This window comes from Gymnoscopelus braueri (genome assembly GCF_963280865.1).
Source record: "Gymnoscopelus braueri genome assembly, chromosome: 23".
NCBI lineage: Eukaryota > Metazoa > Chordata > Actinopteri > Myctophiformes > Myctophidae > Gymnoscopelus > Gymnoscopelus braueri.
In genome coordinates this window covers 13134306-13206394 of record NC_137625.1, presented here as the reverse complement: position 1 = coordinate 13206394, position 72089 = coordinate 13134306, and the positions used below count along the sequence as shown (strand labels likewise).

Sequence of the window (72089 nt, the reverse complement as noted above, 5' to 3'; positions counted from 1 at the left end):
AACAAAATCTCACTTAAACCTATTTCGAAAATAGACAATCTACAAGCTCACAACAGGCCCACATCACGACACGTTGTGAGCTTGTAGATTGAATATTTTCACTATTTTTGAAATGGGGTTTAAGTGATTAATTCATAATGTATTTTTTGTAAGTTTGGGTCTTAGAGAGAACTAAAAATGTCTCTTATGGGTGTCGAGCTGAACCCCTGCGTTAAATCATCTCAGCTCCATTACTGTAAGACTTTACCCTTTCTCAAATATCAGTACATTTCTGTAGGATTTTCTGACAGTAAGGTTTCCTCCTTGCCTCAGCGTGGCTCACTTGCTGTCTGTCAATGTTGTGTCTGCAGGGTGTTTACATAACATGCTGGAGTTACTGAACATTTGTATTTGTTCTTTTAAGAACGTGTTTGCTGTGGAGTCCCCACCCTGTGTGTGACAGGAAGAACATTTCTGAAGTGAACAGTGACACCTGGAACAGACCTGTATAATCAGCTGAGGCTCGTAGCCAATCACCAAACCCCAACACACCACAACTCATCCAAGCAGCCTATTACAGGTTGTTACATCTTTTACCGTGCCTCACTTCAGATGAAACGGCTGAACTGACATAGGCCTACCTGGGATTCAGCTACAACCTGACATGAGTACAGGAATACTTTCACGGTCATCAACATGTCTGTACACTGTCCATATTTTCTTCATTATAATGTAAAAACATATTAAAATGTGTTTGAATAACTTTGGTTACTCGTAAAGTAACTTGCTCATTAATATATGTTCAGGAGATTTGTAGTATTGCACATGGTGCCTGTACACAATTGCATCAGGTGAAGAAGACAGTTAGAAGAAATGATTGCTGCCTCAATTCTGTGAAAATAGCCAAATGTGCTTTCAATAAAAAGCACATTTATAAAATAATTTAAATGAACAGTGTAGGAAAAGAGCAAAAACAGAAGGCATGTCATCTGTTCAGAATTCAAAGTGTCCACTAATGACAATAACAACTAATAACGGTCAACAATCATAATTCAGGAAACCATCCATCCACAGCCTGGGTCCTCCTCCATATCTTTTTTTGTCTCAAGTTTCCTTGTTCCAGTGTTTCATTGGCATTTTATCCTCGACGTTTCCGTGAGAAGCATTTAACATGTTATTATTTCGTCAATCAAATCAAGTGTAGCTTGTAGTGTGTGTCTTTTTTCCATTGTTACATGTGCATGCCTTGGACTTTCTCATCAACAGCACAATACCTGATCACCTTAATGGAATCCACAACTAGCTACTGTACCTTGCCAAACCAAACCAAACCAATGGTTTAGCTGGTAGAACTTGATTTGATCTCCTTCTGTCCTCAAGTAACACTGTCCTTTGAAAAGCCAGCAATCTCTATAATAGCCATATGATGTATAATACGCTAAGTGGCCCTTTTGCGATGGAAGCACTGTCTAATCTGATTAAACTCAAAAAATAAATTGGGTGGTTAAGTGGCTCAGTTAGTTAATGCAGACATACTATTGTTTTAAAATGTGCAGCACATTGGAATAGACCCTATGACACATTTGGAATCCATTAGTATACATTTAGGGCTAGGCCAATGTGTTTTTGGTAAAAATATATTATTTTCCATGTCCGTGGCAAAAATGAAATATTAATGAAAATGTCTATCACGAGCTGCCATGGTGATGACCCCTGCTGTAAATACAAAACAAAGCATTTATGTGGGATACAGGATAGGTGGGCACTAGGGACATCTGGGCACCATATTTTTGGGAATACTGGGCACTAAGAATAGTGGGCACTTACTGGTGGAAAAGAGTGGGAAGTAGGGAAATCTGGGCACCAGGAAGACTGGACACCGGGATAACTGGGTACTAGGAAGACTGGTTACCAGGAAGACTGATAAACAATTACTTCGAATAGATATAAAATTAGTGCAATATCACTTTTTTACCGATTATCCACTTGATTTGGGTGGCCAGTTGAAACACTTTTAATTGTTTTGTTTATCAGTTCAATTCTTTACTGCGCTTTGGCATTTTGACCAAAGGTGACTGGGCTTTTGGTATCGAGGCCCCTAGACTCTGGAATGACCTGTCAGAGGACCTCAAGCTAACTAGCCCGCTACCTAGTTTTAAATCTATTTTAAAACCCTATCTAAAACAAGGCCCTTTATCCCTTTAAAACGGCAAGCAACTGCTTAAAATTCAACCTATTTATGTTCATTTTATGTTGTTGTTTCACTGCTCTGTTATCTGATCTAACTCATTGTTTTTTTTTTGAATTACTGATTAATTGTTGGTTCTTCATTGTGTAACGTTGTTGAGAAATGTGCTATAGTTTATCAATTAAAATAGATTAAAAAAATCTAGATTAAACAGAACTTCATCACAGTCTAGCTTGGAAACTTTCATGTCTTTTGCACATGTGAATGTGAACTGCATGACAGTGAAAGAGAAGAGAGGGAGAAAGACCTGACTGTAGGCTACACACCATCACCCTGTGTTAATTTGGAAATGGACTGCATTTCATTCGGAACTCCATTAATACCGGCTTGGATTATTTATTTTAATTTTCAGTCAAACATATTTAGTCTGTGGTGTGGTGTCATGTGGTCACACAGACATCTTGATAACTGACAGTCTGATAGAAATAGACAAAACAGTGGAAATGCTGTCTTTATGCAGGCCTTGTGAGCTTGTAGATTTTTGTGAGCTTGTAGATTTGCTATTTTCTAATTTTATGGAGTGGATTTCCCAAGCAGTAGCCATTATGTAGGGTGAACAATAGACCAAGGCAAGCAATTGCAAATGAGCCACCATCATTTAATGATGATAATATGCTCATTCACACTTCACAGGTGATATAGCAATTCAATGCCAGGTAATAGGTGATCATTAGCAGGTAGGTTTGATCGCAGCATTTGTATATGCAAATACATACAACCACTGAAACATTGTCTTTACATACAAGAGCATCTAGCATCATAAGTATTCAATCGCACAGGCAGTGCACCACTGCACCTAGTGCCCACTCTTCCTAGTGCCCAGTCTTCCGGGTGCCCACATTTCCCTAGTGCCCACTCTTCCGGGTGCCCGCATTTCCATAGTGCCCACTCTTCCTAGTGCCCAGTTTTCCCGGTGTCCAGTCTTCCGGGTGCCAAGATTTCCCTAGTGCCAACTCTCCTCCACCCCTCAGTGCCCAATCTTCCAGGTGACCACATTTCCCTAGTCCCCAGCCTTCCTGGTGCCCAGATTTCCCTATAGTGCCCACTCTTCTCCACCCCTAAGTGCCCACTCTTCCAGGTGCCCACATGTCTCTAGTGCCTACTCGTCCAAGGTGCACAGTTTTCTCTACTGCCCAGAATGTTTTGGTGGCCACCTATCCTGTAACCTTTATGGATGGTAGATGTTGTAGATTATACTTCCAATGTTTATGTGAGTGGTCTCAAATTGTGACCATTTCAATCTGTACTAATTTGAGTGTACAACATGAGATGAACAAAGATGTACAAAGAAATAATGTATGAGCCGTTATTGAGTGGGTTGGGGTTGAGAAAAGTATTCAGTCATATAGAAAATTAAGAATAGGGTTAGCCCTGGTCAATATTCCAATATGATAGTGATATGAGATATTTCTGGGATTTGGGATATTGTGATATGTGTTGTCTTTCTGATTTTAAATCGCATATGACCTATTATATATACAAAAGGTTACAATATCAATAGAGGTACATTATTTGGTAAAGAAATATTGTAACATTTGTCCATATTCTCCATCCCTGTAAGAATATAATATTTAGAATACATAAATTGCATGCATGTCAAAAGATGAGTCTGCGCTCTACAGCACTGTGTACACTTCCTTTTTTTATTTTTGTAAACAGTAAACGGTGGAGTGCTCAAAAAAAGAGCTCATTGTATTTGGGATTTTGTGAAAAAGACTTACAGTACATCAAGACAATGACATTAGAAAAACAACAAAACTACAGTGCCAAGTTGGTTTGAAAATTCACAGAACAGCAATCAATTTCTCCCTTTCCCCTCCCAGACAATAAAAACTACATCACCTGAACCTTATTCCTCTTCCTGCCTATTTATATATATAAAAAAGGTACTCAAAACAACACACAATAATGTTACTTTTTTGCACATCCCTAACAAATTCGAGTTGGAAATGGGAACTTTGCAGCATTCATCATTGTCCGTGTTAGGAAACAGGTTGTGACATTACATTCATTCACGACTGATGTCATGTTACTTTTTCTTCTGCATTGACTCTAGTGCTTTCTGCATAGAGGTCATCTTCTTTTCAATGCTGTCCACCTTGCCCACTTTGCTTTCCAAGCCAGCCACCATACTTCTGAATTTTTCAAGCTCTTGTGATGTGTGTTGAGACTCGCTCCCTGCCTTTGTCTCCAGTTTCTCCACCTGGCCGCCCAGGGAGTCTCGTAGACTAGCCTGGGTGTCGCCCAGAGCGGCCATGTTGGACTGCAACTCTTCTAAGCTGGTCCTCAGTGCTTCTAGCTGCTGCTGCAAGCCAGTCCTGGCTTTCACTTCAGCTTCGTCCTGGGAGGCCAGTGTGCTTTCATGGGAGTCATGCTTGGCAAGCAGTGACTCTATTTTGGAGGTAAGTTCTGACACTGACGCTGCCAGTGAATCTCCGATGTCCTCCGATGTCTTGATTCTGACCTCTAGGTCGTCTGACCTTTTCTGTGCCTGTCCTGCTGCTGCACCTAGTTCCTTCTCCACGTTACGAATGGCCTCAGTGGCCTGTTCAACCCCACCTTCCAGTGTCAGGGCTTTGTCTTGTATAACCTGCACACTAGCCTCCGCCACGGCCACAGACTCCCTCAGGCTCCCCGATGTTTCTTGCACCAGTGACCTAACTGCTTCTACTTCCTGGGACAGAGAGGCCACTTCCTGATTGCGGGTCTGGAGCTCGGCTCTCACCGAACCGATCTGCTCCCTGAGCGAATCGGCCTCAGCCTTGGCGGCCTGCTCGTTTGTGCTGAGCTCAGCCACGGTGTTAACGATGGCAACGAGCTCCTGTTTGAGTTCCGCAGGGTCTTCCAGCGAACCCAAACGAGCCTTGAGGTCAGCCAGCTGCCCCTGCGCCTCACCCTGCGCCTCTGTGAACTCCTTGACGCTGGCCGCGATGGAGCCACTCAGCTCTGCCAAGCGCTCCTCTACCGTCTTCTCCAACGAGCCAAAGTCCCTCTCTCGTGCTTCCTTCACCTCACTGATGCTCTCAGAAAGATCTCTGAGCAGGTCGTTCTGGAGCTTGCGGAGGGCTTCCTCCACCCTCCGGTTCTCTGCCTCGCCCTTCTTCGTCCGAGTGACGGCTGCCTCCAGCTCCACCCGTGTGACACTCAGCACTGACTCCACCCCATCCACAACGCTTCTCAGAGACTCCACCTGTAAACAATGACACATACGTGCATATATTAGTGGTTTTCTACATTTTAGTGCCCAAGGCACACCAATGGACAAATAAAAATCTCACGGCACGCCTGTATTCATAGCAGAAATAGCAGATCTACAAGCTCAAAACGCATCGTGGCACAATGCGTTGTGGGCTTGTAGATCTTCTATTTTCAAATTTTGGGGGGAAAATACATTTAAAATCGTTGCCTATCACAGCGTGCCCAAAATAGGACAGGACACTGATATTTACTGACAGTAAATACATAAGAAATAACCTTTTGTATTGTTGAATACAAAAAGGAATAATGTGTGGTTTTCAAACAATCCAAAGGCACATCTGGGCTTGTTTCACGGCACAGTGGGCACACCATTTGAGAACCACTGGACTAGACTGGTTCTTTTTCAAGGCTTCACTCACTGTAGCATACAGGGGCTTTGTTCATTGAAATCAGCCTGTATAATAAACAATTATGTGTCCAGTAGCTAGCATTTACACCAGGAGAAAGGAGAGGTGAGAAGGATTAAATGAATGTGATAGCAAGGTTTTTCAGGCAAAGCAATTTACATGGTTGTTTAAATTGTAATACATCTTCCACTAGGATACATGAATTATGAATACATTCACAATATTAACTTACATTAGAAAATAATAAGTGTTACGACTGAAAAAACTATTCTAATGAGGGTTTTAGAAAATGAAAGATGTAAAGCAAACGTAAAGAAATGTTGAAGACACTGTGCAGTGAATAAAGTCATTACATAACCAGTGCTACCGTGGTAACTTGAGGCTTGGAGGGACAACATTTTGCATCTAGTTTAAACTGGTTTGGAACTTCATGGTTTGCATGCAGTCTGAAGAGAAATGTCAAAAATATTCATGAGGCACCACGAATAAACGTCTAAATGAATTAATTAATCAGTAAAAGACTCAAGATGCAAAACAAAGATTAAGAACAGATCATTTAACAAGTTGGCCCAATAGCTTTATATAAGGATAAGTAAGCTAATAGAAGGCAATCTCAACAAATTGTTTATAAAGCCTAAGCTATCACAGAAGGCAGTCAGCCTTTTATGTGAGATATGGTTTTTATCAGTCATTTACAAATTACCAGTCACATTATGTTCGTCTATATAGGCCTAATTATACTGTCTGGCATTTCTTATAGTGTAGCCTATAATTGCAGGCCTGTATATTTCCTTTAGTTTAGATTTAGAATGATGTTTGTTCGTTTATGAAAAATGTAAAGACAAAGCGTCTGGGGTGGGCTTCACTTGAAGTAGGACAAAAGAAGTAGCCTACTACTAAATCATCTTAAGAGACTGAATTTCAAAACAAAGGCTCCCATTATTTCATTGAATTCTACCTTAAATTGGCTCAAAAATACGATGTTCCTGCATTTAAACTTTTGCAAATGTACTTTTGTTGTGCACTGCCACCTCAGCTTTTCAGTGGGATGGGGTGAGGGGGGCGGGGTAGGTAGCTTTTAGTTTGCCATTTCCTCTTTACACACGACAGCCTGTGATTGCCAGTGTAAACCCATTACCCATCCTTATCTCCCTTGCCCCAGCTCTGCAATCAGTAACGGCGTGCCTGATCTCGCTTGACCTGCCATTATAGTTGAATTAGCTAGCTTTGATTTCTTGATTCGGTAACCGGAAAGCTCGCCCCAATTTTCCCCAGCGGTCGCCCCCAGCGGTTCTTGTATTCTTGTATTTGTTTTAATAAGTTGAGGGTTAGGCATAGTTTTACTGAGGTTAACTTTAGGAATAAGGTTAGGTTTAGGCATTGTTTACTGAGGTTACGTTTCGGAAATACCACCAGGCAGTTCCGAGGACGCCGGGATTTGCCCCCGGGGCGACTGTGTTTAGGGGCGAGCGTTTTTGGTATTCCTTGATTCACAACCAAACCAACCAACCTACCTGTTGAAGAACGCTCTCCGTTTTACGCGTCAGCTCTGCGTGTTCCCGTGCGCTCTCCTGGCTCCTGGCGGTGATCTGATGCACTTCTTCGAGCACTTGCTGGAGATAAATAGCTGCGATGCCCGCGGCGGTTATCAAAGCAATATAACACACGATCGCCAAAAGCTTGATGCAGCTTGAAGAGGACGACCCTGATGAGCCCCCCTGCGGCGCACTACTAGCGCCGACTCCGCTAACCCCGTTGCTGCTGCTTGTTTTGGGGGCTTTCTTTGGCACATCTTCTTGATGGTGGGCCGCCGTTGCAGCAGCGCTCTTGTCGGTGTTGGAGCTGTGCTTTCTGTTCTTCGCCGTCATGTTGCTGTTGTGTTGTTGCTCGGACCTGGATCCTTCTTTGGTGTGACAGTGGACAATAGTTGGACGTAGTTAAAGATCTAGCAGAGCACACATTCAGCGTATCAGTGAGCGCGTCGTGTCTTTCCCGAGGCGCTTTTCAGAGTTGAGGTATGCGGAGGGAGGGGGCGTCTCTGCTTCTAGGACTAGAAGTTCTCCTATAGCTGGGTGATGGGGGTGTAACTATGTGTAGGTATAAGTTATGGTGACTTCATGTTCGATACTCAGTGGTGGAAAAAGTACTCAATTGCTTTACTTGAGTAAAAGTACCAATACTGCAATGTTGAAGTACTCCGTTACAAGTAAAAGTCCGGAATTCAAAATTTACTTGAGTAAAAGTGCAAAAGTATTGGCATCAAAATGTACTTAAAGTACCAAAAGTAAAAGTACTAAAATATTTGAAAATAGCCGATCTACAAGCTCACAACGCGTCGCATCGCGACGCGTTGTGAGCTTGTAGATCTGCTATTTTTTTTTATATCTAGCCTAGATATAAAATAAGGCTAAAGTGGTTAATGTATGTTTTATAATATAAAAATGTATATCTGAAAAGTAACTAGTAGCTAAAGTTTTCAAATAATTGTAGTGGAGTAAAAGTACAATATTTGCCTCTAAGATGTAGTGGAGTAGAAGTAAAAGTATTGGAAATTGGAAATACTCAAGTAAAGTACAAATACCTCAAAATTGTACTTAAGTAAATGTACTTAGTTACTTTCCACCACTGCTCATTACTTTGCAATGGAACCATTCATTCAGTGTGTCGCCCTGGCTACAATGCAGTGGTGTAAAATAACTAAGCACATGATGTACTCAAGTACTGTGCTTGAGTACAATTCGGAAGTTTTCTTTATTGATAATCAGCCAGCTGTTATTATTTAACCTAAAAACACACATTACTGGCTGCTATAGGAGCATTGTCAATGTCATCACGTCCTAATAAAAAGTCCACACGACACAAGTTCTAATAATAGGCTGTATTGAACAATGGCAAAACAGAGAATACGGTTGGAAAATGATGCTTGCACATAATTATGTAATGTAAGGGCTTGCAATGTATACAAGTACATTTGAGCAGTGGTGTAAAGTAAGTACATTTACTCAAGTACTACTGTACTTAAGTACAATTTTGAGGTATTTTTTTTTACTTCACTGGAGTATTTCCATTTTTTTGGTACTTTTACTAGGGCCTATTATAAATATTATACTTTAACTCCACTACAATTATTTGAAAACATAGAGTTACTTTGATTATTATTACAAAACACACATTAACCACTTCAGCCTTATACATTTGAATTTTATACATTTGAAAACTTGTGAAACGGGACATTCTGCGTAATGAGTATACTTTCTACTTTTGGTACTTTAAGTACATTTTGAATTCCGGACATTTACTTGTAACAGAGTATTTCTACATTGCAGTATCACTACTTAAGTAAAACATTGAGGACTTTTTCCACCACTGCATTTTGAGTAAACGAGGGGGGAGGGACTGTGTTTTCCTCTCTATTCTCTGCTCCTCCCTTCATACGTGGCAGCAGTGCTGGTCCATGGCACCATGATGTCAATGAATAGAACTAAAAGTCCTGCCCTTTAGGCTTACATTTCTTCTCTATCTCTCAGTGGTGTAAAGGAACTAAGCACATTTACTATTTTACTTAAGTACTGTATTTAAGTACTAGTTTGAGGCACTTTTACTTTACTGGAGTATTTCCATTTTTTTGTATTTTAACTTTTACTCCACTACATCTCAGAGTTAAATATTGTAGTTTTACTCCACTACAATTATTAGAAAACTCAAGTTACTTTGTAGATTTGGATTATTATTACATTAATGACTTCAGCCATATTTAAAGTTTGGCTACTTGAAAATAGCCGATCTACAAGACCACAATAGATCTGCTATATTCAAAAGATTTGTATACATTTCAAACCTGTGAAATAGGACATTGTGCATAATGACTAGGCCTACTCTTACTTTTTGGTATATTTTGATACCAATACTTTTGTACTTTAGTTTTATTCAAGTACATTTTTAATTCCGGACTTTTACTTAACTGCTCTCTCTTATAGTTTGTCCCTTCATGCCGTTTCATTATTCATTTTATTTATGTAGGCTACTCTTTCTTTATCGCGTTGTTGATGTTTCTTTTCTTTTTTTAAACTTTTGTGGTGTTCAAAGCACTTCATCTTTTTTCTAAAAGTACTACTAGCCTATAAAAGTGTATTATTATGACTACTATTACACAATCCCAAGAAAACTATGAAAATACTGATTAAGAAAAAGTCAAAAATCCAGTGAGAGTATAACAAACAAGTATAAAATATAGGACAAGAAATAATAAACAATATTTTTTAACAGGCTACATTAGATGTACACAAATAAAATATAAAACAAACAAAAAACTATTACACAGACACACAAAATAGACTTACATTCTACAATATTACAATACATTGAGCATTAAGTTGGCTATGATAGCAAAATACAGAAGTTCCAGTTTAACCAGTTGGATAAGAGATAATTAAGGTTAAGTGTTTTAACTCTACTGTTTTAAGCAGTGGTTGAAAAAGTATTCACATTTTTAGCGGTGCCAGCCGCTCTACATTTGACCGTGTCTGTGTGTCCGTCCGTCCGTATGTTTGCGGACGGCAAAGATGCAACACATGCGGCACTTCAAGAAATGCACACAAACACACACATATACACACACACACAAGCCAGCACTGCACACGTGCGCGCACAGAACATGCGGTCCTGTGAGGCGCACCGTTGCAACACATGCGCCACTTAAAGACATGCACACACACAAGCCAGCACTGCACACATGCAAGCCAGGACTGTACACGTGCACACGCATACACACACGCACACACACACACACACACACACACACACACACACACACACACACACACACACACACACACACACACACACACACACACACACACACACACACACACACACACACACACGTAAAATGCAGACCTGCGAGGCGCACCGTTGCAACACATGCGCCACTTAAAGACATGTACACACACAAGCCAGCACTGCACACGTGCAAGCCAGGACTGCACACGTGCGCACACATACACACACACACACACACACATACACGTAAAATGCAGACCTGCGAGGCGCACCGTTGCAACACATACGCCACTTAAAGACACACACACAATCAAGCCAGCACTGCACACGTGCAAGCCAGGACTGCACACGTGCGTGTGCGCGCGCACACACACACACACACACACACACACACACACACACACACACACACACACACACACACACACACACACACACACAAGCGTAACATGCGGACCTGCGAGGCGCACCGCAGCTCCGATCCGCACCAAAATTGCCAGGGGTCTGCCATCACAATAGTCACACCAGGGACCACGTGTGGCACCCAGGGGGGCCGCCAGCACTGCACACGTGCACACGCACAAACACACACACCAATTAAATAACCTCATCAAAGGCACCGCTTCCTTCACACAGGGTGGGATTTTTTATTTAAGTAAGCATAAGCAATACTGCAATGTCGAAATTTTACTTGAGTAAAAGACAAGTCCAAAAGTATTGGTGTAGTGCAAGTTCAGACGTGTGCTCAAATACTGAAGGTCCAAAACGTCCGTGGAATTCATAAACAAAAGTTGTATTCTCTGTAGCTTAGTAGTTGTCAGTCACTTAGCATACAATAAATAAACACATAAATAGATAAACAGTCAAACGCACACAGACCACCTCCTGCTCTCATGAAACACAGTCAAAAGAAGTTTGCCTCCTGCCACTGGCAACACACTGCGCCTGATTAGGGACAGGGTTAAATACCCTCTAACCCTGGCAACCTTGGCCTTGACCGAGCCCTGCAGTGATGTCATCAAATAAGAAACAACATCATAAACTAGACGCGTCGCAATTCAGGGCAATTGCAGAGTGTGGTTGCACCGACGCTAGTCGCGGGTCGCTGCCGCCGGGACTCGAGGAATACGCTGGGAGGAATACCGTCGGAGGCTGTGCCAATTACGTTGTCACGTAACTCCTGAGATCACTTGCGTTTCATTTTGAGAGGATTGATCCCCCCAAAATAAGGTTTTTGCATCAAACGGTTACATTTTGAGCATTTGTGGCGCCCCCTATGGATCAAAGTGGAAATTATTTTGGGGATTTGTTGAGTAAACCACACTTGACATGTGATTCAAATTTGGGATTGACTGGACGTTTCGTTCGTGATTTGTGGCCTTTTTTGTAAAACGGGCCCCTTCCGCTAACTTTGGAAGCCATTTACGGACGAACAGTATGGACTATCAAAATTCTGTTTCGGTCCAGATTATCGCATGGGTCCAGAGATCATGTGTACCGATTTTTGTGAAATTTGGACAAAATATATGGGAGGAGGAGCTAAAAGTGTGTTTTGAAGAAAATTCTAAATGGCGGAAAATCTATCCTGACGCAAATGGGCGTGGCCTATATGGGGAGTTGCGTCTTGACCCAAGGAATCTAGGGAAAAGGATTTTTTGATTTTACGACCTACGGTTCAAGAGTTATAGGCCAAAACGTAAATGGGGCTGTTATAGCGCCACCATGTGGCCGATTAGTGTAATTATTTTTTTAATAATTTCGGACTAAATTATAAACCTCCCCTCCAAATCTGGTAACTCTAGCTCTTATGGTTTCTGAGGAAAAAAAACTTGAATTTGAGTTTTTTCACTTTTCCATTAAAGTGGATGGGGAAATTTAATGCACTAATAAATCAATATCAATAAAACTATGCAACCAATCTCTTAGCAAAATACAAGCACACGATTCCCGGTGAAGCCGGTCATTTTGACATATGGCACTAAATTGGGAAAAATAAACTGTGGGAGGAGATGCGGGACAAAGTATTGTTTATCTAGAAAGATTAATAAAGTTCATCAAGTACTATAGTCTGGTTGCCCTGTTAGGGCAACCACACTAATAATAAAGTGCGAGGATTACTATAGTCTGGTTGCCCTGTTAGGGCAACCACACTAATTATATATGATGTTGTTTCTTATTTGATGACGTCACTGCAGGGCTCGAATATATATATGTCTCCTATGGAGTGGGCAGTTCAAAGGTTACTGTGGAAGCATCATGGCAGCTGTGAGGCATTCCTCAGTGGTGCTGGAGACTGTGATGAAAATAGTAGTCCAGTTCTGTCCGTTTGAGTCTAATGTCGCATCCACAAGGGAGTTCCTGGTGATGGTGGGCTCAGAGAGGGCAAGGTCCACCAACATCAACTGTGAGGTGACCACCCTGGTGAAACACAACAAGTCAGAGCCGCTAGTAGACATCACATAGGCCTACTAACTACGTGGACGGAGAGAGACTGCTGATGAAGGGCGGGAAGCTGACCTAGTATATACTAGCAACTAAAGTTTAAAATCATTGTAGTGGAGTAAAAGTACAATATTTGTCTCTGAGATGTAATGGAGTAAAAGTATAGAAAATTGGAAATACTCCAGTAAAGTAAAAGTACCTCATAATTGTGCTTAAGTAGCCTACAGTACAGGGTTTTCTCCACCTCCATGGTTTTGAGGTTTGGTTTAGGCATAGCGAGGTTAGGGTTTGGATTAAGGTTGGAGAGAGTTAGGCATAGTGTTTGTGAGGTTAGGGTTAGTTAGGGTGGTTAAGGTTAAGTTTAGGCATAGCTTTTGTGAGGTTAAAAGGTTAATGTTTAGGTTTATAACCACCCCACTTGGGCGAAACACCAAAGAAAGAGGGAGTCCCCAATGAATACACGTTTCTATGCTCGATTTGGCCACTAGATGTCACTAAAGGACAGTTCATGAGGAGGACCGATCAGGGACACAGAATCATGCACACTACACAGAGAGAGTGAGTCCATGCAATTCCATTTTAGTAGTCGGACTCTGATTGGGATGGTTATCTTTTCCTTGAGGATACTAGTAGAGATAGAGAATAATCATGAACGCTTCAGTGACGAAAGATATATATATATATATATATATATATATATATATATATATATATATATATATATATATATATATATATATATATATATATATATATATATATATTACTTCTATGAGGAAACCAGCTGCTCAGTCATTTTCCATTGAGGCTGATGATAAGCTCTCTGGGTGAAATGACTTGTCATTGTAAGCACCGCCCATCAAGACGCTGCAATCCCATGGTCCGGAGGGACAGTCACGCCGTTCCTGGTTGTCTAGCAACCTGTATAATATGTGTGTACTGTGTGTGTGTATATATATATATATATATATTATATATATATATTATAAATGTATGTATTCTTCAATACAACATATTCTTAAATTCATACGAATTCAACCCTAATAGATTAATGTCAGTGTCTAGGAAAGATCAGATGTATTATTAATTACTATCTAAAGTCATTAATAAAGAAGAAGGACATGATACTATTCTATTTAAATTACAACTGTGAAGATTACATTTGGTCAACCCAAGTTTGGTGGTCAAAATCAACTAGCATAGCTTGTTGTTTCCATTTACTGCTCGGTGTGCTCAGATCCGGTTTAGAGCCCGCCTACTGCATCCGGTAAATTGCAAGACAACACATGAACACAAACCGATTCCGTATCCGCTCTAACAAACTAGCTGTGTCACCACCATGGCAACCAATTAACCAATCAGGCAGCACCGACCGTCCAGCATTGCCATATTTTGTGAGAGAAATAAGCAACCAGGTCTAGGAAAACAAGCCCAAAAGAAGCAACTTAGGCCACATGAGCACTTTAAACCTATATGCCCCGGCTTTTTGAAAATAACAGATCTACAAGCTCACAACGCGTCGCACCGTGACACGTTGTGAGCTTGTAGATCTGCTATTTTCAAAAAAACGTGCAATAAAATGTGGAATATTTTGATTTGCTATTTTCCAAAAACTCTTGCAATAAAATGTGGAATATTTGGATTTTCAAAATATTTGAGAACCACTGGTTTAAATAACAAGTAAAACATTTGGAACCAACTTAACAAGCCTAAAATAAGCAATTTTTACAAGCAATTTTACAGAAAAAGAAGCCCAAAGTCGCTTGTAATAAGCCGACATGGCAACATTGCCCTCCGGGCTATGGGGCGGTCGTGTTCTCCAGGTGGCGGTGCTGTGTTGTTGTTGCTACTTGCTGCGTCGTCAGAGTCGAGTCAGTGTGAAGGTGGATGTCGTCGTGATGCTGGCCTCCTCAGTGCTTCATGTCTGTCTGGGGCTAGCCTAGCAGCTCAGCTGTGTGCTAGCCTTGAAACCATCACCCTCCCGGAAGCCTGGAAGGAATGACATTATTCTCTTTTATACTCTCTGTCTTTTCCAAAGAGGGGAAGGAGGGAAGGAGCCATTCAACCACCCGTAACACCATTCAGAATGACGAGCGTCTGGCTCAGCAGCAGGGAGTTGAACTGAGTCAACCTCCTCCAGCTAGCAAAGCAGGCTAGTTGTTGTTTTTAGCTAGCCAGCCGGGTACTGGCTCGGATCAGCTCTATTGGAGCCGGATCAGCTCTATTGGTACCGGTACCAGCTCTATTGGATCCACCATCAGCTCCATTGGATCCACCATCAGCTCTATCGGATCCACTAGCTCTATTGGATCAGCTCTATTGGATCCACCATGGCTGGACTGATCAAGAAACAGATCCTGAAGCATCTCTCCAGGTCTGTTCTGTGAAGACAGATGGGTTTAACTTAACATACCTATCGTTTATTATCGCCCTTTAAATCGAATTTATATCCAGTGGTGTAAAGTAACAAGTACATTTACTTAAGTACTATTATACAATACAATTTTGAGGTATTTCTTCACTTTACTGGAGTATTCAGTGCTTTTACTTCTACTCCACTACATCTCACTGGCTACTCCACTATAATTATTTGAAAACTTTAGTTACTTTTTAGATTATGATTATTATTATTACAAGGGCCATTTGAAAATAGCAGATCTACAAGCTCGCAATAGAGCTTTTAGATCTGCTATTTTCAAAAGATTTTGATAAATGTTTCACATTTGAAAACTTGGAATGGGACATTTTGCATAATGAGTGCTTTCTACTTTTTGTACTTTAAGTACATTTTGATACCAATGCTTTTAGACTTTTACTCAAGTGTATATATATGTTAGATTACTAAACGACAGGCACATAGTGTTAGCTTACTTAAGACTTTACAAATGATACCGTGACCGTCCAAATATAGAAACATCATCTGTGTTTTCATTTAGTTTACTACTCACAGGGGCTTCTGGAAGCAGCAAACGGGTTGAACAAGACTAGTGTTTGAATAAGAATGATTTTAAAACAACAATCTCAGTGCTTCTCACTTTGCAAAACCTGCTTCATCATTCTAAATATAACTTACAGTAAATTTGCTGAATGCAACATCTATGGTGGTGGTGTTGTCTGCTTCATTTTCGCCAGATGCTCATTAAGACTAGTGCACACAGGACTTCCAACACACAACCCCCAAAGCACCTGCCTCTGCCTCCTACATGTGGGTACCTGTCTAGCGTCTACCACCTCTGACAAGTGTAATAGATGACCAGAATTGCATTCTATGTCAACCTCACACCTTGATTTATAGATATGTGCTTAGTACTTGTATTTCTGGTGTTATGGACAGCGTACCACTCTGCCCACTTTACATGCATTATTCATTCAGTCTCCCCAGGGACTTTGAACGGAATACTTAATATTTCCAGAGCTTGGAACAGTAACGTTTCCCCTCTTCAGACATAATAACGCTGCTCATTTAGAACTGATGGCGTTTAGTCCTTCCTTGGACAGTTTGTTCAGACATGAGAGGATTTTGAAATGACACATGATGATAGCGGTGCCGCTACAATGTCTAACCTTTGAAACGTCTCATTGCTGGCAGCACTACAAAGGAACACCTCATATTATATTACATCTCACAGGTGCAGTGAGCGGGTGGAAAGTTCATCCGTATAGGCAGATAAACGGGGTGGTGCCTTTCCGAAAAGGAAAGTGCACAACTGATCCTGTGGAAAGGGTTTCTTAGAGGTCCTTTGTGAAAAGATGCCCCTTGGCCTGCTATGAATAGTGATTCATTTGCAGCACAACGGCAACGTTTAAGACCGCTTTGTCCTTCATGCTGCGAGACACAGCCAAGTTTTGCACTGCCATAGACACACAGCCTATACGTGTCATGTCCTTCATTGTCCTACAACACAGGCTTGTTTGTGTGTGTGTGTGTGTGTGCATATTTATGTGAGTAGGCAGTGCACAAGCGAGCGTCTCCTCTGCACGTGAGTATGCATGCCGTCAGCACCAGTAGTGTCAACAGTAGCAGGAAATTGTCCAATGGTAGTGGTGATGTCATCTGTCCCATAGCCATGTCAAGTGATATGGTCTGCACTCTGCGGTCAATCTGATTGGTCCAGCATCCACCGAGGAGGCGGACCCATGCCGTCTGTTCAAGCGTAGTGATGATGTCATGGTAACATCAGTGCTGATGTCAGCATGTCAAAGCGCCATCAGAGAATGTGCTCCTTTTGACTAGGATTTGTCATTGCATTCATTTCAAATGAGATGCTCTGTTCTGTTGGCTGATGCTTTCACAGCAAAGACATCTGCAGCAGCCATATTATGGTATGCTGTCCAATGCTAGCTATAGGTCACTGAAACAAACAGTCTGGTGTGCTTACACAACCGCAGGCCGTGTTGTGTGTTTCAACAGAGCTCAGCTCTGAGAGCTCTGTACGTGAGCTGTTGGCACAACTTGGCAGAGGACAAGGAAGAGTCTGGGGCATGCTGAATAGAGGCAGCGTGACACAACGCTTTTGACTTTTACAGTTCATTGACTCAGCAGTCTGCAATGACTCGGTTGCCCCTTTGCAATGGAGCTGAAAGTATTTAGAGAGCCTTTTTTTGTCAGCGTTGTTTCAGGAGGAGGATGCAACCTATGTCAGTATGAATAACTGATTATTTTCATATAGACATCTGGGTTTGTTTACTGTTTACCTTTACTGGGCATGTGTCAATGAAGTATTTGACAGTGGAATGGACTCGGGTAGCCCCATGGGTGAGTTGATAATGAGGTGTGTGTTTCTCCTTGTTACCAGCAGGCTCGAATATCGACTGGACCCTGGCCCATGGCCAGCCAGATCAGGGTCCTGTTACACACACACACACACACACACACACACACACACACACACACACACACACACACACACACACACACACACACACACACACACACACACACACACACACACACACACACACACAGACGTCATGGTACATAGAAAAGTTACCCCATGGTTTTTCCATACTCTTGCGGACAGTACATTTTTTTTAATTGAGCGCATTTCAACAAGGCAATTGAAAGTTATTTACATAAAACATTAATTATTGAGACAATAGGATACAGAGCAAAATAAACACTTTATAAAAGGATCTTTGAATACAATTAAAAAATGTGTACCTACAGTATCTCCCTAAATGAGTGAAATGGGTGTTTCAGATATGTAGCGTAAAAATATTACCCTGAAAGGGTAATAGGTGTTTACCCTGAAAGGAAACACCTATCACCTTTATAAACAGGAAGTACAAGAAATGACTGGCATGATTCACTGCGATGTAGCACAAGATCAGGACATTATTTTTTGCCCTAAACCATTCACTGCTTTATAAACCAACAACACTAGTTTGTTGAAATCAATTCTTTGACAGACAGGGAGCCTGTGTAAAGATCTATGAACTAGGGTCATATGATCCACTTTCTTGGTATTAGTACGTTTTTGCTGTTAGAATGACCTGATCAGCAACCCAGCCACTTCCATCCACATTAATTTACGATTTAGGAGATAAGAGCAGATGTTCTTATCCAGAGTGACTTACAAAGTACAACTTAAGAGTAAATAGCATGAACACTAGTCTAGACTACAAACAATAGGGTAAATGTTCAGTTGTAAGTAGAGTGCAAAGAAAACAATTAAGTGCTACAAAGTAACTAGGATACCAGGACACATCAAACCGTGCATCTGTCTAAACAGCATGTTATCTAAATAACATTCTTTGCATTTGTGTACAAGCAATATATGTGAACATGTAACTAACTAACATAAAACACACACACACACACACACACACACACACACACACACACACACACACACACACACACACACACACACACACACACACACACACACACACACACACAGAGTAGATGGCTCTAAATGCTAATTAACCAACTGGATAGTTTCTCAACCCACCAATCTGCAGTCTTCCCAACAAGCTGTTGCAAGTGATGGATAACTGGCTCTGACTTGAACTTTGAAAATGCCCCCCACCCTCCCAACTCTGTAATGACTAGATTAGAGTAAGTGTGAATGACTGCTCGCCGAATTGGAATCTGATGTCACAAGACCCACACGGCACAGGAGTCCAGTGGATTTATAGCCATGTTGGCAGCCTGACATCTCGAGGGTGCAGGGCAGGCTGCAGTGCAGTGTGCGGTGCTTGATAAAACGTGTTGAGCCAAGCGGTTGATGGGAAAACGTACCGAGTGACCGGACCCCTTCCATATGAAAGATTATCACCATCTTCTCGTGCTACAGGAATGAGCTCAAGGCTTGGGAGCGATTAAGCCGACTACATCCCTGGTGGTATGCAACGACTGCTGAGGGGGGTTAAGCCAGGACACTATTGACAAGGTGACATGATCGGCGCTACCATAGGCGTGGCCTAGTTCACATCTTTCTTCCTTATCCCACTAACTAATAAAGTTTGGCTTAGTTGTTTAATCCTACCTTTGTTATTGGCGATGTCAGCAATTCATGTACAATAGATAAGAGGAATCACTTTATCGTGAATAATTAACAAGATGCACACATACACACAGTCCTCTACACCAGTGGTTCTCAACCTGGGGGTCGCGGGGTCGCCAAATAATTTGGGGGGGGTCGCCAGAGTTTTTGGTGAATGTGAATTTTTTTTTTTTTTAAGTTTATATATATATTTCTTTTGTAACAAAATATTTTTTTATGTTGTTATTAATTCATGTTTTATCAGTTAATTTACTAAATTCAAGATAAAAATATTTAATTATTAACATTAGGAACCCTAACCCTAATAATTATCAAATAACCTATCATAATTAAATAACCTAACCCTAACCCTAAAACCGAAGGTCGCAGGAAATAATATCATTATTTTGGGGGTCGCGGCCTGAAAAGGTTGAGAACCCCTGCTCTACACCTATGCCTTACATCAGAGGAGACGTCACTTTGACTGGCTGCCTGTGCGTGTATGATGAATGCAATAACCTGCATCTTTTGTGTACTGTAGGTGTTAGGGATGGCCAAATGGAGACATTTTATTAACCGATTACCGTTGGGCCTTAACGATTAATTAATCGATAACCGTTAAGAAAAAATTTTTGTAAAAAAAAAATATATATATATATATATATATATATATATTATTTTTTTAATGGCCAAAATAATTTTTTTTTCAAAGTTTGTTTTGTGTCTCCAGCAGAGTTTCTAGTGTCTCTATCTCTCTCTGGAAGAGGTTGCACATGAACTCTGCAGCCGCACTGAGGCGCTCCAACACAAACAATACCAATACAAAGACGAGGAAGAAGAAGAATAAAGTGGAAGATTTTTTTTTTTTTTTACGATTAATTTTAATCGTTAGTATTAATCGGTTTAACGGTTATCGGTTGGCCATCCCTAGTAGGTGTGTGTGTGTAGTAGTTGTTGAAGTCGAGCATTGCTATGGATGATGAAATTTAATTTTAGCGTCCGGGTGGTGCAGGGGTAAAGTTCTTGCCCACCTCCATAGATACAGGGGTTTGAATCCTCTATGGTGCCTCCGGTTTGGCCTGGCATTTCAACAAATAAAAACAAGTCGCTGGCACCATCACGTGTATCAGAGGAGACGTGGTCTACTCCGTCCCCCAGACCAACAAGTAGCGGTGGCAGTGACAGGGACACATGGGAAAAGGGAATTAGCATAATGACTAAACATGGAGAAAAATGTAGGCAAGAAAAAGTTACTAATATGATTTAAAGGGCTGACACATTATTTTCCAAGGATGCTTCGATTGAGGTTTTGTTCAGCTGATATCGATCACATTTCTTTGATATTTATGGTGAGTGGTCACATTTTATATCAGGGACGCATCACACTTGACTTGACCTAATGTAAATTAAGTTCCTGTGTGTGATGTAGGCCTACTAATTCACAGCCGGTTACAGATGTGCAGTCTGGGTTCCAACCATCCATCCATCACAGTCTGGTTGGAGGATCGCCACTGAGCTCTGACCAAACGCAAGCAGGGTCCCAACTAATTATCCGGTACGCTGTGAGGGTCATCATGGTTTGTCACATCCCATCCATTTCACACATGCAGCATCATGTACGGGCCAAGAAGCTAAGACCTCTCCTGACCTGGCCACAACCTTTCCAGTGGGTCCAAAAAGGTCTAGTATGTCCACACAGACCTCCACCTGTCCTGACTCCTGAACAGCTTCTTCTGACTTCTGGTGGCTCAGTGTGGTTAGAATTCTTGTCACTTCTCACACAGCAAGACGGCCATGGCTTAAAATCCAACTGGGGGTTTCTGTGTGGAGTTTGCATGTTGACCCTGTGTTCACATGGGTTTCCTCTCACATCAACAGACATGCATGCCATAACATACTCCTGTCATTGCCCTTAAGCAAGGCACTTTCCTTCGAGCTGAAGCTGTGTTTGGTGAGCAGGCATATTATGGAGAACGGAGATGCCAAGGAAGGTGGCAAACTAATATCTCTGTCCTTGTTACTCCTGCTGCATGGCTCTGCGAGTGGATAAGAGGGTGGACATTATAGAGCTTTTTTTTATAACAACTTGTATGTGATATTAAGTTAGTTATTATGGCCTAAATATTGATTTAGGAAAAAAACCAATCAGTGATCTTCCCTTGATATACGTTTCTATCACCATATCAGAACAAGCCTACCACCAGGCACCTCAACTAAGCAATACTTTTGACTCGCCCCAGTACACCATTATGCACTGGGAAGCTTTAATGTAATGATGTGTAGAAATAGATGGTATTGTGTTGTTTTGTCCAGTCTGAGCTTCAGCACACTGCATTTGAAGCACCTGCAGGGTGAGTCACTGACATCATTTTTATGTTCCCTTTTAGTTGTTGTTGGGGTATTTGTCAAGTACATTTGCACGAATCCGTCCTCTGCGTTAAGTGTCTCGCTCACTGACACTTGGGCACTAAGCCTGAAGCAGCCAGAGTTCGAACCGGGGTTCTTCCGATTCCCAGATGGCTTCTTTACCCCATGGCCGTCTCCAAAATGTTGCACGTCGTTGCTGTCGGGCAGAAACCTCTTATCTCCATATTTAAACTTTTAGCGTCAGACAAAAGTAGCTAAAGTTGCAGATCCACAAGCTCAAAACGCGGCGCAAAGCGACACATTACGAGCTTGTAGATCCGCTACTTTTGCTATTTCTGCATTTGAATCCTGAAAAGTAACGGTTTTGGACAGTTTTCCACCCCGACAGCGACTAAATGGTGCATTCTAGGGCTGCACGATTCTTGCTCAAATGTGAATCACGATTTTCCTCCATAAGAATTGCGATCACGATTCTCACACGATTCTCACACAATTCTCTTGTAAATATAAAAATAGTAAGCAAAAAAATAAATAAAAATTATTTATTAATTTATTATTTTTTTTAATTGAAAAAAAAAAAGTCATAATCTAAAATCGAGATCGCATAGGTGTCTGAATCGAGATCACGATCTTTTTTCGATTAATCGTGCAGCACTAGTGCATTCTCTGCTTCTCTTAGTCAGCTTGGATTCAGAGAAGGTCATAATCCCTCAGATATTCCAGCGTAGCTAGCTACCACATTGTGGCTTTGTTCAGACTGCAGGCAAATATGATTTGTTACTCAAATATGACTTTCCACACCCACAGACTCCACACACACTGTTTACTTGCAAGAGATCTGATTGGCTTGACGTCGACCTATCTGCATTGGTTGCTGTGGTAACGACTTGGGCACGAGTAATGCTATAACCTATACTGGTGTTGCTCACTGAAAATAGACAACGCGTTGAATCTTATAGATTGGATATTTGCTGTGTTTGAGTTTCCAGACCGAGACGCATCTTTAGAAATCAGATTTGAATCACATTTCAAACTACCTAGGAATGTGGTTCATATCTGATTAGCAAAAAACGTATTTGAATATTGACTTTTAGACTTGATAAAGACAATCTGATTACAATCTGGTCTGGCCAAAGTTCTTTATACCCTGAAGAAAGCCATGGAGCCGCTACGCGTGGGTTATCCCAGTCACAGTTTTTAACCAAATTCACTCACCAGAAGAGTGCCTTGTTTTTTTTCCTTTGTTGCACGTTTTGAGTCCCCAACCAAAGAGCACTTTTGTTTAACTTTTTTGAACTTCCAAGCTCTCCAGACCCTTTCTTTTTTTCTGGCCAAAATTCTGATCGGGCCTGCCAGATATGTGAGATGTGATGTATTCTGTAGACATACGGTACGCTATTTAATTTGCGTTTGGTGTCCTTGCTCCAGTGGGCATCCAGCCTCCAGACAATGTGGCGGGGCTGTCGGCAATGAGAAATACAATGAAGGGCTGAACTCGTGACAGAAGATTAACTCTGATAATTCAATTCTATTAAATCGACTAAATTAGATTTCTTCTTCATAATCTCGGCTGAAGATGAAGTAGCGAGCAGATCCGACTCTGTTTCAAAGCGTAGTCAATTGACTGTTTATCCCACACTGAACCAAACAGTCTATTGAAATGTTTTTGTCCATTTTAGCTGTCCTAGCTTGCTGCTGAAAGTGGATATTTGCTTTGTCTTTCTAATGGGGTCGAGTGCATCGGTTGTCCATTTAGGAATAATAGATCTACTTCCCTTTATGGAAAACGTTTGTCAAACTGCGTTTCTGTAGTGGCACCATGGTTCTCTCTAGTGCACGGACCACTAATGGTCCATTGCATAATTACAGATGGTCCTTGGGAAAACAAGAGAACATTGTAAGGAAACATTTGAACTATTAGGTGTACTAGTGTGGAGAACAAAAAGCTTGAAACCGTTAAGGGCTTCATATACTTTGTTGTGCCCAAAATAGCAGATCTACAACCACACGACCTGTAGTGAGCTTGTAGATCTGCTATTTTCAGTGTGCAACGTTGGCGCGTAACTAAGTATAAATCTGGCTTCAATATCATTAGTGATAAATGTTAATGTAAAAAAGTTTGAGAAGTAGAATCCCCAGAAGCAAAGATTTGAGTTTAAAATGTTCGCTTTAAAAAAAAAGTATATAGATTCAAGATTTGCACGAACTTTAATGTTTTTATTATTTTTTATGTAGATCTACAAGCTCGTAGCGCGGCACAGAGACGACCTTGTATGATCTGCTATTTTTCAATAGCCAAAGTATAAAATAATGGTTTAAGTGGTTACACAGATGCTATCCCGGTTTTAATGTGTTAAAAGCGAGTTTTCATTGTGATTAATAGGGACAGTTTGTTGGTTCCATTGATCCAAGCCGGAACACAATCGATAGATTCATCATTTAAAATAAACGTGCTCTGAAAATGCACATGGCCCACCCACCTGACCACTTAAAGGGGTCAGGTGGGTGGGCCTGGGTGGGACACTTTCGAGACACTTTTCAAGTGGGCCCTGATCCAAAAAAAGGTTGGGAACCACTGCTCTAGTTCAGGGGTCTTCAACGTTTCTCAGCCCAAGGACCCCCTATAGCCGAAAGAGTGATGAAACAGTGACACCCCCCCCCCCTCCACTACATACTGTATAAAATTGTATTTTCATAGATTTCATAAACCAACACCAAACCTCTTAAAATAGCATATCTACAAGCTCGCAGCCCGAGGCGTGTGAGCTTGTAGATCTGCTATTTTTGCCTTAAGTTCTCTTCAGAATAGGGATGCTAGGGTTCAAGTGGTTAATGTGAAGAAAAAAAAGAAATCCAATTACACAAATATTTGGCGACCCTCCCTGTAGTAACTCTTGAGGACCCCCTCCTGCTCTAGTCTTTATGCGGTGGTGCTGCTTGCTCCAACGAGCAGCGAATAGAGTAAAGAATGTAACAAGTCCCCAAAGAATGTCCACAAAACTCTTCCTACCCATCTCTCTCTCTGCGAGACCGTGGTTAATTTTCTCTATAATCTCCCACCCCCCTCTCTCCTTCTCTCTCCGTCCTCCCTCTCTCCAGTGCTTCTCCCTTCATCTCTCAGCTTTTGGTGTGGGATGTGATGGATTACCTGAGTCTGCAGGACAGATAGACAGACTAGAGTTCTCAAATTCTGCCCGAACTCGACCCAACGTTTTCGGGCCGGGCCGGGCTTAAAATGTCTGCTAATTAGTTGGGCTGGGCCGAGCCTCGGGTTCCATGAAAAAAATCGGGGTTTCCATCGGGTTTTCGGGTCTAACATTATGGTAATGGTTCGGTTAGGGCCCAGTTAGTGCTGGGTCTTAATTGTCAGGCCCGTTGAGAACTCTTAAGGCAGACTACATACTACATACCTCTCACCAGCCTGGTGGTGACGACTCCTAATCTCTTTCTGGAGACTGGAACTGTGGGCCACCACTGATGCTGGGAGTTTAACATGAAAGGGAGAAATGCCTGTGTGTGTGCTCACATTCCTGTAGGCCACGTCATTTTTAACTCAATGATCAACAGAATATTAAGTATTCTTCCAGGTAGAATGAGAGGGAGAGAGACTAGCAGGTTGATATTTGATCAGCGGTTACAATGAATATTTAACTGGTACCAGGGCTGTACAGGCATTGTCCATGATGACTGAACTGAGAACGTGTGTGTGTGCTTGTGTTACTCCCATCGTCCCATGCCTGCACAGTGCACACACTTGTGCGTGTGTGTGTGTGTGTGTGTAACTTTCTGTGGCTCCTGTCTTTTCACTCTGTGTGAAGTTGTTGCACCTGTGCTGTTGAAATGCTTCACGCCACTGAATAATTTACGCAGCGAGAGAAAGAGAGACGTCAGGATGGAGAACCGATCGTCTCGCTACCGGCACACAGTGACGGCGTTGAGTGGAAAAGAACAGGAAGTGACCATGATCCTATGATGATAAACCTGCGTTACAGCTAGATTCTTTCTGAGGTTCTCCGTGATGAAGCACCTTTTAGGTTGAGTGTGCAGAAGGTGCACAGACATTTTGTACCTTTTCGAGGGTGAGAGAGTCGCTCTCTGCAAATGGAGGTGTAGGTTATGAGCTTTGGTCTGGAAAAGGTGTCTGAACTCCCACAAGCCACGGTCCATCCATCCTGTTTGGAACCAGACACATGACACAGTGTGTGACAGAAAGCCTAACGCAAAGCATTGTGCTTGTAGGTCTGCTATTTTTGAATATTCCTGAAAATGTCATGCCTAAAATAGGGACGCCAGGTTGAAAGAGGTTAAGAGTGTAGTGTGTGTGATATAACTAGCCTAGAGACCAATGTTGCCATTACAAGAAAGTGATTCGGTGCAGTGAGCAGGACATCCTTAGGACACACACACACACACACACACACACACACACACACACACACACACACACACACACTGCCTACCTGACTCCAAACAGCAGAATGCCACCAGCAGTGAGTGTCTTTGTCAGCTCATAGTGACCTTTACCAAACACAATGTTAAAGGTCAGACAGGGACATTAACCCCGGTATAGATTGACCCTAATGTGTCGTGTGCGTCATTCTATTCTATTCTATTCAGTTACTATGTGCGTTCTGTTTCAGAACAGCAAGCAGGAATAGAAGTGGACATGACATTTTTAAGCACATTCAGTCTGGTATCCCTATTTTGGGCATGTCATTCATTGGTGACAATTTGGTGTAATTTAGGACAATTAAAAAGAATTTAGGTTCTGGCGTAGCTGCATTGGGAACTCCTTATTTGGTTATGGCTGAGTCATAGTGACATGAGCACGACGACCACAAGTTTCCTAGGGGCGTTGTGGGCATCACTTCCTGTCGATTTGATACCTTATACCTGATCAAATCAACAGGAAGTGATGCCCACAACGCCCTAGGAAACTTGCGGATAGGATAGTGAAAATAGCTGCTCTACAAGCTTACAACGCATCATCATTTTTGCTGTCCATCAAATAGGATACATAGTGGTTAAAAGAAAGCTATGCTGTTTGCCATTTTATTATTTTATCATCTATGCAATTTACATTGAAATACAAATTATTAAATCATTTCAATTATATTTTTCACTTTCTTTTAATATTCTATAACCATATCATATAACCTCCATCTTTCCACATCACATGTCCTGCGTTGAGTAGCTCTGGACAGCTAGAGAATGTAAAATCGATACTTGGCTATTTGTTTTGGACTGGCCGCTGTAAATGTATAGTTCAGTGAACCTTCTGCTAACTATTAACATAAAAAAAAGAGGATTAGGTTTGGGCGGTAATACCGCAGTATAACGTTTTTCGTACAATTAAACTTTTCCCAAAAGTTATCGAGATATGTAAGATATTACTGTGTGATTAAAAAAAAAACAAGAAAAAAAAAAACATTGCAGTGGGATGGAGGGAGCTGCAATGCAGATGTCACAGGCCGGATATCTCCCACTGACAGAAACTCAGCTGTTTACACTCTATTAATTCCATGTGTCTGGAGTCTTAATTCCTTTCACAAAGTGTGGTCTGGCAGGGGGCCCCCAGGGGTCCTTGAGGGGGTTCCAGGGGGTCCCCAGCAACATGAGAACCAGGTTTATTTAACTTTGATTTCACGCACTAGAAGTTGTAGAGAGAATGTATAAGAATGATTATTCAGATTATGGGTTTCATTATCTCCACCATAATCTAACAACAAAAATAGTCTCTTATGGGAGTCCCTGACACAACCTTTTCAAATGGGGTCCATGGCTTGAATCCATTTAAATTTGGGTTTCCTTGGGCTATAGCACTAAATCACTGAACAATACGTTATCAAATAAGTACACAGGTCCTGGTTCACTTGATTTCTCGTTGATACATGCACGCACATACGCACACAAACACACACTTAAGAGTATGCCTTTAATCAAAACATGTGCTACTTGTGAGGACCCGGGGTCAAAAATGACCCCTGTCTTGTGTCTGTCCTCTCTCCGCCCTTGGTTTCCTCCTGTCTCTCTCTATACCGACCGACCTATCTGAATTAAAGCATAAAAATGACAAGTTGGGCTTGTACCTTATCTCTTAAGGCAGTGTGACACTTGAGTGCAATTTGTCCTTGGTGTGTACAACCTCACACACAAACGTATGCACACATATGCACACTTTGTCCAGGATGACTCAGAGACCGTAATTATGCTCAGTTGTACCATATAATCTTTATCTTCAGATGGAGGCCTGAGGCCTCTAACTTTACCTCTTCTCTTGACTTTCAGTCGTTCTATAGAAGCTTTAAAACTGACAACAATAACAACAGTATGTCTGTAGGACTTTCTCCCCAAATGGGAATAATGGCTTAAACCACACTTTAACCATGGTGTCCCTATTTCGGGCATGTCTTTATAGGCGAAAATCCTTGGCTGTTTTGGGTTAGGGTTAAAAATTGTGAGAAATTGTAAGAACGGCATTCATAAAATCACCCTCCTGAAATGTTGATGTCCTCACACAAGTATAGTAATAAGAATTTTGTGTGTGTGTCTTGTAGGTTTGCTAAGAACCTGTCTCCAGATAAGATCAACCTGAGCACTCTGAAGGGAGAGGGTCAGCTGACCAACCTGGAGCTGGACGAGGAGGTTCTGCAGAGTCTGCTGGACCTACCCACCTGGCTGGCTATCAACAGTGTCTGCTGCAACAAGGCTGCCATCAGGGTAACGCACACAAGCACATAGCACACGCACACACACACACACACACACACACACACACACACACACACACACACACACACACACACGCCCTCTGCTGGAGATGCCGGGTGCCCTCGTGGCTGGTCATCAGTGCGTTGTGACACACCCTGGAAACAGTGAACCGTAGACCTTATATTTTCCTCCATGTTGGTACCGTTGCCCCGGACGACGGCGGTTCGCGGCCCTCTCTCCTCCACCTCATCACTTTTCTCTTTTCCTCCGTGTCACCGTGTTGGTTCTTTTCCGCCGAATTAATCTGTTCATATTCTGTGTCCGTTCATAAAAAGAATTGCACTTATTTTTTATCACCGTCGTTTGACAAGTCTGTGGCAGAGTGAGAGACTTGTTTGTGTGCGTGTGTTTGTTTATTGTCAATGTGCCAATTGATCTTTGCGCTGTTGAGTTATAGTGTCTCGCTGTAACTTATCTTTATTGCTGTGTCACGATGTGTAAAACCGCTTTGGTGCAGTGCAGTGGCTGTAATAACCAAGTCATTTAGCTGTGTGTGTATGTGTGTGTGTGTTTGTGTGTGCGTCAGACTTGTGAAGAGTGTAGCAGTGTGACGAGGGCTGTTGTCGAAGTCAATCCTGTTAGTGGCTGTGTGACCCTGCCGAAGGCCACAGGCCCAAACGCGCCGTCTAACAATAAATTCGTTCTACATACTAAAAATGTTGCTGGAGTTTTGACCTCTTTAGACTTTGTTTCCCTTCTCCGTGCACTGATGGAAGTAGGTGACGTTGTGCCAAAACCCCTGCTCTGCTTCTGGAGCAGTGACAGTTGATAAGACAATTGACCACAGACCCCCATTTGAAAAGGTTTTGTGCCAGGGACCCCCACCACAAGAGACTATTTGTCAGTATTTGTTTGAATTTAGCTGATGTACAAGCTCACAATGCCTCGCATCACGATGTGTTGTGAGCTTGTAGATTAGCTATTTTCGAATAAGGCTAAAGTGTTTAAATTCTTCCACATCTTGCTGGAGACCCCCTGGACCCCCTCTCACCCAAGGACCCCTGGGGGTCCCCACTTTGAGAACCACTGTTCTAGAGGTTTTTTTTGGTGAGTTTCTATTACTTTAAAAACAGCCTTCGTCCTCTTGGCAGACAATTGGTGGTATTTATTTTTGTCAGTCATTGTGTGTTTTTAATTCAATTAACCTCTACAAATCCCCGCCTACGTTTCTGCTCTTGAGTGAAATTTATGGCGTTTTGGAGAAACGAGGCCCTGCAAGTGAAAGGCGTACCGAATTAACATAAGTCCTTAATCTCCTTTTTGGGAGTAAATGCTATTTAATTTGGCAAAGGCCTGAGTCAGAGGCAGCTTGTGTTGGATTAATGGCGTGTGTGAGTGCGGTTTTCTTTTCAGATGCCAGTTACACTGCCATTGATTCCTGTTCCACGTCACTCCCTGAGTCACCTTCATCTTTTAACTTGATTTAAGTCCCTCCGAGTGCAAATGCAGCAGTGTAGGAACGAATGATTATTTGCATAATCAATGAATATTTTGATTTCTTTTCCCGGTTGTTCAGTTGATCTGTGATTAATTTCGGGTAAAATAAGGTAGTAAAGTACAACATTGTAAATCATTATCTTTAAGTTATCTGACCCCAAACAGGCATCTCATGTTTACCCAACAGTCATAACTTTTCCTTTTTATAATATTGAACAAAGGCAAACGCATTCCAATTTTTCTGTTTAGTTGTATATAGCACATATAGACATTTTGACACCATGATACATCACAAAACGGATTATTTGATTACCAAAATTGTATTTGGTTAATTGTCTGTTTAACAATTATTCAGTTGATGGATTCACTCCTTAATTGCATTCAGTTGTATTTTGGGAATTTCATCAACAGACATTCAATTTACCTGTTTCCTTCCTGTTTTCGGAAGACGAAAATATCTCAAATGTCAAATTTATGCTCCGTTGCTCGATGGCATCATGCACCAAAAATAGCAGACCTACAAAGGTGTCACAAGGCGTCGCATCTCTGACTTGTTGTGAGCTTGTAGATTTGCTATTTTCAGCGCGTGACACCGTTGTGTGACAAAGTATGAATGGGGCTGCAGTGAAACTGGAAGCGTTGTAGATGTACTATTTTCATAATGTTTGCCTCTTTCTCATATTATTTGACAATTTGGCCAATGTTTGACCATGTTTTATAGTATAGTTTGTTGATTACTTTTGATGCCGTAATGGTCTTTTTTCTTTTCTTTTCTTTTTTTTTAAGGTATTAACACATCCACTGCCAAGGGCTAATCTCATAATGTACTCACCAGTGCCAAGGTGTTTTTGTTGTTTTTTTGTTTTTTTCATGTCGCCATAGATCTTGTTAAAATCCTTAAGATTGAGCGCTACACAGTCTGTTTACATCCGCGAGATCTCCCTGTATCTCCCAGTGAAAACCACGTGTCAAACGGGGCATCCATGTTTGAGTTAGAGCGGATTACGTTAAACAGTGAAATGCGAGGAGAAAAAACTACAGGAAGAGAATTGAGTTTCAGTTTCGTCTGTAGAATGGGAGCGGGCGTGATCGTGAAAACCGGATCCCAAATAATTCTATTTCCTGTCATCAAACCGGAAACGGAAGTGGATCAAAAAAATTCCGAAAGTGCACCCGGACCGCGCATGCGCGAAAAGACCGCAGCCCGTAGGGCTACGGTCTCGGCGCTTAACAGTTGGATTTAACGGCCCGTAGGACTACGGTCTTGGCAGTTAATGTGTTAAAAAGGTCTTAAAATTCCTTAAATGTCACTTCACTGTCACAGGTTGAGAACCACTACTCTAGAGACTCATTATCCTTCCTTGTTTGTGTTGACAGATACCATGGACGAAGCTCAAGACACACCCCATCACTTTGGTAAGTCTCAACACGCGCTCACGCAAGACCAGTGTTCATTTATTTCTCTGGATGTTTGTTGTCATTAACAGCTTTGATTGTTGAAATAATAATAATTCACTCAAAGTAAATATGTCAAAAGTACATGTATAAAACAAACTACAGAGATGCATGCAAGTAAAAAAAAAACTATTAGGAGATGCATACAGACAAGGAACAGAAAATGCCCAGTTTGACAGTTTTACAACCCAGCTTTTACAAACAGAACAAATACAGTTAACATTAGAAACTGACAATGGATCTATTGCAACTGGACAGACCGAATGAGCTGCGTACACTCCTACGTTATAACTTACTCAATACTCATCATAATCTGTCGCGCGGTGAAGGACTCTTTTAAATCACAGGGTAAAAAACAGGAATCCAGCAAATCAGTTGTAATAGTTGTTGTCGTCGTAGAGCTGGCGGTGGGCTCGGAGCATCACGTACACGTACACGTACACGTACACGTACACGTACACGTACACGTACACGCACACGCTGTCACCAGCCTCCAGCTGCACCACGGCCGTGTTTGTCAGGGAACGTTGCGCCTGAGACGTGGCTTCCATCTTCTTCATCTCAAGGCCGCCAGCTCGCTGATTAGAGCACAGGTGTCTGGTTGGCAGACGGCTAAACTGGTCCCAGTCCCTAGGTAGGTGTTATTATTCCCAGTGCATAGGCTACTGGAGAAGAACAGCAGAAGCACAAAGACGTGTTCCATCTTGCCACCCATCTCGGTGAAGAGCTCTCTCTGTCCCGCTGCTATTTATACGATCCAGCACCTATTGTTATCTACAGTAGGGTAACCAGCCGTCCCGGTTTGGCCGGGTTTGACGAGAACAGGTTGACACACAGGTTCTTTTCATGAATTATTGATGATGTCGGAACACAAAATGTAAGCATAATACAATAGCAATGTATCATACAGATACAGAACATAGACAATAGTACTCGTGTCGATGGTTATTCCATTTGCCTGAGGGAGGGTTACCTGAAACAATTTGAGACTGATAAAACACCATACGAGCTATCACACTTTCAGCAATGGTGAGGCTATTGAAGTATTGTGTGTTGCTTTGTGCAAAGGGCAGGGGACAGGTAAGATGACACAGCTATTTATCATATTGAAAAGATTACTGCTGAGCTGAAAGTAGTAATGACCAGAGATGTAGTGGTGATTATTTTAACTCGGGGAACGCTATTTTAATGATACGTGCGCACAGACACGTTCAGTCCATCATTATGAAATATTCCATTTTAGTTTGATGTTTGATTAATTTTGGTTAGATTAACGTGTGCATAAGTTGTTTAGTTTTAATCTTTGTAACTTTTTCAAGGAATGCCTTGGTTTATAGAAGCTAAGTAAGAAAGGTAGGATTATAGAAAGCATGTCAACAGATGTGATGGTGGAAAAACAAAAACGAAGGTGGATTTATTTGCAATTCTAGTCTTAGTTAGTTTTGCATTGTTCATTTGCGTCTGTGTGTCAGCGTGATGCTGATTATGGCTTCTGAAACGCGTTTGATCTTTCAAAAACTATTCTGAAACTCGGGGAACACAGTCTCGCGGGCATGCACGTGCACGCCGGTGCATGTGCGGGCGCTTGCTCATGCTCAAAAGACTGCCGGAATGGCAGTCTTTTGAAACAGTGGGTGTTGAAGGAAAGGTCACGGTGAGTCACGGTGAGTGTTCGTCAATGGTCATTGGTCATTCACTTCCACGCCCAGATTCTTCATGCCAGTCTCGAGGATTGCACCTTTTCGGTGCTCATCTAACCTTTAGGCCACTGCTGTCCCCATTCGTTAAAGATGCACATGATATCAATGTTCTTCAAACTACAGATATCAAAGCTGGCTTCTTGGAACCGACAGTCAAAGAACAATAACCCTATAGAAGCAATAGATTGTTGCTGGTCTCATGTGTCTCTCTCTCTCTGTCGCTCAATCTCTGGCCATCAGACTTTGGATAAAGTGGTGATGGACATGAGTACCTGTGATGAGCCCCGCCCACCCAACGGCCCGTCTCCCATAGCAACAGCCTCAGGACAAAGGTGAGCAAAGTCAATGTTATGCTTCTGCACGCATAATGCAATGCCCCTAACCACATGAATCCTAGCGTCCCTATTCTGGGCATGTCATAATTGGCCAGCATTTGGCAAAAATAGGAGTAGCAATATCTACAAGTGGTGTGTTGTGAACAGATGGGCTATCTCCGGTGAAGACATTTGGTGTCGATTGAAAAAAGGAGTGGGCCAAGGATCGACCCCTGTCTATGAAGTAGATAGGATTTAAGTGGTTAACATGTGTACAAAACATACACAAAAAAGTATATTCTAAATCTAAATCAATACAATTCCTTACGAGAGGTATAATCGTGATACTCAACTATGCATATATCGCCACAGTGTTGACCACCCTGGGCTGTTTACTTTCAGCTTGGTTTGAGACCTCGCAGTATGCTGCGATTTCCTCAACCAAAACGCTGAACACATAATCTCATATATTCATTTATTTTCTGGGACAGAACTTTTCCTGCATTGTTTAGAAATGACAGTAGAGAGACAATAGACTTGAGGGTGGAGGCTGGAAGGACACGCAGCGTGAGTCTCAAGCCAGAATCGAACTTGGGCTGTCTCATATACATATCATGATTTCATATTCCAGTTCTATTTGTACAGTGGCATACCCTGAGTTGTTGTTCAAACACCGATTATCATTGTATGTCACAGAACTGAAACTTCTGTTCCTACCCATGTCTCTCTCACCCTCTCTTCCTCCTCCTCTCTCTCCGCCCCTCTATCTCTCCGTCTCTATCCCTCTTTGCCCCCCCCCCCGCGCAGTGAGTACGGCTTTGCTGAGAAGGTAGTGGAGGGCATATCTCTGTCCATCAACTCCATAGTGATCCGGATCAGTGCCAAGGCTTTCAACGCGTCCTTCGAGCTCTCCCAGCTGCAGGTGTACAGCGTCAACACCAGCTGGAGCATCAGCGACCTGCGTTTCACGCGCATCCAAGACCCCCAGAGAGGAGAGGTACACACCGCCACCTCACGCTAACCCCCCTTCCCAGGCCTTCTCTCATCCACACAGCATTTCCTTGTATCACCTCTTAACACCCTTTCAACCTGGCGTCCCTATTTTGGGCATGTCATTATAGGCGATACATGGTCATATTGATATTAATGGCTATATATATCATATATAGCTTGTATTGGCTTTACCTTGTATTGGCTTTATTGGCTATTTTCACTGTTAGTCATACAAGAAACTACAGTATATAGGGCTTAAAGGGTCTACACCATGAATTAAAATAATAATAATAATATTTAATATATATATATTATATGTCCCTCAAACGTTTTTCAAAAGGTTTGAGCCTAAATCAAGCCTCAGATATACTCATTCCAACTAACTTCTCTCTGGCTTATAAAGCACTTTCACCTGCAATACCACATTGTCCTGTTTGGCACAGGGCGCTATTGAGCCAGTTTGTATGCATGTAATCTCCTGGTTCTGTGTGGAAAAAGTAAAAAAATAAAATAAGAAAAAATTGAACTGAAAAACGGGAGGAATTGTTCCCTGACGTGACGTCACGTCAGGGACCAAATCAGTTTGGCCTGTTTTGAGACCAATTTACAGAAAACCCCAGATTTGCTGTGAAAGCCTGAGTGTTCAAACTGGGGTATTTTTTAGGATGGAAGAGAGGTAGGGGAGACCAAAAACACACAAAAAAGAAGGAAAAGTAAGAATTCATGGTGTAGTCCCTTTAAGTGGTTAAGATGCTTGTTATACGACGCAGCTAGATGTTGGCTACTTGTTCAAATGTGCTATGATTGTTATTTGGAAAGACATACACTGTTTGCTTGTCCATGAATGCTAAGAATGTTATTTATATACAGCATGTTTAGACGGATGCTAAGTTGGATGTTTACCGGGCATCCTGGTTACTTTGAACTGAAGCATTAAATTGTTGTGCGTCTATATTTATCTGAACGTTTACCCTGTTGTTTGTTGACTAGGGTTCATGTCATTTACTGTGATCTTGCACCTTGCAAGTCACTCTGGATAAGAGCGTCTGATAAATGCCTACATTGTAAATTGGTTGGTTTTGTGGAGCGGTCAATCGAAATGTCAAGAGGAAGCGCAAATATGATACTCAATGAGTTGTACAGGTTTGGGCTGTGGATTCATTGAACCATGATGACCCTCTGTGCACCTGTGTGCTTCAGATGCTGACCTTCAAGGAGATCAGCTGGCAGATGATCCGCATCGAGGCCGACGCCATCCAGAGTGCCGAGCATGAGATGCTGAGCGCACCCATCCGCCTTATAACCAACCAGTCCAAGATCAGAGTTACTCTCAAAAGACGGGTTGGTACACACACAGCACGCACGCACGCACAAACAAACACATACATTTGTATTACTACACTTGTGAAGACATCATTTTAGGACAGTGATCTTATTCATGACATTTTAAGGTTAACAACACCGTGCCGTGCTGCAGCGTGTTGTGAGCTTGTACATCGGCTATTTTCGGTACACAATACCGGCACGCGTTTAAGTATGAATCAGGCAAAAACATCAACACCAACCCCCTAAAACTTAACCTTAAATTAACCCTGACACCTATCTGAATCTTTTCCTAATTGTAAGCCGATCTCTAGAAATCCTTTTCAACCATAAAACAACCATTTCTCTTGTGAGAATCAGGAAGATTGTCCTCCTTTCAAATTCTACTATACTTGTGGGGACATTTGGTGTGTGGTCAACCAGAGATGACTACACATCTGTTTAGAATGGAGTCTCATCTTCATAAAAGGCTCTTGTGTTAAACTAATTAGACTCACTGCGCCTCAGACTGTTGCAGTGCAGCTGAATCATGCTTTTATCATTGGCTGGCACACGTTTGCACTACTATTACTTCCGAGGACTTTCCAAATAGTAGGAAAGCAATTTTATAAACGCCATTTTTACCGTATTTTTTTTTGCATTTTTAACCCTATCCCTAAAGCCTAACTTATATTTAGTTGTACACTGAAAATAGCCGATCTACAAGCTCAGAACGTGACGTGCTGCGACACGCACGCACAGGCTGCGCAATCCAGGTTAAAACGATCCTTTTATGCGTTTGTATCGCCACTAGAACAGGAGTGTGATGGGAGGTGACATTTGATATTTTAGTTCCAGTGTGGGAGTCTTTCACACAGCCTGAGGCAACACACTTCCCCTCATAATGCTTCCATTCAGCAGAGAGGAAGCCAGACACGCTGACAGTTGTAATGCATACACACACAGCCCGTGGTGGAAGAAGTACTCAAGTTTGTACTTCAGTAAAAGTAGCAATACAATGTAGAAATGCTCTGTTACAAGTTCAAGTCCTGTATTTCAAATTTTACAAAACTATTGGCATCCCATTTTATGTTTTTTTTCTCCACAATTTCTCAAAATGTGAGCTTGTAGATTGGCTATTTTTTAACAGACTAATTGGTTAATGTATGTTTTGTAATAATCCAAAATCTATATTTGTAACTAAAGTTTTCACATAATTGTAGTGGAGTGAAAAGTACAATATTTGCCTCTGAGAAATGTACATACTCAAGTAAAATAAAAGTACCTCAAACTCTTACTTAAGAACAGTACTTGAGTAAATACTTTCCACCACTGTGCACACACTGCTCAGTGTTGGCCTGTGGATGTTCTTTTAGAAAAGTTTCAACGCTTCCTGTATAGTCACGCTGTGTACGGTAGATCTATTTATACCTGACCACCACCACGTGGACGCTTAGTTAATACACTGTAAAACCCTCGGCGTTAATTCAACTCTGAAGAGTGCGCAGATAGAACCACGGACCAAAGATCCTTTTACTGTGCATGTGTGCCATGCAACAGCTTGCAGGGCAGCTTCAACAAGCAAGCTGCCCTGCTGGTTCAACAAGCAAGGACGCTTTACTCACACACATGCACGTACACACACATGCCCACACACACACACACACACACACACACACACACACACACACATGGCCATCCTGAGATGAATACACACTACACATCTGTTTAAAATCGAGTCTCATCTTCATAAAAGGCCACAAAGGGCTCTTATGTTAAAATAATTAGGCTCATTGTGCCTCCAACTCATTGTGTTGTAGCACAGCTGAATCAGGCGTTTATCATTGGCTGGCTGCACAACTGAACCAAAAACTGAAGTATTGCCGATAATGTCCCATATCACTAAACCATGACATGTACGGAAAGCTTGGTTGGTTAGTATTATCTCGTAGGTAGCCGTCCAAACAAGTTTAGCATAACATTAGTTAACGATAGCCAGTCAGGAACGTACTATAAGCATTGTGTTCATACAAGTCCTGGAACATTCTAGAATGGCCGTCACAGTCTCCTGACTTGAACTCCATAGAATATCTCTGGTGGGATTTGAAGAAGGCGGTTGCAAAACGCAAACCCAAGAATACTAATGAACTGGAGGCCATTGCACATAAGGAATGGTTCATTGCACATGAGGAATGGTTATAACCGCAAAAGGGTGGTCTACGAAGTACTAAAGATGCTTGTCATGAAGGGTTTGGATAATTTTGAGACTGTAGTAGTCATAGTAGTGGCATTTTGTGTTGAATTTGGAGAAACAACTTGTAATATTAGTTGTGTTGAGCTGTTACAATTGTTCTTGTTTGATTTGTTAATTACAACTGACTATTGGTGAATTTTGCCAATAAACCTAATTTGCAGTTGAATAATGAATAAACTGTATGTGATACGGTTATGTTTCAGATGAAAGACTGTAATGTGGTGGCCTCCAAGCTCATTCTGATCCTGGACGACCTGCTGTGGGTGCTGACGGACTCTCAGCTCAAAGCCATGGTCCAGTACGCCAAGTCCCTAAGTGAGGCCATGGAGAAGTCCACCCAGCAGAGGAAGAGCCAGGCCACAGATGACCAGGTACGCGCACCGGGGGGGTGCTCGCACACGGCGTCAATGCACGCACTCGGTCGCACACCGATTCCAGGCTGTCTTCCATAAGACTGATGCATTGTAAGCTCGGTGGCGGGATTCGTTGTAAGCTCGTAGATCTGCTTTTTGTCGGTGCGTGGCAAAGGCACGAAACTACGTCTGAATGAAGCAATGAAGTTAGTTGTAAAACTCTATATTAATGCTTTGGAGATATGTAGAGCTCAACAAACTACCGGGAATTTCACGGGTAAGCTTCAAAAAGACATTAACCGAACGAAAAAAACTGATTTTGGGAGGAGTGGGACTTAAATAAATGTTTAAATGGCTGTCTCATGGATCCTAAATTCTGATTCAGATCAAAGATTTGCAAACGTTAGCGATTCTTTTTACTGACACTGAATGAAGCATTGTGAACAGAGATGGAACAGTGGTTTTACCACCTGGATCTCCACTCGTGTTCATCACCCCTTGACGTGCTTTGGTAAATTTGTCACAGAGGTTTTGCCATTTCTTGTGACAGGCTGTGTTTATGGTCCCTCTCAGCGGGTTTATAGCAATGTTTATACCTCATAACCTCAGCCAACCTCTCTTCAAAACAATCCATTGTTCACTGCTGGCGGAATCAAGCCTTGGCCAGAATGCGGAAACGAAGCAAAATAAATCATACCCACCTTGAACTTCTGACCGATCACACGTGATGTTCGGCTACCGGAGGTGTAGGGCTAATTAAATTTTGGAGGTGCAAGAACTGCCGAACAGAATATCAGCAAGGCGCTCCTAAAGTTCTTGTCTTGTTCGCTGTCTGATGCATCATGCAAACACAGACGGAACACACGCGTCCCAATACGCTACTAAGAGAGATAAACTTGTTGTTGTTTTATTAAACATAACTACACATGCCACTGACAAAACTGCTCACAGGCTACTGCGTCCTGACCTACATTCCTTTACCATTACAGAGACACATAAGCATAAGCAGCATGCCATAGCATGGAGTAGGCTAGAGAATCAATTTACCTGATCCAGCAGTAATAACATAAATACTGGCATTAATGTGGATGAAGAACGCGTTGAAGCATATTATGCCATAAAGAATAAAGCCAAGATACTTGATCAAGTGTGTTGCAGAGGTCAAAATGCCTCTAAAAGAATGACCCTCTTGTAAGAAACCATCTATCCTGTTATACTAAATGTCTCCTGTCCTCGTTGTTATACTCTCTTGACCTCTTTGAACCTGGTGTCCCAGGCAATGAGAGATTTGAGGTCTGTTTGACGAAGACAAATTGAGCTATCTTGACGGCAGCTTTCACTTGAGAATCAACAGTATTTCTGACCACCAAAGAGCCGGCAATGCCGATCAACGGACCTCCCTATTTTGGTCATGTCATTACAAACGAAACATTTCACACATTTTGAGAAATAGCAAAAAATTGCCAATCCACAAGATCTCAATGCATCGCAGATGTGACAGGTTGTGAGCTCGCAGATCTGATATGTTCGTGTGATTGCGTCCGATGAAATATAATGGTAGTTTAGTGGTTAACCTTTCACAAATATCTCATTCATTTCACTCTCTCCCTTCCTCTCTGTCCCTCTCTGTCTCTCTCTCTTGCTCTGTCTGTCCTAAATCCACTGTGTGTGTGTGTGTGTGTGTGTGTGTGTGTGTGTGTGAAAGAGAGAGAGAGAGAGAGTGCCAAGTCTGAGTCACATTTTGTTCTTGTCTGACTCTATGTCTCTTTCTATGTCATTTCCGTCTGCTCCGTCTGTTTATCTGATCTATCTGTCTGTCTCTCTCTCTCTCTCTCTGTCTGTTTGCATGTGTCCTGTCTGTAGCTCTTAAACCCACAGGTAACACATGAGTGTTTTTGTAAGCTCTCATACAGCCTCAAATCCCTGTTGGGCATCATTTGTTCTCAGCTAGTTGTGGAACGCCATCTGCTGGAGGGATTGTTCATAGTTCATTTACACTTCTTACCTTCAACTGAGACAGAGCATGCAATATGTGTGTGTGTGTGTGTGTAGCCAATTTACAAGCTCACAACGCATCACAAGCTTGTAGATTGGATATTTTCACAAATCGTCTGAACTTTTTTGAAAATGTGCGCCTACAAACCACATGCAGAAAATAGGGATGCCAGATTGAAAGTTGTTCAAATTCTGCTTATATCATTAACCCATTGATACCTGGAACGCATCTGTGTCACTTTTAGATTTCTTTAGGCTATTCAAAAATAGCAGATATACAAGCTCATAGCGCGGCACCGAGTGCCGCGCTACGAGCTTGTAGATCTGCTATTTTTGAAAAATCGAGGAAAAAAAATGTGGGTTTTTCTTTTAAAAAATTGTTAGGATTTAGAAGACATTTCTAGAATCTTCTCAGGTCTTAATGGGTTAATAGTGGAATCTACAATATACAGTGACTTTCTCAGCCTAATGTGCATGTGGTGTGTGTGTGTGTGTGTGTGTCTGTCTGTGCGTTCCTCAGGAACCGTCCCCTGCCCCGTCGGCCCAGCAGGTGCGCACCCAGCAGGCGGCCGCGGCCGACCCGAACGCCAACATGGCCAAGCTGTTCAGCGCCTACGACGTGTGTGAGACTTCCCACCACCTGCAGATCACTCACCTCGACCTGCACATCTGTGACGACACCCACGCCAAGGACAAAGGTACGCGCTGGGAACCTCATAACCTTAACCCATTAAGACCTGAGGCGATTCTTTAAAAAAAATCTAAATCCTAACAGTTTTTTGAAAACAATATAAAAAATATTTTTTCACGATTTTTCAAAAATAGCAGATCTACAAGCTCGTAGCGCGGCACTCGGTGCCGCGCTATGAGCTTGTAGATCTGCTATTTTTGAATAGCCTAAGAAATCTAAAGTGACACAGATGCGTTCCAGGTCTTAATGGGTTTGCCAGCACAACTCACATACTTGTTGTCATCTATTGATCCGTTGATGGCAGTATACATCGTTGCTGTCGGGCCGAAACCTCTTATCTCCATATTCTAACTTTTTGTGTTCTTTCGTAAATGAACGCCCTACTTGATCGTACTAAATAGCGTCACACAAAAGCATAAAAAGTTGCAGATCTACAAGCTCTTTCGAGCTTGCTATTTTTTTATTTTGAATCCTGAAAAGTAAGTTTTGGACATATGAGGTTTCTACCTGACGGAGACGATATCTACTGCATGTATGTTATCTGAAAAGACATCTTGAAATTGTTTACCCAACATAATTCATAATTTTATAATATGGAAGAAAGACAAGTTACAAATAACACGCATTAGAAATGTTTACATGATACTGTACCCCACACACACACACACACACACACACACACACACACACACACAGCCACACACACGCAGTGTGTGGTAAATGTTGTGTTTGGGTGTATGTTTTAATGGAGGAAGATTCACTGGAGATTGAGATTCACAGGCATAAATATGGACATGACATGACAGAATTCAAACCAGCAACCCCTCCCAATAACACACTGGCAGAATGACAAGAGTGACAAAGCTGTTTTACTTTGATCCTTGTGACAGATATTGTGTGACTCACTCCCTTGCGCGCGCACACACACGCACTCACACACGTACGGTGTGGTCACCTTTTGAAATCGCTCTGTATTGATCTATATTCTTTGTTCTGTAAAACACTTCAATACGAAAGAAGCCAGACTTCACTCTCTCTCTCTCTCTCTCTCTCTGTCTCTCTCTCTGTCTGTCCTCTGTATAGTGGTCAATAAGAGGATAACGGGTGGAGCCATGCAGCTGTCATTCAGTGTGATCACTCTGGACTACTACCCCTTCCACAGAGCAGGTAGGACATTCCGACGTTCTGTACCACAAACACACAGACGAAGGCTCGGATAGCAGAAACGTCTGGAGAAATAAAAGAAGAGAGAACTTGACCTCGTCATTCTTTTATTTTTTTTGTTCAAGGTTTTTTTATTTTATATTTTCACATACAGGTCTATAATAATGAGCATACAAAAAACAGTGAATGTATGTTACCCCTCCCACCCCCCCAAAGTTCCCGCTCCGAAAGAGCCACAACCCTGGTTTCTCCTTGTACCATTAAAACAAAGGACAATAGACCGCCGAAGTCTGACGTCATTTACACATCCTTTGTTTGTCTACCTGGTTTGCAGTTTTCCACCCCCGTTCTGAATCCCATAGACGTATTGAATATCGCGTCAAATAAGAACTGTGTTCCAAAAATAAACACATGACCCCGGCGGGTTGACTCTTATGGATATGAAGCATCAACTGACGGTGAGAAAACGCTAATGTTACTTCCGCCGAATTAGTTAAATTTTCGCCAGAAACAGACTTTATCAAATATAAGTGACTGACTATCATAAACGATACAGAACCTCCTCCCTGACAATAACGCCGACACGCGGTGTTTATTTTTGGACCACAATTCTTATATGAGACGATTCTAAGATGACCCAATGTTATTCTCCATAGAGAAATTACTTCCGCAAACCTGGGGATGAACGAGTGACGTCAGGACTTCGGTGCTCTATACAGAAAAATAAGACACAATTGCAATGAAAAATGAAAACAAGTCAAAAAATAAATAAAATAAAAATAAAGTATACACAGTAGAATATATATATTATTAAAGAAAGATTTTAAATGAAGTAAAAAATGTATATATATATATATACACAAAAAATATAATACAAAAACAAATTCAGTGGGGTCAATTTATGGGTCATTAATGTCAGCAGCTTTCAGTCTCTATATATGTTAAAAAAGGTTGCCAGATGGTGTAAAATTTCAGAGCACACCCCCTTGTGGAGTAGCGAATATTCTCCAAAGTCAAATGATGCATAACATCATTAACCCATGATTTGAAAGTTGGTGGGAGTTTTTCTTTCCATTTAAGCAGTATCAGACGCCTAGCCAAAAGGGATGCAAAGGCTATCATATTTCTTTCTTGGTGACTAAGTTGTACATCATCTCTTTCTTGTGGAACAACTCCAAACACTGCAATAGAAGCAGAAGGTTCTATGGGCACTTCTAACACTTCTGAGAAGGTTTTAAATATTAATTGCCAGAATGTGAATAACTTTGGACAAAACCAGAATGCATGTGCAAGGGTGGCTTGATCATGTCTGCAACGATCACATATTGGATCCATGTCAGGCACAAATTTAGCTAGTTTTACTTTGGACCAGTGGAGGCGATGCAGAACCTTAAACTGGATGATAGTATGTCTTAAACAAATTGAAGAGGAGTGTATTCTATCCAAGGCCTCCCTCCAAACATCATTAGAGATCTGTGTCCCCAAGTCTCCCTCCCATTGATTTTTTAATAAGGTTAGTGGTTCCAAATTAAATGACTTTAATAAAGAGTAAACTGACCCAATCACCCCTTTGGAACACGGGTCAAGTTTTAAAATAGAGTCTAAAAGGGAATCTGGTGGTTGTGATGGGAAATTTGGAAAAGATGACGTTACAAAATTACGAAGCTGCAGAAATCTAAAAAAGTTGACCTCGTCATTCTGAGTGTGTTCGCGCCTGTCATTGTTTGTTGTGTTTTATGAGGACAACGAAACCAGAACGCGGTGGTAACAAAAACAAATTGTGTACCACGCGACGCTTTGTGAGCTTGTAGGTCGGATATTCTCTTCCATTATCAGCGTGCGACGAAAGCATGAATTAGGCTTAATCCTGAAAAATCCCTCACTCACTGTCTTTGTCCCCTCGCCCCCCTCTCTAATCCCCCCCCCCCCCCCACCTCGCCCAGGTGACAGCTGTCTTCATTGGATGCATTACAGTGAAGCCACTAAGTCCAGGGAGACCTGGGCCCGCAGCCTGCTGGATGAGTTCAAGTCCAGCGTGGACATGCTGAAGACGGCTCTCAGAGACAAGCAGGACAGCCCCACCGCGCAGAGCAGCTCCCCACAACATGGTACCAGCACATGCACACACACACACACACACACACACACACACACACACACACACACACACACACACACACACACACACACACACACACACACACACACACACACACACCCACACACCCACCCACACACACCGTTAGGTGTAATCGATACTCATCTTGTTTTGCATTGACTTACTTAATTTTTTATCAGGGTGTCAGCAGGTCCTTAAAATGTCTTTAAAAAATCGATATGTAATTTGGAGTAGCCAATGATCCCCCCCCCCCAATTTAGTCGTTATGGCAATTGATCCAACATTTCTATCCAACTGGCTCACCTGCCAGTGAGGTGCCCCCGCCGGGAGGATGTAGCTCCTCCGTCCTACTCCTCCCGTTCAACACCCCCTGCTGACAGGCACCGTCCCAGCCCTGTAGGAGTCGCTAACAAAACATAGAACCCTCCTTGCCCGGATTCCGTCCCTCGAACACGGCCAATTGCGTTCCTGTAAGACGCTCGGTCAAGCCGGATGCAGTGGTGGATTCAAACCCCTAGATATCCGCGATGGTGGATAGGTACTTTACCACTGTGCCACCGGACCTCCCCTAAAATAAGTTGTGGTCTTACATTTCCTAGTAGGTGGCATTTACAATTACTTAAAAAGCCTTAACTTCCTGATGTCTGCAGGCACCCTGTTTAATGCACCGTGCCTTTCTAGCTCTCTCTCACACGCACACACACACGCACACACACACACACACACACACACACACACACACACACACACACACACACACACACACACACACACACACACACACACACACACACACACACACACACACACACACACACACACACACACACACACACACACACACAGCACACAGCACTTACCAGGTCCCCTGTGGGTTTTTTGTGTCTCCCAGCGTCCCTTAAGGACGATGCGTACGCAGAAGGAGTAGGTCTTAGGGAGGCCGAGTGGATGGCGCCTCCGGCCCAGTGCTGCTGGTGTCTAGAACCAGGTACCACATGGTGTGTGTGGTGCGCACGTCGCGGTGCGGTGAGGCACAGAGGAAAACCCTCCGTCGTTAATTCAACTCTGAGAGTGTAGAAGTGGACCTGTAAACCCAATGGTTCTCAAACATTTTAAAATCAAGGACCCCCAAATGGATATGGACCCCCCATTTGAAAAGATTTTGTGCCAGGGACCCCCATAACAGATGATTCGTCTGCATCTTTTCAAAAATAGCAGATCTACAAGCTCACAACGCGTCGCATTGTGACGTGCTGGGAGCTGGTGCTGTAGATCGGCTATTTTCAAATAGCCCAAATTGTTTTTTGCAGCGGAGCCCCTGGAATCCCTCATAGGACCCCCGGGGGTTCTTGAACCGCACTTTCTTAACCAGTGCTGTAAACAATAACACCACCATCATTTCTAACCATTGCCCTGGGAAACCACATGATCTATGAGAGAAACTAGTTAGTCTACATTGCCAGCTATATTTTTTTTATATTTCTACTTAAATTTGTGGTATAAACAGCAGAGAGGATGTTTGAAAGGTCTTTACACATCTCTTAGCTACAATAAACAGTTGAAAGTGACAATAAAAGTCAATTTTTACACCCTCAGAGTTCAACTTGACACTCAGGGTTTTTGCAGTGTGCAGTGCACACCTTTGGCGAGGCACGGTGGGCTCTCATTGGACAGTTGAACTTGTCACTCTTGTTTCTCTGTCTCTTTGGTCCCACCACTTTCCACCTGGTCTGATTCTTCCCTTTCTCTCCTTTCTCCTCTTTGTCTTCATGTTACTGTCCCCTTATCTTCATATCTCCATATATCTCTATCTGTATGTCTGTCTGTCTGTCTGCCTCTGTCACTATCTGCATGTCTGTGTCTGTCCCTCTGTCCCTCTATCTCTCTATTTGTATGTCATTGTCTCTCTCTGTTTCTCTGTCTCGGTGTGTGTGTGTGTGTGTGTGTGTGTGTGTGTGTGTGTCTCTCTCTCTGTCGCTCTGTGTCTGTCTGTCTGTCTATCTGCCTGTCTGTCTGTCTCTCTGTTCAGGTAAGATCAGCACCAGTTCCACTTCAGCCTTCAGTCCCCCTCAGAGCCCCAAGACTCAGCTCATGTCCAGTTCTGTGGTCCTGAGGATAGCCGACTTCAGCATCTATCAGGTCTTTGTGCGCACACACACACATACATACATACATACACACACGCACACGCGCACGCACGCACACACAAGCACAAGGAGAGACTCTTCATTGTGTGCTTGTGCGTTCATTTCTTAGGTGTCCACAGCAGACCAGCGTCGCTCCAGTCCGAAGGCCATGATCTCGTGCAATAAGAAGTCTCTTTACCTTCCTCCAGAGATGCCCGCCATCCATGTCGAGTTCACAGAGTACTACTTCCCAGATGGAAAAGACTTCCCCAGTAAGACATCCCAGTAAACAAACTGACACAGTCCCCTGTAAGACCAGTAACTGACACTGACACAGTCTGTGTTCTTCCACTATAAGTGGTTGTACCAACTTGAGTGGGCTCAGCTTAAATATTTCATGTGAAATGAATTCTTCAGCTCTATCATTATTTGATAGAGCTGAAGCAAGCAAAACCACATATATTTTTCTTTGAGAAATGATTTAGAGCCCTTCTACAGTGTACAGGATGTCTTCTATTTAAAATGCATTATGTACAGAATGTGCTTTCTTTGTGCAGGCTGCTTGCCACAATAATGGACACTTTTAAAGAAAGTGATTTTAAGGGCTTTTGCATTTTAATCCTGCATCTGTCTGTGATATATTATTTTGTGCCATATTCTCTCCTGAGGTCTGCACCGTCGGCTCTGCACTTCCCCCTACGACAAATCCTGTTGCACCGGCTATTTTCTGCGAATGTTCCGCCCCCGGAATAGGGATTCTAGGGTTCAAGTGGTTAATGGTTACATTGCCTTGATTTCGATGTTGCGTCTACATGGCCTGCATTCCGTCCCCTACTCGTCACATTATCGATGCCGTGGGATTTTTACATGATATTATATTAGACTACTGCGCACGTCTAAACATGGCACTAGAGCACTTACTCTGTGTCAGAAAGGGACACCCGGGACACTTGACCAAGTACGGCGGGTTCATTTACGGCCAGGCCCTGTGTCGCGTGTCCTCCCTCCTCTCTTCCCTCAGCGTCCTACCTCTCTAGACTAATGGTTCTAAAAAATAATTCATATCCAAGACCCATACATTTATTTATATTTGGCCGTGGACCCCCATTTGAAAATCATTTGTGCCAGGGACCCCCAGAAGAGTAAATTCAAACGTATAATTGGATAATGTGGTTAAAATTATTGTGATACAATTTAAAGGAGGAGTTCACCCAAAAAAATGACTTATTTTCTATCAATTGCACACCCCATGAAGCCTTGAATCCATGGATTTATTTTGGTTTTTGTGGCATTCCGAAGCCAATAATTTGATTCCCGTCTCCTACCGGCTAATGTATCCGGTAGGAGACACAAAGTAGATTGTTTGTGTCTCCTACCGGATACACACCCGGTCATCAAATTATTGGCTTAGGAATGCCACAAAAACCAAAATAAATCCATGAATTCAAGGCTTCATGGGGTGTGCAATTGATAGAAAATAAGTCATTTTTTGGGTGAACTCCTCCTTTTACTACTTTAGCTGGGGACCCCCTGGAACCCCCCCCCCCCAAGGACCCCACTTTGAGAACCAATGCTCTAGACTGTCCTAACTAAATAAACCACTACCTAACCGCCCCAAAATCCTAATGTGTCCGTTCCCCTCATGTATGCTTGATCTGATCCGTTTGGTTGTGTCCTCCTCGCTGCAGTCCCGTGTCCCAACCTGTACGTTCAGCTGAACGCCTTGCAGCTGGTGTTGGACCCGCGCAGCCTGGTGTGGCTCAACCTGTTTGCTCTGGACCTGCGGCAGAGCCTGGAGCAGTTCATGGCGCTGTACAAACTGGACGACTCCCAGAAAATCGACGAGCACGTCGACATCAAGGTCGACGGCCTCATGCTCAAGGTATGTAAACGCACGCACGTTAAAGGTATCATGACATTCATTTTCACTTTTTTTATTTTCAATGTTTTATTTGGGGTTTTATGACCTCAATTACACCCAAAAAAACTGAACTTAAAACATTCAGTGGATTTTCTGTGGTCTGGGGTTTTCTGAATAATTAGGCTGAAAAGTAATCTGAGCTTGGCCCTTCGACAGTGAGGTCACTGTCGAATAATCCCGCCCACTCTCCTCCTCGCCCCTCCCCTCCCCTATCCTTTCCTTTGGGGGGGGCGGAGCAGAGGCGATGATTGACAGGCAAAATCCCTCACCAGCGACACCCGCAGGCAAAGATTTATTTTTTCATTGCAGTTGAAAAGGCTTTAGAAATGTGAGAGAAAAACACCTGCCATTGATCACTGGAATGGAATTTTCACTTAAAACTTTTTGTACACTTTTGAAGGACCAGGACAAAGACTTTGAATGTGGTGTAAAAGCGAATGTCATTAAACCTTTAAAATATCACTTGAGTGTTAATTTAACTCAGACAGTGAACAAATGGAACCAAACGGTTACGGGTCCATTTGGTTCCTTTTGTACGCTCTCTGAGGTACAAATGGGTCATTGAACACTGAGGATTTTACTGCGTAGGCAGACACACTTTTAAAACATTACACACATACCGCACACTAGAACATGCTTGTACTACTACTTTCCCTGCCCTACGGGTACACACGTGCGCATACATGCATGTTGCAGTAATGAATCCACGTGTTCCTCAGTGACACGTTAGTTCCATATGAAGATATTTTTGTTATGGTATCCAATATCCATAGCAATAGTAGGTTGCTTTGAACACAGATGTACAGTAGGGCTCTTGTGACCCATCTCTACTGTATACATTTATACAGTATCTATGGTTATAGCATATTTAAAGGCGATGTTGAGAAGATTTATGTAGTAAGATTTCCACTGTAAGCTGACAGCGACCATTATCCATTGCTTCCGTTTTTAGTTGGGGAAGGTTTTTCCTTAACAGACGCTTGGAGGAAGCCAACATGTCACAATGGCATGATTCAGAGAAATTTTTTGATTGATTGAATATTTTATTAGGCAAAAAATTTTAAAACAGCACAGTTACATTTAAAATACTTTGTCTAACAGGTCCGTTCATAAAAGTCCTTGCGGACTTGTTTCCAATGAGGGCCTTGGTATTTAATTCATAGGCACCACAGTTCAAATATCATTACAAAATAAACAGCCAAAAACAATATATAACACTATGTACAACAAAAAATATAAAAAAGAGGGGAAAAAAATATGTACAAGAACAGGGGGGGGGGGGTCTGCTGTCTAACGGGAAAATGGTACTACCTCCACCTTTGGCCTCCTGAAATAAGTACATAGAGGCGTTATGATTTGGAGTGTAGTGCGACATCTAGTGGCTGAATGTTATACAGAGACTTATGCGTCAACACAGGACTAACTCAGTGGTGTAAAGTAACTAAGTACATGTACTCAAGTACTGTACTTAAGTACAATTTTGAGGTACTTTTACTTTACTGGAGTATTTCCAATCTTCAGTACTTTTACTTCTACTCCACTACATCTTAGAGGCAAATATTGTACTTTTACTCCACTACAATTATTTGAAAACTTTAGTTACTAGTTACTTTGTAGATATAAATTATTACATTATAAAACATACATTAACCACTTTAGCCCTATTTTATACCTAGGCTATTTGAAAATAGCCGATCTACAAGCTCACAACGCGTCGCATCGCGACGCGTTGTGAGCTTGTAGATCTGCTATTTTCAAACATTTAGTACTTTTACTTTTGGTACTTTAAGTACATTTTGATACCAATACTTTTGTACTTTTACTCTAGTCAATTTTGAATTCCGGACTTTTACTTGTAACCGAGTACTTCTACATTGCAGTATTGATACTTTTACTTAAGTAAAACATTCGAGTACTTTTTCCACCACTGGACTAACTACTTCCTCTCTTTTCTTCTCTTTTTTTTTGCCTCCTTTGCCTTCACTTCCCTCCTCCTCCTTACCTCTCGGCGTCCCACCGGCAGCTGGTGGTCCCCACCGAGAAGGACCCCGCCTACCCGGCCGACCTGCCCCGCTCCATCTCCGTGCAGACGTCCGAGATGGTGGCCACCAACACGCGCCACGCCGCCAACTGCACGCGCTCCAACCTGGAGGCGCTGCTGCAGGCCTTCCACGACGAGCCCTTGTTCTCCACCTCCTTCTCCTCCTCCTCTCCCTCCTCCTCCTCCTCCGCCTCCTCCTCTCCGTCCTCGCCCCCCGCCTTCCCCCTCCTGCACCCGGTCTTCCAGCGCCACGCCCACGAGCAAGACACGCTGCTCCACGACATCTACCGGGGCCTGGTGGCGCCCAGCATGGGCTCCGACTCCCTCAAGTCGCCCGCCGACACGGACCTGTGGGCGACGCACTTCGCCCAGTTCTGGGTGGACTACGAGGGCTCGCGGGGGGGCCGCGGGCGGCCCAAGCCCTTCGTGGACTCCTTCCCCCTCGCCGTGTGGGCGTGTCAGCCGGCCAGACACGCCCGGCACCGCGAGAGGCTGAGGAGCGGCGTCGTGCGGGGGGCGGCGTCCCTCTCCGAGGGCATGTCCCGGAGCGCCTCCGTGGAAACGGCGGGGCGGCTGCAGAGGAAGCGGCGTCTGAAGGAGTACTACGCCACCGACTCCACGGCGCCCCCGCCGCCCAGCAACGGGCTCCACAAGCCTCTCTCGTTGGACAACCTGTCTTCCTCGTCTTCGTCGCTGTCTTCGTGTAAAGACCCGGACTTTCACGCGTTGGTTCACATCCAGAAACACTTGAGTGCTCAGGTAAGAGCAGTGGTGGAAAAAGTACTCAAATTCTTTACTTAAGTAAAAGTACCAATACTGCAATAAAAAAATACTCTGTTAATAGCAGATCTACAAGCTCACAACGCGTCGCATCGTGACGCGTTGTGAGCTTGTAGATCGGCTATATAAGTAAAAGTCCAGAATAAAAAATTTACTTGAGTAAAAGTACAAAAGTATTTGCATCAAAATGTACTTAAAGTACCAAAAGTAAAAGTACTAAATATTTGAAAATAGCAGATCTACAAGCCCACAACGCGTCGCATCGCGACGCGTTGTGGGCTTGTAGATCGGCTATTTTCAAATAGCCTATGCATAAAATAGGGCTAAAGTGGTTAATGTATGTTTTATAATATCATAGTTTATATCTGAAAAGTAACTAGTAACTAAAGTTTTCAAGTAAATGTAGTGGAGTAAAAGTACAATATTTGCCTCCGAGATGTAGTGGAGTAGAAGTAAAAGTATTGGAAATACTCAAGTAAGGTACAAATACCTCAAAATTGTACTTAAGTACAGTACTTAAGTAAATGTACTTAATTACTTTCCACCACTGGGTAAGAGCACTTATCAGTACTTCCTGTCTCTTCACAGATGTTGATCGGTTCATACTTCTTTACAGCATCAGCTGGTGAAAGTGTGTGTGTGTGTGTGTCACAGGTTCCCATGGTTCCCATGCTAACACATTATTAGCTTTTACACACACTTTGTTACTCAATCCTGCATTGCCACATCATATCAGGGCTGCAAATAGCAATTATTTTAACCTTTGTTAACCCATTAAGACCTGGAACTGTGTCATTTTTAGATTTGAGCTAAAAAAAAAGCATTATTTTACACTTTGGGCTATTCAAAAATAGCAGATATACAAGCTCATAGCGCGGCACCGAGTGCCGCGCTACGAGCTTGTAGATCTGCTATTTTTGAAAAATCGTGAAAATGGGTGCAAATCTTTGAATATATATATTTTTAAAGTGAACATTTGTCAACTCAAATCTTTGCTTCTGGGGGGGTCCCTGGAACAAAATATTTTGATGGGGGTCCGCGGCCAAATACATATAATCTTGGGGGTGCTTGACATGAAAAAGATTGAGCACCCACTGATATAGAAACATACGATTTTCAGAAAACTGTTGAGATTTAGGAGACATGTAGAATCGGCTTCAGGTCTCAATGGGTTAATCCCGTGGAAGAAATTTGGAAGCACAAAATTGTACAGTACAAAACGATGGGTTGCTCGGGTGGCGCAGGGGGTAAAGTACCTGCTCACCACCACTAGGGTCTAGGGGTTTGAATCAGCCGCGGTGCATCTTGTTTGGACGAGCATCTATACGAACACAATTGGCCGTATTCGGGGGAGCGAAGCCGAGCAGGGAGGGTGGTGCTAGTGACTCCTAGGCTAGGGGGTGAAGCCTGTCAGCGGGGGGGGGGGTGTTGAACGGGAGGAGTAGGATGGAGAGGAGCTACATCCTCCCGGTGGGTCCTCCTCACTGGCAGGTGAGCCAGTGAGGATACAACAGCATTTACAACACAGCAATGTGTGGGGAGGATTTAATTGGCATAATGTCTTAAATATGGGGAAAAAGTTGTAAAAAATGATTGGCTACTCTAAATAAAATTATAAAATACATTTTTAAAAGTGCAAAATGTATTAATGACTTAATATTTTTACCCAGCAGTCAAAAACTAAACTGATATGATATGATATGAAAGAATGACAAATATTTCTTTTTTTGTGTGAAGTTGTAAATAGTTGACACGATGCATCACCAAACCTATTATTCCATTAGCAAAATTAACCCATTAATACCTGGAACGCATCTGTGTCACTTTTAGATTTCTTTAGGCTATTCAAAAATAGCAGATATACAAGCTCATAGCGCGGCACCGAGTGCCGCGCTACGAGCTTGTAGATCTGCTATTTTTGAAAAATCGTGATTTTTTTTTTTTTTTTTTAATTTTCCGAAAAACTGTTAGGATTTAGAAAATGTTTAGAAGCGGCCTCAGGTCTTAATGGGTTAAATGTCATTGCTTTTCTGTATGTTCTCTAATTATTGGAGTTATTGGACTAATGTTCTCACCTGGTGTGTGTGTGTGTGTGTGTGTGTGTGTGTGCGTGCGCGCGCGCAGGTGAGCCACAGGCAGTACGTGTTCCTGATGCGGCTGCAGCGCAGCATCAAAGCCCTGCAGCAGACGTTGCAGCAGGACCTGGAGGAGATGGGCTCCAAGCGGGAGGCTTGCAAGGACCCTTCCTCCCCGCATTCCGGCGACCCCCCCTTCGAGCCCTTCGGCGTGTGCCTGGGCCTCCTGCTGAAGAGCGCCGAGGTGTCCCTGCTCCTCAAGCCCACGCCCGAGCCCTCCGAGGGCCCCCCCGGCTCGCCGCTGGGCTCCGAGCTTTCCCCGTCGGAGAGCCGAGGGACCCTGGAGGCGGGGAGCGACCCCCCCGCGGGGGAGAGGGCGAGCGAGGGGAGCGGGAGCAGCGGCGGGGAAGGGGGAGCGGCGGCGTGCACCGTGGACCAGTTGTTATGCGGGGCGGGGTCCGCCGAGGGAGGGGGAGGAGTCACGCAGCAGCAGCAGCATGGCCCCGCCCCTCTCGTCCCCACCCGCCCGGACGCGAACAGGAAAGCCTCGCTGGAGGAGAGGACTTTGGCCGGGAGTGGCGGGAGGTCTGGGAGCGGTGAGGACGGGGGGGGGGAGGCGTCCGTGGATGGAGGCGGGGGGGGACTGGACTCCAAAACCCTGACGCTGGACCCCCTCTCGGACCCGCTCTCCTCCAAAGACTGGAGCGACAAGGACAAGTCCGCGGGAGCCAAGATGTCTCAGTCCGCTTCCAGGTATTCATGTTCTCCACCTCATTATAGTCAACACCTGATTAATAATTAATTAATGCTTAATTGCACACGAGCGCTCACTGAAAATAGCTGCTCTACAAGCAGTGGTGGAAAAAGTACTCAAATTCTTTACTTAAGTAAAAGTACCAATACTGCAATATAAAAATACTCTGTTACAAGTAAAAGTCCAGAATTAAAAATGTACTTGAGTAAAAGTACAAAAGTATTGGCATCAAAATGTACTTAAAGTACCAAAAGTAAAAGTACTAAAATGTTTGAAAATAGCAGATCTACAAGCTCACAACGCGTCGCGAAGCGACGCGTTGTGAGCTTGTAGATCGGCTATTTTCAAATAGCCTATGTATAAAACAGGGCTAAAGTGGTTAATGTATGTTTCATAATATCATAATTTATATCTGAAAAGTAACTAGTAACTAATGTTCTCAAATAATTGTAGTGGAGTTCAAGTACAATATTTGCCTCTGAGATGTAGTGGAGTAGAAGTAAAAGTATTGGAAATTGGAAATACTCAAGTACAGTACTTAAGTAAATGTACTTAGTTACTTTCCACCACTGCTTAATTGCACACGAGTGCTCACTGAAAATAGCTGCTCTACAAGCTTGTAGATCGTCTATTTTTGATGTGTGACACAAGAAAGTATTAATCAGGCTTAACTTTCTATTTTTTCTAACTGGGTTGGGCATCCTTTTTGGGCAAGCATTCACTTAGTTGTTTTCCAAGGCTGATTTAGCATGATGCTATCATATATTATTAGTGTGAAACCATTCATTGCTCATACATCTTTATTATGGGGTGGAAATTAGAATAATACCAGCTAGCCCTCTGTGTCCTCCGCCTGGCTTTAGCTCGGTACTCGCTCACATAGTGTTTTCATCTAGAATTGTGAGATATTGTTCCTATGGATGTCTATAGTAAAAATGGGGTGGTAAACTGATAATTCTGCTCTGAAACGGCTGTTTAAATCAGTTTTTTACAGCCTGTGCACATTCCCGATCTATTGCCACGTTATACCCACCCAGGATATAAAACTTAAGGATCATAGATTTAACAGCTTCATAGTCTGAATGCTGTAAGCATATCTATTTATTTAACCAGATTATAAGATGATATACCATCTTACTTACAAGATTATATACCATCTTACTCATCACAGATAGAGTGTGGTTTAAGGGGTAATTCAGACTTCTCTTCACAGCATTCTAAAGCTTAATTTATGCTCCATCGCATGGCACGTCTACAAGCCCACATGCGACACGTTGTGAGCTTGTAGATCGGCTATTTTCGTGGCTGTACGACAAAGGGCTTGACATGGTTTCGTCTCCGCTCGAGTCTTTGGTTCTGAACTATGCTTAAAAGGAACACAAGTGCTGTATGTTGGACACACCAGTGAGGGGTGCTGTTGAGTGAGAAGTGTTTTCCATCTCTGACTTTGTTTCCAAGCATGGAAAACCTTGCAGCCGTGCACTCCATGAGATGCTGCTTACAGAAGCATGTTAAAGGTGCAGTAAGTGATATATATATATATATATATATATATATATATATATATATATATATATATATATATATATATATATATATATGTATGCTCGGGTGGCGCATTGGTGAAGTACCTGCCCACCACTGCTGAGGCTGGGGGTTAGAATCTGCGTGGTGCATCCGGCTTTGACGAGCGTCTATACGAATACAATAGAGTAGTAGTAGTCCTGACGTCACTCATTCATCCCCAGGTTCGTAAAGTAATTTCTCTATGGAGAATAACATTGGGTCATCATAGAATCGTCTCATATAAGAATTGTGTTCCAAAAATAAACAAACTGTCTCTGCGATATTGTCAGGGAGGAGGTTCTGTATCGTTTATGATAGTCAGTCACTTATATTTGATACAGTCTGTTTCTGGCGAAAATTTAACTAATTCGGCGGAAGTAACATTATCGTTTTCTCACCGTCAGTTGATGCTTCATATCCATAAGAGTAAAACCGCCGGGGTCATTTGTTTATTTTTGGAACACAGTTCTTATTTGACGCGATATTAAACACGTCTATGGGGATTCAGAATGGGGGTGGAAAACCGCGAACCAGGTAGACAAACCTAGGATGTGTAAATTACGTCAGACTTCGGTCTTCCGTGTTCGGGGGAGGGAAGCCGGGCGGGGAGGGCTGCACATACTCCTATGGGCTGGGTGTTGGGTGGGAGGAGTAGGACAAAGGCACACAAATGTGTGTGGGGTGGAATTAACCGGCATAACGACTAAATTGCGGCGAAAAAGGGGTAAAAAGCTAAGAAAAGAAAAATACAGGATAAACAAGTGAAATTAGAAGTGATGAAGTAAAAGACATGAAGACAACATGTTAACTGGAACACGGTACAATCAAAGCTGATAATGGGTTCTTTCTCCTCATTGGATGAAATTGGTGTAACACCTGAAATTCGTTTTCCTCTTTATTAAAGAGCTGGAGAGATGGAGGGAAACCTGTTACTGAACAACCATTCTATAGAAATGATTAGAATCCGAATATAGATGTTTTAACGTTTTAACCGTTCTGTTTTAACAAAACAATATCACTTGCACTACCTTTAAGACAACTCTTCATCTCTACGCTGTCATTTTCAGCTATATCCCTTCATCATTGTGGTGGTGATGAAGAAGCCAAAAACGTCATCGAATAACAGAGGAAGAATTGTTTCATTAGTTTTTTTATTGAACAGCTTTCAACCTGGCGTCCCTCATTATAGGTGGAAATCTTCCGAAATGTTCAAAAGATTAAAAAAAAAAGCAGTTAAAAAATAGCAGATCTACAAGCTAACAATGCGTCACAATGCGATGTGACACGTGAGCTTTTGATCTGCTGTTTTCACTACATGTCGTACGACGAGGTATATACTGTAGGGCTTAAGTGGTTAACTCTGACTTGCCATCTCATTGTGTGTGTGTGTGTGTGTGTGTATTATTATACTTGGTGTGAGGGCTGCGATGTGAGCTAGCAGATCTTTTGCTTGCTCTTGAGCTGTGCTTTGACCGATGCAAGGTGTGTGTTTCCCCTCTACCAAGGAAAGGAAGTTTGTCTGTGGTATCTGCTCTTCTGAGCTCTTCAAACACCAACAGATCCACCTCCCTTTATTCTTTGTCCAACATGTAAGACACATGCTGCGCTCTGTGGGTATTACTGTAGCTGTACCTCTGTGTGCGTGTTTGTGTGTATACAGCGTGTGTATAGAGTTATTATAGTTCATAAATATTCATTAGTTCAAGTTTTTTTTAGTTACTTTTTAATTGGCGTTTTAGTTATTTTTACGAGTGCAAAACTGGTTGCAGTTTTAGGAATGTAATTCTGAATTGAATCTTAGTTTTAGTTTTTCATGTATTATGAGGACATCCTTGATTTATATAGTAAGCTGAAAAAGGATGGTGGGAAAAACTAAAACAAAGATGGTTAGATGCAATTCTATTTCATTGTAGTTAGTTTTGCATTAGAGTTTTTGCATTTAACTTTAGTCTTAGATTTAGTTAACTATAATAACCCTGGACACAGTATGTGGGTATGGTATGCTGCCGTGGTGCGACTGTGTCAGTGTAAATGTGTAGTAGGGTTAGGAATCACCAGGGACCGCACGCGCATGATATGATTTTATCACGATTTTTGGGCCACGATTCGATAAGATCACAATCCGTCAACAATCTGATCACGATCTGATACGTTTCGATTCTGCAATTCAATAAATGTCACTTTATTTTATGTGTAACTTGTAAGTGCAATTAAAACGGCACAAGAAACATTTAAACCCGTTTTGTCCTGGTCGACATGAATTGAAGTGGTTTCTCGTGCACTTTTTCAATTTAGATCATTTCAATGTTAGTCTCGCGTAGCCAGACAACTATTCCACAATCTCTGAATGCTATATAGAGTCTGGAACTACAACTCCCGAAATCCCGAGAGAGGAAGCTGGCACTTCCGTTCACGAAAATATATTTAAAAATATCTTTACATTTTATTATTTTATTTCCATTTCTGCTAAGCAGCAAGCTAAATATACTGAGATGATTTGTATTTATATTAGGATAAATGTGCGCGACTGTAAAGACGAAACGGAAGTGGGGAGGAGGCTTCATATCCGGTTTATATTCTAATCATGATCCGAGCTTCCGAGTCCCAGACTGTATGACCGGAAACATTTGAAAATTGTGGGAGGCAACAGTCTGGCCACGCGAAACTATTTCAATGTTAACCACTTGAACCCGCATGCTACATTTGTGTATGGCGTCTTCGGCTCGATGGTCGTCGTGCGTCCTGTGTCCAGTGGTGATGGTTGGTGACCGGTAGCTCTGTGGTCGGTGGTGTTTTGGTGTCGTAGCCTTGTGTTCTTCTCTAACTCTGGAATTTTGGTCTTTCTGGTGCTTGGCGGTGCTTGGCACAATATTCTTCTTTTCACCTCAGAATGCACCACGCTCAGGAAGGGGGAGAAGTGATGTTTAATTCACGACGTGGCGAGCCAGTTCTCTGTCGGAGATGTGAGAGCGTGATGGATTGCTGCTGAATGTCAGCACAAAGTCATAAAGTCCTCTCTCTCCCCTCTCTCTCGCTCTTATCTTTCTCAATCTGCCGATTTGGTCACTTCCAACCCATGAATGAAACCAGACGTTGCCCCAAACATTTCGTGTAGTAAGATGAATGAGACGGTTACAGTTCAGTTCAGGTCAAAACACTTCCACTTCTGTGTTGGACTGAATTCATATAAGCAACATCAAACCCAATTACATAGATATCGTTGATATACATTACATTATCTCCAGTGGTTCTCAGAGTGGGGTCCGGGGACCCCCAGGGGTCCTTGAGGGAGTTCCAGGGGTCCCACGGACAAACACTTCAATTTGAAAATGCTTGAGAACCACTGAACTACACACACACACACGAACACGCACACACCCACAGAATGTGCAGGTGATGTGTTGACTGTGTGTTCTTCCTAGTGGTCGTCTCATGCGCGACCGCTCGCAGTCCAGTTTCTCCGTGTCCTACAAGAACATGAAGAAGAGTCCGTCTCTGCAGTCTCTGGACGATCTCTCCATAGACAGCTACCTGATGGAGGACGGAGACACCTACAGCCTGCTGGAGAGAGGTGGGACACGCATGCTCACGCACGTGCACAAACAAACACACACACACACACACACGTTTGTATTACTATATTTGTGAAGACATCAACATTTTAGAACGGCAGTTTTATGAATGCAATTTTTTATTTTGATCCCCAACCCTAAAGCCAAAAATTGCCGATGTACACGCTTGTAGATCTGCTATTTTTGGTGCACAACACTGGTGCGCAACTCAATGTAAACCAGACATAATTACAACTCCAAACCCTAAAAACCTACCTCTGTCTAATCTTATTTCTGACCCCAACCTGAATCTTTGGAATCTTTTTCAAATTGTAATCCTAGCTGTAAAAATATATATATTTTAACCATAAAACAACCATTTCTCTTGTGAGGACCAGGAAAATGGTCCTCACAATGTCTATTTCTCAAATTCTACTATACTTGTGGGGACGTTTGGACCTCACAGGTTTAGTAATACAAGTACACACACACACACACACACACACACACACACACACACACACACACACACACACACACACACACACACACACACACACACACACACTCACTCTAAAACCTATTGCCAACCAGAAATGCGATAGCAGGTTTTCACAGGCATTGTGCTACTGTAATGTGGTTACTCTTTTGGGCATGTCATTATAGGAAAGTAGTAGTAGTAGTATTTTCATGAATAAATACTTAGACAATTGCTAAAAAATACCCGATCTCCAAGCTGCGATGTGTTGTAAGCTTATAGATTGGCACAATAAGTTAGAAAAACACTGTTGTAGCACATATCATTGCTGTCGGGCAGAAACCTCTTATCTCCATAGCTTCTTGTGTTTTTTTCATAATTAACGCCCTACTTGATCATGCTACAGCGTCACACAAAAGCATACTTTTGAAGTTTTTGAATTTGAGTCCTGAAAAGTAACATGAGGACATATGAGGTTTCCACCCGGCAGAGACGATATACAACGGCAGCCTCATTGTCCCTGCACGCGTTTGACCGACTTTGTGTCCCTTGCATGCGTTGGAAACAGACGACGTGTCCATCTCGGGCTTCAAGGACGCGGTGAGTGAACAGAGCGCCACGGAGAGTGCCAACGAGGCTACAACGATTGGTCCGGAGCAGGAGGGGGGCGTGTCCCCGGACACGGTCAGCGCCACCTCTCAGAGCATCGACGAACCCACCAAAGACATAGTAAGATTGTTTGTTTACATCGGCTACGGCAACATATTTTACACTCCATATTTGGGCGTAGCTGCGTTGGGAACTCCTTATATGGTTACGACTGAGTCATGGTGACATGAGCGTGACATCTTGCTCAAGAACACTCAAGACGAGTCAGAGCCGGGAACCTTCCGATTCCTACGCCACTGCCACACCAAAGTGTGCAATGCATGTTGCAAGATAAATGGCTGCATTAAAGAGTGAGTCTGTCCCCAGGTGTCGGTGCTGGTGCTGAAGGTGCAGTCGGTGTGTGTGGGCATGGAGGCGGTGGGGGAGAGCACAGCCCTGGCCCTGGAGGTGGGCCAGGTCCGACCCCACCAGCTGGGCAACATCAGTCTCAGACAGTACCTCAGCAACCGCAGTCTGGGTAAGATGTTCCTCTCTCTCTCTCTCTCTTTCTCTCTCTCTCTCTCTCTCTCTCTCTCTCCCTTTCTATATATATATATATATCATTAATGACTCTCTAACAGATGGACATGTGATCCGTGACGTTGTAATGTAATTTAACCCACTAAGACCTGAGAAGATTCTAGAAATGTCTTCTAAATCCTAAAAAAAAATTGAAAAAAAAAACAATTTTCTTTTTTCTCGATTTTTCAAAAATAGCAGATCTACAAGTTCATAGCGCGGCACTCGGTGCCGCGCTATGAGCTTGTATATCTGCTATTTTTGAATAGCCTAAAGAAATCTAAAGTGACACAGATGCGTTCCAGGTATCAATAAGATGCAAAAGCCACATGGTTCATTTTTAGAATACAGATAAAACTAATAGGCATGAGATGCGTCATTTGATCTGATAAAAGCAATGAACTCCTCTCCTCCTTAAGGTGGTTGTAAATGTGTTCTGTAGACGAAACAGAAAATAAAAATAAGAGTGCTAAAATAAGAGCACTTTGCAGTCATGTGGGAATAAAATCTGTCAAACGAGTGTAGAAGAACACGAGAGCTTACATTGTTTGTTTTGTTCCAGTAGTGGCACCATGAGACAAGCAGAGGGCAGCAAAGAGCAAAAAAACTTTGGTTGATAGAGAAGCAGCCTAATACAAAAAGGAAAATAAAGTGCTATCATCGAAGTAGAAACTCAGCCCAAATTGCTCTGTGTAGAATTGAATAAAGATTAACCTGAGGACAAATTATTTAATACACTGATTGTGTTATATTTACTTGTCCAACACACACACACACAGATTGGACACAGAATCTTGGGACACAAACACACACACTTTGGTATTACCACGATTGTGAGTACAACAACATGTTACGGGACACATTTTCATTATAAATGCTTTTTTTGGTGAATTTTTTAACCCTAAACCAAACCCTAACCCTGAACCCTATACCTAACCCCTAACGCCTAGTCCTCCTAACCCTAACCTGAATATTTTCCTAATGTAAGCTTAGCTCTAAACAAATGAGTTGACTATGGACACATTTCTCTTGTGGGGAAAATGGTCCCCACAAGGTTGATTTCTCAATTTCTGCTATACTTGTGTGGACGTCTGGCCCTCATAAGTATAGTAATACCTGGCGCGCACACACACACACACACACACACACACACACACACACACACACACACACACACACACACACCGTCAGCCCCTCTCGTTGTTCACGTTCCCATAATTCCCAACAGGTATGGTGGATTCCGTACCAATGCCTACGGCTGAGAGCAGCCAAGGTAAAGCAGAGTGTTAATCCACCATATACAATTTAACATGCATGACTACTGTCTGTCACTCTCCTGTGTGCGTGCGTGTGTGTGGACTTAACCACTTGAACCTTAGCGAACATTCTGTGAAAATATCCGACCTACAAGCTCGCAGCGCGTCGCAGCAAGCTTGTAGATCGGCTATTTTCAGCAAAGATATTTGGTGTTGAGGGGAAGAAAAGGAGGGAGCCAAGTGATAGACCCCTGGGGGACCCCGGTCAACCAAGTATAGCGAGTTTAAGTGGTTAATTGTTTTTTCTCTACTTAAAGTATGTGACCCTTTACTCTGTCGTTTGTTGACTCAGATTCATGTCTCTAAGGCAGTGATTCTCAACCTGTGGGCCATGAGGATATTGCAAGTAATAATTGAAAAGAATACATGCATATACAGTATATTTGAAAAATAATAATAATTAGTGTAAAAATAAATGGCATGGTATTTTGTTCTTTAAAACTCTGAAGATGCACGCTGCCCAGCCATCTGACCACTTAACACGGCAGCTGAAAGTGTGCCGTGTTAAGTGGGTGGGCCGCAAACGCCTTTCGTTTTTTTTTAAGTGGGCCCTGCATGATCCAGAAAAGGATGAGAACCTCTGCTATTAAGGGCCTTGCACACAAAGTCTGATTAAAAAACGAAATACATATTTGTTTTTCATTTGAAGTCGGTGCGTTTTGGGGGATGCATTAAAAGCTATTATTGCTTCAACTCTGTGTGCAAGGTCATTAACCCTGATCTTGCACTTTGTAAGTTGCCCTAGCGTGTCTGATAAATGCCTCAATTAAATAAATCCTGTGTGTGTTTAGAGTTGTTTGTTCCAGTTCATGTGTATTTCTCCAATTTTCAGTTGGCCTCCTGTCGACTGCATGCTTTGCAGATACACACAGACATGTTGCATTCCACCCACTGAGCTGTGTGTGTGTCTTTGTCTTTATTGTTGGTCAGTGTGAGAGTTTCATAATGTCTTGAATACTTTTGTGTTGTGCTGTGTGTATGTGACAGATTGACAGGGTGTTCCAGGTAAATGGAAGAGCGAGAGTGTGCACGTCATCTAGCAGAACCAGCGCTTAAGAGCGAGTAATAATGACAGTAATGGAGCGAGCGCTCTCTTTTATTTGCAACATTAAGCACAGAGACTTGCGTACGTGCGTGTGTGTGTGTGCACACCAGAGTTTGTGTGTGTGTGCACTGTGCACACCAGAGTTTGTGTGCGTGTGCATACTGCATACTGCATACATTCACAATCACATCCAATTAAATGGTACTATTGTGTGCTGCAATCACGTGCTGCTTTCTGCCATTCATATACTGGTAATCGTTCCCCTCTCTCTACATTTTATGCATCCTTCGCTCTCCCATTTTCCCTTTTGAGAAGGAACCCCCTCTTCTCCTGTTTCCCAATTTCGTGAAATCCTCTCCTCTCTCTCCTCGTCTCTCTCCTCTTCAACCTGTCTTCTCATCTTCCTCTCCCATGTTCCCCTCCCCTCCCACTCCTCCTCTTCATCCTCCTCTCTCCACTGCAGCAGACTTTGCAGTCTCACTCCACTGGTTCAGGCAGCCTGCCTCTCTCTCTCTCTCTATCTGTCTCTATCTCTCTCACCCCTCTTCTTTCATCATCCCCTGAAGCTCTTTTTTCTCGTCTTTCTCTTAATCCCATCTGTTTTCCCCCTCACTACCTTACCTCCCTCTCTCTCTCTCTCTCTCTCTCTCTCTCTCTCTGGTCTTATCACAGTCCCTCAGTCCTTGGCTGATGATTTTCTGCCTGTCTGTCATTCCTCTCACTCCCTTTCTGCTGTCTGTCTCTCTCTCCCTCCCCCCCTCTCTCTCTCTCATCCATGCAGGACAGAGAGTGTTGTCATTTTGTAACAGAATTGTATTCATTGAAGCATCACCCCCCTTGTATTTTACCTCTGTTGTATCTTGTGCACTCTATTTCTCTCTCTCTCTCCCTCTCTCACACACACACACACAGAACTTAGTAGAGGATGTGAAACATGTTCTAGAGTCAGAATGGAAGGCAGTGTGATTTTTGTGTTATGTGTCTGTCAGCTGAATGATGTTCTGTGTGTAGGTGACTATAAGGAGGCTTACCTCTCTCTCCCTCTTGTCGTCTCTCTCCCTCTCCCTACCTCTCTATCTCATGCCGCCGTCTCTCTCTCTCCCCCTCCATCTTTCTCCCTCTCTGTCTCACTCTCTGTCCCTTTCTCTCACCCTCCCGCCATTTTTCTCTCCCTCCCGCCATCACTCTCTCCCTCCCGCCATCACTCTCTCCCTCTCTCTCCATCTCTCCATCTGTCTCTCCCTCCATCTCTCCCTCTAATATCTCCTCTCTGCATGTCCCTCTTTGTCCTCTCATCCATCTGTCAATCTTCTCTCTCTCTCTCTTTCTTTCTTCCTCTCATCACCCACTCCTCTAAATCACTGCCTCGTCTCTCTCTTTCTTTAATCTCCCTCCGTTCTTCTAACCTCTCTCTCTCTCTCTCTCTGTGTCCTCGTCTCCGTGTCCAGCCGGTGGTGGTGGGGAGGCGGCCGCCGCGTCCGGCGGCGACCAGACCCCGCGGCGCCCGGAGGTCCAGGCCCGCCTGGAGAGCGGTCCGTGCGCCGCCGCCCGCTCCCCGCTGGCCGAGCGCAACGGCTTCCTGCGGCTGGGTCTGCACGGGTACCGGGCCAGCTTCCTGACGTCCACGCTGCGGAACCTGGCGCTCTTCCTGGAGGACGACGCGGCCCCGCAGGTCCTGCCCATGGAGATCACCGTCAGGGACACGCATTTGGACATGAAGGTCGGGGGACGCGCGACAGCGCAACATCAACAACTTTGTATTAACCCTTTAAGACCTGAGGCGATTCTTTAAAAAAAAATCAAAATCCTAACAGTTTTTGGAAAAAAAATCTAAAACATTTTTTTTCACGATTTTTCAAAAATAGCAGATCTACAAGCTCGTAGCGCGGCACTCGGTGCCGCGCTATGAGCTTGTATATCTGCTATTTTTGAATAGCCAAAGAAATCTAAAGTGACACAGATGCGTTCCGGGTCTTAAAAGGATGGTGTTTAGAGTCTGGGGGTTCTCAAACCTTTTCATGTCGAGGACCGACCCCCAAATTGATATGTATTTGGCCACGGACACCCCCATCTGAAAGGGGTCTGTGCCAGGGGCCACCAGAAAAGAAAATGATTCAAGATTTTCCCAACCTTTTTTCGATATTTTTCAAAACATGTTTTAAAAAATATGGACCCTTTATAAGTCTCTAACTCTAAGAGTGTATAAATAGAACCAAATGGACCCTTACTCTCAGAGTTAAATTAACATTGAGGATCTTACAGTGTAGATTGGGTTTCTCAGAAATGAAAATAAGTCGTATCAAATGGGGGGTCCTGTGGCCTAATGCAAATCAAACTGGGGGGTCCTTGAAATTAAAACGGTTGAGAATCACGGGTTTAAACGGATGCTAGGTTTGATGTTTACCTGGTATCCTGGTTACTTTGCAGCACTTGATTGCTTTTCTTGGCACTATATTTACTATGACCGCTTAGCCTGTCGTTTGATGATTAATGTTCTTTCTGTCTTATTCTTATCTTGCACACAAGTCTCTGGATAAGAGAGTCTGCTAAATGCCTACATTGTAAATTGTATACATAGACTTGCCTAAATATATGTAACACACACACTGCATGCATACATACTCACACTCGCACGCACACACGCACGCAGAGACGTTTATATATAGAGAGCTACAGTAGTAGTGCGCACACAGTGCTAAGTGCATGTTATACATAGACTTGCCTAAATATATGCTTAACACAGTGTAACACACACACACACACACACACACACACACACACACACACACACACACACACACACACACACACACACACACACACACACACACACACACACACACACACACACACAGTTAAGCTCATTCTAACAGTTAAACGCACTGTTAAACCTCTGAGTGCATTTACAAGCACGAATATATATGCATAAAATGGAAGTATGGTCTTAATCATGGTCATTAAAACCTGATTAAGACCCAACCTTTCAATTTCTTCAAGCATTTGAATGCGTTTTCACATTCCTTTTCAAGTTTCAATAGGGAATATATAATACGATATAGGAAGTCTTTACAGGTCTTTAGAGAGAAACGTGTAAATGCTTCAATGTAATTATTTCCAACGTGATTATTCCCAGTCATCAGTATAAGGTGTGCATGTAAACAGAACAAAGGGATTCTACCGTTGCGCCTCAAGCCTTAGACGGCCGGTCCGGTGCGTCTCAGGAGTAGGGACAGTATATGCAGAAGAGAGAACACTGGAGCAACACGGACAATTTAGGCCTTTTATTTAGATCGGTGCAAGTACAACAGAATGACTGACGTTTCGGTCTTTCGACCTTCCTCAGACTCTGAGGAAGGTCGAAAGACCGAAACGTCAGTCATTCTGTTGTACTTGCACCGATCTAAATAAAAGGCCTAAATTGTCCGTGTTGCTCCAGTGTTCTCTCTTCTGTGTGTGCATGTAAACACTTCTATACTAATATGCATGGATTAAAGTTCTCAGACACCATGACTGATTTCAGCCATTTGGATTCCATTAATCTCTCAAGAACAGATTCTGCACTGTGTTGGAATCTGTCGGGGAGGTTCGTCATAACGTGTGCGCATTCAGATCAGGAAGCAGGCCGCGCTTTACCCAATCAAATGTAGTGGGCGGGATTCACATGTCCGTCGATCTTTCCCCCTCGAAACAAACCCAAACTAATTTAACAATAGCGTCCGCGGAGCAGACAAAACCACGGAAAGATATTCACATTTTAACTTACTCTTTCATCATAGAAACAAGTGGGCTTATAACCAAAACGATCCATGTTCTCTGGGAGAAGTGGTGTTAGTGTTCCGTGTAGAAATATTGTTAGTGGGAATGAAAACATAGTGGCACCACCGGAAGTGAAAGCTGAAGGCAGACCTAAACCCCGGTTTCCTTGCGCACTGGTGTTACGTTTTCTTCCGCCCAGAGCCAACAGACATTGAACAAACAGCAGAGGTCGCTGTTTTTCATTTTCAGTTGGACCTGGGTTCCCAGATTGGGATTCCATAGAAGCCAGCATGTCTTCTATGGAAGCATGTTGCGCAGTGAAAATAGCCTATCTATAAGCTCTCAATTGAGAGCTTGTAGATAGCTTGTAGATAGGGTTTTTATTTTAAGATGAGCGCATTTGAAGTGGTCAAACTAGCGATATGTTCGGAAGCATCTTCCATAAAATCTTAATAGTCTCGGATACTTTATGTACAAGCAAAGGTTAAAGCTTCATACTAAAGTTGGCAGTATGAAGAACAGCAGGAACAATATCACTTAAACATCATCATTTTACATATTGTGTTAATTGTTTAGGAATCAGCGCTAGTGTGGGTGGGGGGCTCCTTTCATAATGTTTCACAAAGCGCACATTAGGACTTGACCATACAAACATGTCCAGTCGTCAGATTCTATTTAGCTTTAAGCCATGAATACGGGGCGCTCAGGTGGTGCAGGTTTAACCCAAGCTTGTATATCTGCTATTTTTGAAAAATCATGAAAATGTGTGCAAATCTTTGAACATAATATATTTTTTAAGCGAACATTTTTAACTCAAATCTTTGCTTCTGGGGGTCCCACTGATATAGAAACATACGTTTTTCAGAAAACTGTTGAGATTTAGGAGACATGTAGAATCGGCTTCAGGTCTCAATGGGTTAACCAGCATCAGGAGTAGGGGTTCGATTCCTCCACGGTGCCTCTGGCTTGGCCTGGCTCTCCATCAAACACATGTTTGCGAGCGGGAAGCCAGGCAGGACAACATCGTTGTCGTAGTTACAGGCCCCGTAAAGGACCGCGTATTTACAATCTACGACAGTGTTTTGCCAAGTCCTGGAAAAGACGCGCTGTGATTGGCCAGTAGTCACTTTGATTGGCAGTTGTGCCGAACGTTCACGCCAAAACATGATGTCGTCTGAAGCAGACTTGGCAACGTTCGGCACGGCGACTCGCTCGCTTAACCCATTAAGACCTGAGGCCGCTTCTAAACATTTTTTAAATCCTAACAGTTTTTCGGGAAAAGAAATTAAAAAAAAGATTTCACGATTTTTCAAAAATAGCAGATATACAAGCTCGTAGCGCGGCACTCGGTGCCGCGCTATGAGCTTGTATATCTGCTATTTTTGAATAGCCTAAAGAAATCTAAAAGTGACACAGATGCGTTCCAGGTATCAATGGGCTAAGCTAGCTCGGCGGTGCCTCTCGTGGCTCAAGTCTGCTTCAGACGGCGCGCCTCTGTCGCAGACAAAAAACTATACTTTATGGGCGAAAAAAAAAGGATAGAAACAAGCCAGTTCCTGTTCTTTCATTTCATCCAATCAGAAGAAGGTATGTGGTGGTCCTTGGCAAAACACTGTCGTAGACGGTAAATACACATAACCCAAGTTTTTGATTGATTGAATACTTTATTAACAGTTTGCAAAAAGTACAAAGGTACAGTTATACAATAATGCTAAAAGGATAACACAAAAAGCCCTGAGGGCTTGTTTCCACTGTGTATTCAATTCATCAAGACATATAAAGACATACTATCATCAGGAGCAGTAAAAGTATATTTACAGATAAACATTTGGGCGTAATTTATTTTGGCAAGCTAGGAGACTTGTTACAGTAGGTCCAGTTGTAAATTGCAGACCGGTGCTCTTTTATGGTGGTTTTGAAGGAGGGTGGGCATTCCACATTTTGGTGGCATAATAGTAGAATGAAATCATCCCCAATGCCGAATCTGGGCTAAGATCTGGCTCTGCACCCGAACCAGTAGACTACAATACAGGGGGAAATCAGGAATTGGCATAACAATTTGAATTGGGAGGAAAAATGTGTCCAAAATCTCATATGAATACACACTAACACAGTTAAACACACTAATCCAACGTGTACCTCCCACAGGATGATGGACCACGTGAGAACCCATCCGATCCAGAACCCTCCCCTATCACTGTGCATGTGGACAGTCTGATCATACACAGACGAGACGACGGATCCTTCTCTATAGGAGGTGACGCACGCACGCACGCACGCACACACACACACACACACACACACACACACCACATGCTTACACCTCCACATCAGTACTAACTCACTGTTTCATTATATAACTGGTCCCATTACCTTCACTTCTTGTTCTTTCAAATCCCATCTTATTCTGTATCTCAATAACAAAATAATAATAACAGTAGACTGCAGACTGCCATCAAGGCATACAAATTTGCTTATTTGAACATTTGGCCTGATGGTGGTGCCTGAGGAAAGGTCACGGGGTCAGAGAAATCAATCAATCAATTGATTGTGTTCCAGGTTGGATCAATGGAACTAACATGTATACTTTCACTTCCTATTTACCAATTTAATAATGAACTCAAGAGCCAGTAGGGTTCAACTGCAGTGACAACACACAGAAATGTGTGGGGAGGATTTCACTGGCACAACGACTTAACTCTTTCAATGCCATGCTTATTTATGGAATTTTGGCTCCGAGTGCCACAGCAAAATTCATTGTAAAAAAAAAAGTGCTTAGGAGCCGAGATACAGCCTTTTTCAGTAAGTAGTTAAACAAAGAGTGAATGGAGCAGCAAATCTTCAAATCATCATATCTTGGGTTCTGAACATGTTTTTCAAAAAAAAAAGAAAAAAGAAAAAAGTTTGATTTTTTTCTTTTTTTTTCATGACGTCTTTGACGTCATGTGGCACACGGGGCATCAGGCCTCGTGACGTCTTTGACGTCATGTGGCACACGGGGCATCAGGCCTCGTGACGTCTTTGACGTCATGTGGCACAGAATGAGTTAATTGGGAGGGCTAAAACACGATTGGCAAAAATAGAGATACAAGGATTCTGCTCAACAGTGATGGTCTAAAACGGTGGTTCCCAAATGTTAAGCTCAAGACCCAAAAGAGAAATTAGGCATTTGCCCGGGACCCAAACTAGTGAAAATAGCTTGGCGCAACGCGTCGCTTGGCGCAGCGTTGCGAGCTTGTTGATCTGCTAGTTGCACTACTTCTTAAAAGTTTTATTTTATTATTATTTACGGAATAATGAAATGCATTTGAAAAACGTTGGAATTGTTTTTAATTGATGAAAAGTTGTGACTTTTTTTGTTTAAACTTTTTTCAATCTTTTGAAATAATGCAAAAACAAATTATGTAGGAAACGGGGAAAAAATTGGGAATATTTACTCCTGACCCATTAAAAATTGGTCTGTGGTCTAAAACAAGTAAAAATGCATAGATGTCCAGATGATAAGCAGCTCACAGCTTTCCCTCGTGTCGTCTCAGTGGAGAACAGCCCAGCAGAGAACAGAACCCAGATGGACAACAGCATGTTGATGAGTGACGGCTCTCCGAACCAGCCAGAGACGGACGGCCCGCTGATTGACACCTCTCTGAGCCCGGTCCCCGAGACGGTGGCCATTGTCTGCGCCGTTCCAAAAGCTACACAGACCCAACCCCTGCCCTTCCTCCCCACTGTGTCCAGCAAAGAAAAGGTGCCCGCTCGACAAACACATACATTTGTATTACTATACTTGTGAGGACACAACATTTTAGGACGGTAATTTTATGAATACCCATTAAAACTGTCATTTTAGATTTCTGCATTGGCTATTCCAAAATAGCGAACACATTTTTGAAAAATATTGAAAGTCCGAGAACTACTGATTTAGAAGGTATTTGTAGAATCAGCCTCAGGTCTTAATGGGTTAAACCTAAGCCTAAAGCCAAAGATTGCTGATGTGCAATCTCTCAAATTCTACTATGTTTGTGGTAAAACTGGAAACCCATCGAGATTAGTGGTAAAGTAATACAAGTACACACACACACACACACACACACACACACACACACACACACACACACACACACACACACACACACACAAAGTATTTTCCACTGACCCTCTGTCACTTTTTTTTTTGTTCAGATGCTGATCGAGGAGAATGAGTGTTTGAAAGTGGAACTCTCCAGAGCCAAGATGGCGCTGGCTGAGGCTCAAATGGAGAAGGACTCACTTCTGCACCGCATGAAGAGTCTCAAAATCAACACCAGCTAAGCCAGGCTTTCTGTCCGCAGGCGTCCTGACACATAACCACCGGGGGGCAGCAGCAAGCAACGCGGCTGTTATTTTGTTGTGTGGATTTTCTTTTTTTTTTGCTAACTCATCCAAGGCGACAACAACAAGTTGGGGGGGGGGGAAACAACGTTTTGGACTGCCCAGTTCACCCTGATTTGTACGCCAGCACACAACTTTGAGACTTTTAACATAGTCCACCCCCCCCCCTCCCTTTCTTCCTCCATCCCTCCCTCCCTCCCTCCCTCCCCGCGCAAAGCAATGCAGACTCAAGTGTGACACGATTGTTTTGTGTGTTTCAGTTTGTCTCGTTTCTACGGCCTCACTCTCTCCGCCAAACTCGGACAAGAGGAAACGAGGGAGAGGAGGCGCGGGAGGAGGAAGAGTAGTATGTATGTGTGTGAAAACGGTACGGCTGATGGCCAATGTTTTAGGAGTCGTGTCTGTGGCAAAAACACAGATTCGAGGTCAGCTCCTTTCATCCCCCACGGCCGTTTGTTATCGTCTTATGTTTTAAAAGATAACAAAAAAATTATATACCCTAGTTCCTTTCCTCTCATGATCGGCGTCATTAAAGTCCCACACAGGTGCGAGAGAACATTGAATGTCATATCTTCAGAGGAATGTCTTAAAAAAAAGAATGACTTATTTTGCACTGTAATGTAATTTAACGCTTTCATATCGGGGAGGGGAAAAATGACAAACTCTAGTTGCTCAGAGTGTGTACAGTA

At 42.8% G+C, this 72089-nt stretch overlaps 3 protein-coding genes across 6 annotated transcripts in view; 2 read left to right on the top strand and 1 right to left on the bottom strand.

Annotated features, from left to right (window-relative positions):
• The window catches only part of ikbip (IKBKB interacting protein), a 9856-nt gene extending 9110 nt beyond the window's left edge, over positions 1-746 (top strand). Inside the window, exon 4 of the mRNA XM_080420893.1 lies at positions 1-746. This exon is cut by the window's left edge and continues 2277 nt beyond it. The gene's annotated coding sequence lies outside the window, so the exon portion shown is untranslated.
• Positions 747-3844: 3098 nt separating this feature from the next.
• Positions 3845-7866, bottom strand: ckap4 (cytoskeleton associated protein 4). The gene is made up of 2 exons (XM_080421348.1): positions 7347-7866; positions 3845-5417 (listed from the first exon to the last, which is right to left on the bottom strand). The coding sequence occupies exons 1-2, from the start codon at positions 7698-7700 to the stop codon at positions 4257-4259; spliced, it is 1515 nt and encodes a 504-aa protein (XP_080277474.1). The 5' UTR covers positions 7701-7866; the 3' UTR covers positions 3845-4256.
• A 7068-nt stretch (positions 7867-14934) lies between these two features.
• bltp3b (bridge-like lipid transfer protein family member 3B) lies at positions 14935-71600 on the top strand. Of its 4 annotated transcripts, none has more exons than XM_080421019.1 (23): positions 14935-15427; positions 28466-28628; positions 31494-31532; positions 33512-33603; positions 34393-34582; positions 35779-35919; positions 38338-38505; positions 41003-41180; positions 42257-42340; positions 44281-44445; positions 46486-46595; positions 46713-46854; positions 48271-48464; positions 50527-51303; positions 53449-54152; positions 57225-57308; positions 59142-59290; positions 60317-60477; positions 60724-60868; positions 64725-64996; positions 69181-69289; positions 70569-70777; positions 71212-71600. In XM_080421019.1, the coding sequence occupies exons 1-23, from the start codon at positions 15384-15386 to the stop codon at positions 71338-71340; spliced, it is 4449 nt and encodes a 1482-aa protein (XP_080277145.1). In that variant the 5' UTR covers positions 14935-15383; the 3' UTR covers positions 71341-71600. The 4 variants fall into 4 exon arrangements, with proteins under 4 accessions (XP_080277145.1, XP_080277144.1, XP_080277146.1 ...); XM_080421018.1 differs by having other exon boundaries at positions 60724-60874; XM_080421020.1 differs by lacking the exon at positions 57225-57308 and having other exon boundaries at positions 60724-60874.
• The last annotated feature ends 489 nt before the right edge of the window (positions 71601-72089 follow it).

What these genes read in the sequence shown, in the direction of transcription:
- ckap4 (XM_080421348.1), bottom strand. Translation starts at nt 7,700, where the DNA reads ATGACGGCGAAGAACAGAAAGCACAGCTCCAACACCGACAAGAGCGCT. An exon ending in CGGAGAGCGTTCTTCAACAG is followed by an intron (nt 5,418 to 7,346) that starts GTAGGTTGGTTG and finishes CATTGTTTACAG; the next exon opens with GTGGAGTCTCTGAGAAGCGT.
- bltp3b (XM_080421018.1), top strand. Translation starts at nt 15,384, where the DNA reads ATGGCTGGACTGATCAAGAAACAGATCCTGAAGCATCTCTCCAG. An exon ending in GCAACAGCCTCAGGACAAAG is followed by an intron (nt 33,604 to 34,392) that starts GTGAGCAAAGTC and finishes CCCCCCGCGCAG; the next exon opens with TGAGTACGGCTTTGCTGAGA. An exon ending in GCCAGGCCACAGATGACCAG is followed by an intron (nt 38,506 to 41,002) that starts GTACGCGCACCG and finishes TGCGTTCCTCAG; the next exon opens with GAACCGTCCCCTGCCCCGTC.